Source organism: Drosophila biarmipes, chromosome X, assembly GCF_025231255.1.
Source record: "Drosophila biarmipes strain raj3 chromosome X, RU_DBia_V1.1, whole genome shotgun sequence".
Classification (NCBI taxonomy): domain Eukaryota; kingdom Metazoa; phylum Arthropoda; class Insecta; order Diptera; family Drosophilidae; genus Drosophila; species Drosophila biarmipes.
In genome coordinates this window covers 19,018,388-19,089,154 of record NC_066611.1, presented here as the reverse complement: position 1 = coordinate 19,089,154, position 70,767 = coordinate 19,018,388, and the positions used below count along the sequence as shown (strand labels likewise).

Sequence of the window (70,767 nt, the reverse complement as noted above, 5' to 3'; positions counted from 1 at the left end):
ATCCCCCGGCAAAATTCTCCGGAGGTGTGAACAGCCACACGAGACAAATACAGGTGAGAAAAAAGGTTAATGAAAGACGGCGATGCTGGCCCGGTGCTCAATGGCCGAGACTGGCATCCTATTAGTGGCAATTTTAAGCTGATTTACGCAGCACCATGTTCCAATTAAAGTTCTCGCCTGAGCCTCTTAAAAACTCATTAATCACCCGCCTAACTACGTCCACGGATGGTTTTCGAACTGGTCCCCAGATCGATTTCCAAATATTGCAAAAAAAACACAGAAAAATAAGGCAAAAACTCGGACGCCTGGTGGAAAAAAGGTGCGAACCAATTTGCACCTCAGACGTGGCAAAAAAAGAGGGGCACAGTCGTCCTTTGTCGAAGGGCAAGCCCAAGTTAATTTCTATGAATTTCACGCCTACCAAAATGGAAATTACCCTGGGCAAGCTGCATTTGCGCCGGCTGATCCTGGCGCCAAGTTAATGGACCAACCTTGGACTCTTCCACGCGGCTAAGGGCTCCTCCTCTCTAGGATTCCAGTGCCAGGACCCCGGGTCCCTTCGGCTCTGCGCCCATACGAGTGTGTTTTACGATGCCCGCGCTCTCGGAAACTCAATATTCAGCAGCCCAATTAAACCATTAAAATCTAGACATGCACCAATTTAGGTGCCTTCAAATTATTCAACGACCACACATTATAAATTTTAAGCGCGCAGACCCATAAAAACAAAAGCCTCTCGGGCCCAAACGAAAGCGAACGAACTTTTGTCACAAGATGTCAAAGTCGGGGTGATTTACTCCGCTGCCCCGAGAGTGGCAGCAAAAACTTGAGCCACTGTCTGGCCGAAGCACTGCGAAAAAAGGGGGGATTTTATAAAAAATAATGGCCTAAGTTTGGTTATGATAGGGTGATCCAATAATGAGCCAACCTTGTTTTCAGGTATTGTATTTTGACTGTATTATAGATATAGTGAAAGTTATCACTCAGATGCATGGATTGTGCTCAAAAAGATCAATTTTATACGAACCAATTTTTTGTGTTTGCATGTGAAAACGCCAGTGACTTGGGAGCCCACAATTTCTGCCAGTGCAGTATCGAATTCGAGATGCCATCGATGGGTGTCTGGTCCGTTTGATTGCCGGGAAATTAAAACGTTACGCTCGTTGACGCAATGCCCAAAACGAAGTTGACATGGCGATGGTTTCTGCCTTTAATGTGATGCCCCCTACCAGGAGGGCTGGGATCCTTGGATCCTCGCATCTCCGGTGCCATCAATCACCCGAAATCACCCACAGGGACGCGCAGGAGATTCGCGGCGAGACTGAATTGACTGCATATTTCTTGCAATTTTCACTAATAAAATTGCATAAAATATATGCAAAAGAATTACTCAGCAGCCGGGCAACTGGATCTCTGGAGAACTCATGCCCGAGGGCCCACAAAAGGAGCTGTGGTAACTTTCAACACCTTCGCACTGTTTATGGGGTCTCTCCGCCGGCCGGGCACTGCCTCCAAATTGTTTCTGATTAGGGATATGCACTGAGCCCACTTCTCCAGAGGATTGGCACTGGGAACCCGGCTCCAGAGCGCAAGTTGCGTGTGCGGATCGTTCTGCAGTCTGGTGATATATCTGCCATTGCGGTTCTTGCATATATAATTAAGGAGCCGTAGCTTCGCCTCTGCGTTTGAGGCCAGTGGGGAATTGGAGGAATTAATTTCAACTTTTTTCCCAAGAGGTTTTATACACCCAAAAAGTTGTAGCATTCAGCTGTATATAATATGGAATTTATATAAGGGAGATCACATTGAAAATGTATTTTAGAACTACAACTAAACGGTGGAAACTTTTTTAAAAAATAATTTTTTAAGGCTTAAAATATTCTAAAATATAGAAATATTTTTTAGAAATTGCATGTAAGGGAATGCCTGATATTTATTTTTATTGATATTATTATGTATATATTTTTTCCTGTAATGAATATTCTAAAGTATCTCTCAGATTCACCATAGGGCACCAAGTGCTATCCCCAACTCACACCTTTCCGAGGATGGGGACTCGCTTTCCTGCGTTGGGCTGCTGACCAGATTGTCATCACCATACCGCGAAGTGGAACTCTCCTGTGCTTCACACCTCGGTCTGTTCTGGTTTTCGGATGGGGATGAGGATGGGTTGGGGCAGACGGTGGGGAGAATCGCCTAATGCAATAACAAATATTTATACTTTTTGCGATAAATGTTTGCGTTGGTTAATAAAGCGATTTGTTATTTGTGTATTCGTGGCCATAATTTATATGCCTAAATTGGATTAAGTCGTCGGGTCACGCAGACGCGACTCCGCTTTCCTGCGGAGGCGTTGGTGCTGAGTGGTATTCGAGTTGGACTCTCGGATTTCATCTACGGATCGGTAGCGCCGCGGGCAACCGCCTCTCAAAAGGTGTGAAAAGGCTGTGAAACTTTTCCTTTATTACTTATTTGTTTGAGGCTCCCAGTTGCCAGGTTGCCGGGCTGCAAAGTCCCCAAAGGGAGCGGACTGGGCACGGAGCTTAATGGTTTCTGTGCCTGTACATGGCAAATTACTTAACCGGCAACCTAATGACAACACCTACAAAACAGAGCCCCCTTTCGGGCCATCCGTCCGACTCCGACTAGGTAGCAAAACACCAGGGTCTCTCGCTCTCCGTTTCTGCGGCCCAGGAACGAGGCGATCATTTACAGGGCACGATCATTTATTTAAAAATTATTGCCACATCGATCACTGGCAGAGACACACGATCGGCGCAGAGAACTGCAGACTGGAAACTGGACACTGCACGGGGAGAAACAAATGGTATTTTCCAGTTGTTATTGCAAAGTTCAATAACTAGTATTTCTAGTTAATTTCCTACTAAATTTATATATTCAACTGGAGCCTATTATTCCATCGAAGGCGACGCAGTGTGACCATGCCAAGGAATTTCATGTCTACTTCTCAGCAAGGACTGCAGTGTGACCTTGCACTAGGAATATTGGTATTCTGTCTCTTTGAAAGATAATTAAATTTGTAGAATAATACTACCACTTTTTTCTTTCCGTGCAGACACTGTTGCCTGTGCCATTTCATTATTATAGGGCACGCTCGATCGTCGATCGCCGATCGTCTGCCTGGGTTTTCTTCGGCTTAGGTTAGGTTTTGTTGCCGGACCTCCTCCTCCGCCTCCTTATTTTTTGCACATTTTGATGAGGCTGCAGCGTATTGGACCGGATATGCTGCACACGCAGAGAGTGATCTACATTTATTTATGGATCCTGGAACTCTGGAGCTGGAGCAAGAAGTCTCGGCGCGAAAGAGATGCATAGAGGAAGAGCCACCGAAAATCAATTGTAAGCTTTTGATTTTGATGAATTGATTTCAGATTGCCTGGATTTCGATAAGAGTCCTTCCTGTCTTTCGCTCCTCGCCCTCCTTTTGCCATTCAAATCGGGGCGAGCGAGCAGGCTGTCATTAGACCGCAATTAGGCAGCATTTTTCAGAGCCACAGAGCACACACTTCGGGGCGATAAGCATAGACATTATAGGCAATTTGTTGTAATTGAAAATTAAAGTGTCAGCCTGTGGCGTCCAGGGACAAAACTGGATGGTGCCTCTGCCGCCTCCCCCGAAAAACCCATGCCCCGTGCCCCATGCCCCAAGCCCCAAGCCCCCATCCCAATGTGCCAGCCCCCCGATAAAGCCCGTCTGGAGATCCCTGAGTGGCCGGCATTTATGCAGTTTTGTCCTCATGACATGATCGCCGACGCGATAACGCCGGGCCTTACAAAGTGCAGATCCTGCGCTTACATTAAGCTGATATGCAAATTATGCGGCGGGCTTATTCCGGCGAAAAAGCGTTCATCGTCCGTCGATCGTCGTTTAAATTAGCGTTAGCAAAAGTATGCCAGGGTCCCCAGATTATCGATCCCCGCGATCGGTCCAGCCAGCGCCCGAGCCGCCCGTGTGTATTTGTATTTAAAATTTACAACTTTTTGCCTTTTGCCAACGTTTTAATAACGTTTTGATGGATTTTATATGCACCGCTTGTCGTCGATGGCTTTTGGCCATCCCAGCCCATCCGATCCGATGCGATGCGATGCGAGCGATCGGCGGCTGGCTCCCAGAGAGCCGGCGAGTGTCAGTTTATGGATTTCATTAAGTATTTGCCCCTCGATGATGTGCCCGCCGAGCGCAGGGGAACTCATTCATTATTGATCATCGCGATGGCATCTGGCACTTGTCGTGGCCGTCTCCTCGGGAGGTTTGCGCGGAGGGGCCGTCTATCGGGGTCGGGGGACTCGTTTTAATAGTGCCCGCGATAGTCGATCGATCGTGATTATGTTGTTGCCATTTTTTACGATCTCGGCCAACCCCCCTTGCGTACACCTATGTGCGTGGACAGCGAATACCCACTCGCATGTAATCTGGATCATTTGACAATATCTCTGACTGGGCACTAATTTACGGAACACCGAATGCGAGGCAATTTAATCGATTAAAAGTTGCAGCCAGGCTTTTGTCTCCTCCGCGGCTGGCTAATAAAGAACGTGATATATTACACGCCGAAAGTCCAAAGTCAGGACGTTCTCGGGGCTCTCGATGAGTCCCGATCTCCGGCGGTGGCCGCTGCCGCCGAGCAACTTAATTTCAATCGCTTCGCTTATTGTTATGGCTCTGTTGTCGTGTAGTGAAACAATGGGATCAACAACGGCAGCCACGGCCAAAAAACTAAATAAATAAAAATGGAGAACGACAGTAGCAGCCGCGGCAGCGGCACACCAACGAAGCCATAATAAAACTTAAGGATCCGATCGATCGGGGGCCATCCGATGATCTCCCAGATCCCAGCGATGCTCCGACCTGGCGATCTCCCGATCTCCGGACAGATCCGATCCGCTCGATCCAATTATTGTGTGCGTTGTTGCAATAAATTCGTTTATCGCCGCCGTCGCAGCGGCAGCCAAAATCATTTAAAAGCGATCAGTTTAGCCCGTTGTTGCTACGTTTCAGATTAAGTGATTGCCGAAAAATTGTGGCCCGCATACAGTGCGTTTCGCCAGTGGAGGTCTAGATTTTAATGAGCTTAAAATAATAAAAATCATAACTTGTGTGCCGTTTCAGGAGATTTCTCAGCACAACTAACATTTTCGTGTCGAACTCAGGGCTTCGGGTGGCACGAATCGGTGACTAACCATTTCATATATACTCTTGAGATACCTTACACTCACTGCACGCACTGTTTCCCTGGCATAGCCAAAAGGACCGCCTGAAGCCGTCCTCTCGGACTTACAAATTGATTGAGTTATGTAATTGCAACGCAGTTCAGCTCGGCTCGCCGGGCTTTTACATGGCTGCGCTTTACATTTTAATTAAGAAAACTGGCGTTGGTGAATAAAAGATGGAGAAGGGGATCGAAAGGATGCGGATTGGGGGGAGGGAAGGCGCTTTCCTCGGCCGCTTGTCACAACAGCGCCTTTTCGTCGATCAATGCCATTTCACTCGATGTCGAAGTGCTTGATGCCGCCAGGCTGCTGTTTTCACCCGGCTCTCTGGGGCTGCCGACTCTGGATCTGTGTGAAGCACATCATAAATCACCGGGCGACAACATATTCAACTCCTGATTTACACGCAGAGGAAATGTGCAATGATTTCCAGGGCTATAAAGTGGCGAAGGTGACCCCGATCTGCATTGTATCCCCATAGTTTTACTAGTTATATCAGGGCTTGGACTTCTTTTATGATTCTGTGGCTGTACTTCCCCAAATATATGTAATACTGTTTTGAATGTTTCGATATCCTGCATAAAGGTGACATATTGTATTGAGCCATCTTTTCTCGCTGTGCAAGTTTTCCCGCTCTCAGGCTGGCAACTCCATCTCCATGTCGATGTCGATGTCTCCGTGTCCAATGCTCGTGTCTCCTTGGCATTTCTGCCTGCTTCTGCCACTGCTGCACTTGTTGTAAATTTCCTCCGAAACTGTGAAGCGTCGTTGCACAAGTGCTGGCAGTCTGAAAGTCTGAAATCCGAATCTGAATCTGAATGTGCAAGTTGGTAGCTTGGTTTTTGGCCCGGCTCCCAGCTTTTGGCTTTTGGCCGCGCTTCTGGTCAGCAGTTGGCCGGCTGTCATGACGTGCGCACAATGCGTGCGCATAATTCAGACTCTGGGAGCTCGGCTGCAGCTCCATCTCCATCTCCTGCTCCAGCTCCAGCTCCATATGGGGCTGCCGCTGCGTTGCATGCAGCACGTAGTGCGGCGCAGCGAAGCTCACTCACTCATTCATGCAGCTTGCCTCCCTCCGGCTTTGGGGTGCCCCCGCCCGCGATCCTCCTCAGCTGTCATCACTCGGCTCATTGATTCGAGCACGGCACACATTCCTCCGGCTTGCCACTTGTCAACACTTCATTTCAACAACTACTCCTCCTTGGCGGGGCCCCGGACCTGCCCTGGCCGGGGCTCTGGCTCTGGCTCCCTTTGATAAGTCAATCATGCCACAAGTGCCACATTCGAGTGTGGCTGCTGTTTCGCTGGCATTGTCCGCTCGTATCAGCCACATAAAGCAAACGAGGACTTCGATGGCCCGCCTTTTGTTTGGCTTATTGTCCTCCGATATCCTTTGATGAGCCCCTCGATGATCGTCGCCGGCATTTGCATGACATCTCCACTTGTTCGCGGTCTCGCAGCAGCAAGTGCAGCGGATACTTGTGGCCTTTTGTGGGAAGCCCGCGGAGGATCGAGCAGGATCCATTAACGCTTCATGAACATACTGCCTAAGCCTTCGAGGGTCAAGTAATTTGCTTCCACTTAACCGCAGGGCCAAATCTCCCGAGCCAATCCGACTTCAAAATTAATCTGCCCAAAATTAAGACTGGAAGATACCTCCTTTTGGGATGTGGGCATTAATCCTTAATGTTTGCAATAATCCAGAAATATATATAAGAAATAAGAGTATTATTTATAAAAACTCATTAATAAATGTAATGATAATAATGTAGTAAAAAATACCCGAAACTTTGCAGAACAATCTTCTGTTGATAGTTGTTGTTCTGTTATTCATAGAAGTCAATCATTAATAGGAATATTAACAGAAACCCCTAGTAACCATTGATTAAGACCATCATACCCCCGAGGTACCGCCTATACAGGGAGCACCCGAAAATCCTCGGGACAATCTCGACTCGATCTGCTCCGCTGAGCGGTACAAATATTTTTTCACAGCTCATTAAAATGTAATTTGAAGAGCGAAATGCCTCGCGTTTTGCGACCAGGGCACCGTAATAAACCGTTGTTGCATTGATATTATCGCAAAGGCCGAACCGGATTGTAACACCCGAATAAGTGAGGATGCCAACTAAATGGCAACTTTTGCGCGGCAAGTTGAGCATTCAACAATTTAATTAAAATGAAATTTCCGAATCACATTCTGGGGCCGCGGGAGCGGGGAATAACTGATCTTGGCAGCAGGTTGATCGTGATTGCGAGACTTGCCGCCAAAGCCTTGCACCTCCGAGGCTCCACGGGGCCGGGCCGAACCACTTCCCCAACCGCTGACGATGATCAATGATCGCTGAGCCGACCGACGAGTCCCCAGATCCCGATCTCAGGCATCCCCACCGGATCCGAGTCTACTATGCCACATATACATATGGGATATGTATAAAATAGCATGTAATGCGCGGTGCATTACGTGTATCTGGCGTTGTCATCGTGCCAGTTTACCCGCATATTATTAATTGGATAGCCATAGTTGCGATCTCCGCTAGAATTTATGTGTTAATTTGTCTCGCCGCCAACTGTTGATTTATTTCTGCCTGCTCTGCTTTTTGTGCCTCTTAGCTGGCTGCTTGTGATTATTGCCGGGCTGCCCTCTTATCAGACCGTGGCGACCATTAGCGGAGGGCCGCGGCAATTTGTTGGCCGCCTGCCAGACGGCCGGCGACATAATCATTGCCCGCTGCCGCAGCAATTTGTATTGTTCGCATAATTAAATTGACGCTTGACATTCCAGCCAGGCCAACTCGGGTCCGCTCCACTGACATTGACACGCGCAGACTCCACACTGGCCGAAATGCAGCCCCGAAATGCTAGAAAATCGACGATCAATCAGTGAATCTTAAGATTGGTTGGTCCTTCGAGCCGCATTTCGAGATGCCACTTATCCGAAATATTCTGTTCTGTTTAGAATATCTGCTTTGTTTATTTAAAAAGCATTTATAGGAGGTTAACTATAACATGGTCCTTCGAGCCGGATCCCAAAAACTATTGCTCGTACACTTTGTCCTCATGCCAATTCTTATTGCTTTTTAATGCTCCTGTATTCGAAATTTATTTTCAGTGCCCCGACTGCAACTTGCTCGATCGCAACTCCATCTGCGACTCCGTCTAGTTGGTATAATTAGCGACGATTAAACACTTGTCGGTCCCACCCAGCTGCGGTTGAGAACAAAAGCATTTCATTGCTTTTGTCGGCCGGCTCCTTTGCTATTTTGCTACTCTGGCAGTCTGCTCTGCCGCCCTGCTGCCGTGCTGCCGTGCTAGTCTGCTTTTGCTATTTCGCATCGGACCCAATGGAATTTGTCAAGCGCAAGGACACATTGCTGGGGGCAATTAGGCGCCCGCCGCTCCTCCATTCAATGGCAATTGTTGTCAGGCTTGTTTGATTAGTCTGTAATTGGCGGACGGATCGGATTCTGCCGGCCTCCTCGATGCGGCGACCCAAGATCGATCGCCGTAAATACTTAATTATGAATTTATTGATTTTAATGAACATTATCAATTTGCCATATGGAAAATGGGCACCCGGACGGGACAGGAGACAAAGCATTTCAACAAAATATTAATCAAGTGTGTGGCGCGATCAAGGTCGCCGTCCATGGCGCATAATGACAGGCTGCAACCGCCGATCTTCTTCGATCTGCGATCTTCGAACTGGAACTGCAACTGGGAACGATCTTTCGCTGTCCGACGGGATGCACGGCGAGAAAATAGTACTGCTATTCTAGTATATCTTGTCCAGCTACCCAGTAGTTATCTTGGATTGCGTCAGATATCATAATGGAAACCTATATCTCTCTGTGTAGTTTGTTAGTTGGTTAGCGGCTATAAATTGTAGTTGATCAGCGACATTAGTGACTCTTAGCGACCGATGATCGCTGGAGGTGTAGCGCATTAGTAGAAGATCACCGCCGATCAATTTGCCCCTCAAAGGTATGCAATTAAGCTACTGAAAGGGTGGGAAAAGGGCTGGAGCCTTAAATACCCGGTGGATAGATTCTTTCCAAGGCAGTTAAGGCGAGAATTCAAAAGGACATTGTAAGACTATGTGGTTAATTCGATTACCATCAAAGTACTTACTAAAGTTCTCAATGGTCTTTGTATTTTCTAATAGCTCTAGTAAATGCTCTCACCTTCCTCTAAGGATTTTCTGTCCTTCGACCCAAATAGAGACATAGAGTGGGCGATCTACAATCTTCAACAAGTTCCCCTCCAAGTGTCACCACAGATCGATATGCCCCGAGGAAAGCTGAGCAAACACTCAGGGACTGGAGCAAGGATGTGCAAACAAATAGACAAACACGAGCTGGAGTATCTGTATCTCGGGGCCTGCGGTCGTTGGTATCTGTGAGGTAGCCAAGGACACACACGCGTGTCCTGGACAAGCTGCAACTGCCACAGGAAGACGTGCCAATGTGCAACGCGTGCGCCTGTCTGGAGTGATAAGGCCTGCTCAAATATAGAAGACACACTCTGCCAGAGGACACGAAGAAAATATTAATTTACACTAGGCAGAATGTCAGCTGCCCGCTGCTGGCATAAAAAGGGTACAGGAATCGAAGAAGGCATGTGTGCACTGGAAGAAAAAAGTGTGAGAAAAGAAGAACATAGGCAAAGTTGGAGAAAAATTATATTTAAATGTGTGCAGGGTTGCAGAAATATAATATAATTATATTAAAGTATTTACTAAAAATATAATATGTTTTTTATCAATAATTTGTGTCTCTGAATACCTTTTAAATTTGATGTCAGATTTTTATTAACAAAACATAGACCATTTTGAAACCCCTTTTTTCGAGTGTACTGGAGGGGGTCTGTCGAAGACACAAAATCAGAATGCATCTGCAGTCCTGGCACGCACGCCAAAAAATAAATATGAGAACCAGCCATTTGCTAACCCCATCGCACACACACCTTGCACACCTTTTCGGGGACCTCTAACCTTAGCCAGTGACATAAGAGTCGCATCGCCGGCGAACGGGAACTACTTATCTATGTGTGTATCGGCGGGACCGGGAAAACGGAATCGAAATCAAGGGGCAAATGCCAGTTGACAAAAAACGCCCCCGACATGTGCAACGATTTTTGCAGCTTGCGGCGATTAGGAATCTGAATCTGAATCTGAATGTCGAACAGGAGCAGATCGATCGGCTCAACAGGAAGGGAAAAGGGGTTATTCCTCGGATTCCGCTCGCCGCCATATGCTGGTGGCAACAATGTTGCGGCACAAGGTGGTAAAAGATAGACAGGGCTCGCGGAGGCAGGAGATGCAAGATAAAACAGGAGGCACACCCATAAATACCCTTTGATTTGCCATAGTTGGCATTTAAGACTTAAAGTAATATATAAATCAAATCATGTTTTGATACGCATGTCAATCCTAGAAACTAGAAAAAAGGATTTTTCCAAGAAACTTCTTTAGGGTTTATCCTATTTTCAGGGTTTTTCTTCGCACTACAAAATAATTTATTTTATTAAAATTATTTTTAAGCACGTTTCAGCTTTAAAGCAGCGGTGCTTTTAATGCACTATGCTAAGAACGCCGGTATATAGCTTGCCAAAGGACTAAAGCTAGCTGCAGGAAACTGTTTAAATAGAGGTCTGGTCTCACTATTTTAAGCAGTGTTGCAGGCTTTTCATCGCTTTTGGTCAATTTTAGATCGAAAATGTTAGTTATCTACTTTACACAAATTAACCATTTAATGGGATTTAATCTAATTCCGATCTTTTGTTTATTTATTAACTTTTTTACAAAGTTATACGCTGGAACTATTTCAGAACATAACCGCCTATTTTCTTGCTTTTGGTCCAGAGAGCCCCCCGTGAGGGTAGCTTGCCCCATAAACTCTTGCTTTTCGGTCCAGCGCGGCCCATCCCGCATTTATGGAACACTCGAGACGTCTAGGTGCATTTGTCATAATTGCCCAGGGGACTCGAGGAGGTGCCACGAAGGCGGTTTTATGCGGCGGTCTTGCGGTGGTCTCTCGGTGGTCCGATTCTGATCCACTGGGATCTCTGGGATTTGCATTACGCGCAGCCGCAAATGATGCAAATTTCCTTAGAGATTGCCGCTGAGATTAGGCGGGCGATCCTGGCGGCTTAGCCGCAACTAAATGCGGCTTAAACAATGTTCTTAGGCGTGAGATTTTCATTACGATCTGTTTTCCTGCTTTCAGGTTTTGCCTGGTCCCCGGTCTCTGGTCTCTGGTCTCTGGCCTCGAGACTCCATCCATTTCCCATAAGTATGTGGTGGATGTATTGTCGGCGAAATTTCAAACCCGCTTCCCGGGAAAAACGGAGGCTGAGGGAACAACACAAGAAGGAACACAATGATTGGTAGATTTCCAGCGCGTTTTCCCGGCAGGTCAGGTCCTTTGTGTCCGTCTGCCAGGATATGTGCGTGTCTGCGGATTTGTTTGCATGCAAAACAGTTTGCGGACGTGTGTGCATATGAAACCCGAGACCCTGACCACGAAAGTCAGTCCACAGATCCAGAATCCAGAGTCCAGATCTGCTGACTGAAGAACCCCACCTCAGAGCGCATAAAATATATATACCCCTGGTGAGTTATTCCCAGAGGAATACGAAATAAGCAGCTCCAAAGGGCCGCGGGACATTCTGGGCTGGCTGCCAAAATAATTAAGTCGTTTGCTCCGACAATTAAATAATTCTGCAAATCGCCTGGCAAACGTTCTGAACTTCTGTGGCTCCCTGTTTTTGGCATCCCGTCCCCCGAAATGCCCCGCGAAATTTGTTTAATTGCGTTTTGGCTGCGAGCGACAGTTTAACATACGAGAGTCGTCGCGACGCGGCGTGCAGCGTGAGAAAAATGCATAATTTTTGTAATGTGATTTCGTTTTGGGTGCCGGGTGCCAGCCCATCGCACATTCATCATGGATCACGCAGGACAGTGGCTGGAAAGGCACCCATCCTGCCTCTAAGAAGGGGAAAACATGTCAGAGGTGGTTTAATCCTACTTCATTTTAATTTAAATTAAAATATTCATTTTTATTTTCCCAAATATGTAAAGAAAGTCCAGAGACATACAATATTCAGGACATATTACAATATTAATATTATTAATAAATCTTAATAGACATGTTCTATGTATATTTTATATCTTAGTGTCATGTCATACCATACAAGTAATAATGAAATTGATTACATTTTAGTAATACCCATTTTATTTTCAGAAATACAAAAGTAATGCGATAATCTCTGTGATTTGAGACCACTGTGACGTGTGGCGCTGGCTTTCACTGTTCCGCCGGCGTTGGCAGTCGGCGACTACTGTGCCACGCCCCATACTTTCGGCACAAAGGCGGCTGCGTAATTACACTTTTGTTTTACATGCGGCCGGGCGGCGAATTCCAGGAGCTGAGCTGTCCAAGTCCAAGTCCCAGTGGCCAGCTGGCCAAGACCCTGAGCCCAGCCCCGGGCGTGAGTCGCAGTCCTCGGCGGCAAGGGAGAATACCTCGTGTTTGTGCACCTCGGCCCCTGGACAATGGTCACGGGGCTTTGTTGTCGCCTTTGTGTCCTGGCACTGCATTGTCTCCGGGACCTCTGGCCACTCGAGAGCCGTTGCAAAGCGATTTGAGGGCGGACGGGTCGCAGAAATCGCCTTTGACCCACGTTTTTGTCAAAGGCAATTAGGCTTCTTTGGCCCCGAGGAGGGCGTGTGCAAGCGGCTCAGGCGAAGGATCTGGAACCCAGGTTGATCTAGTTAGCGTTTGCAATTGAGCCAAATTGGGTTACCCGACGGTGTGTCAACATTTCTTTCTGGCAATCCTGACTTTGTCACCCCGTCCGGTGGCCATATCCGATTTGCCGGCTTAGTTCGTGCCTCATGTGGGCGTGCCGCCGCTGATTAGCCTCCCAAAGTCGCTGGCTTCCCCGGGATTTATGTGCGGCCTGGCACATTCATGCATTTCCTTTGCATTCATTAAAAGAGGGAACACCAGAACAGGAAAAAACCAAAGCCGTCTCGACTTTGAGTCGTCTGCATCAAATCAATCAAATTGATGCGCTTCGAGCGGGGAGCATTTAAACTAACAAAGTTGGGGCCTGCGATCGATGGTCTGGAGATCGCTGGGGATGCTGGGCTAAGAAGGAAATGCCTATAGTTAAATTATTAATTTTCAGTTCTCAGAAATGGTATCTTTTGTAGACAGACAGTATCAGGCCTAGTACCTATTTCTATTATTTTATACATTTGTAAGACTTGAAACTCATTATTCTCTCTAAATAATATATATCAAACTATACATAATTTTTTTTTATAATATCATACATTTATATACTTCATGATTGTCCCCCTAAAGCAATGGGTATCTTTGGGCCCAGGTTCTCAACGTTCTTCCACAGGCTTCTCCACTGAATGCTCCTCTGTTTTAGCATAAAAGCAATCATAATCCGCACACACTGAGCGCTGACAAAAAGTTGTCAATTAGGTTCATCAAGAGCGCATGGCAAAGACCCAATCCCAGTCCCAATCCCAATCCCGATCCCGAAAACCCGATCCCCTGGACTCATATACATATGTTAATGCAACCTGCATGTAGTCAAATGGAGCAGCCACTGGATCCTCCGACGGCTGACTGTCTTCCTCAGGGTCTTCCGTCCCCAGTCTTCTGGAGCCTGGTCTTCAACACAGAAAGAAAAAGAGGTGCTCTTCCATTCGGTAATATGCCCAGGAAAACTCAAAGATTACACTGGCTGAAATCGTTTAGAGGGGTGAGTTAGGACCGAATTTTAATACAATCTCTGTTTATTTTTCAGAAAGAGTCAGAACCGTAGAATCGCCAAGCCTACACCTCCCCAACTTTTCCCTCAGTGTGGCCATCTTCCGAATGTGGACGTCGTCACCACCCAGGCAGCGAGCGCATTTATTATGATTGCATTTTGGCCAAAAATGTTGTGTTTTTCCCCCGGACTGCCGAGGTTGTTATTGGTGTCCCGCTGCTTAGTTAAATGAGACATCAGTTTGGTTTAGGCCCTGGTCCCGGGACTCTCGACCCCATCAGCCGGCGAACTGGATTAACTTGGCTACCGGTTGGTATTGGCACTCCTCCTCCCGCGCCCCATCAGTGCCTTCCCCCGGCTCATTTGGGTGGGCGCACTTGCTCTTGTTATTGTTGATAATGATGATGTTGAAGCCGCTGTTCCCCGGCCGTTGTTGTCTTTGCATGTAGTACTCGACGTGGGGAAGAGTCCCCTCTGCAGTGGGAAGTAAAGGGCAGCCTCTTCGGGGCTCCCACAACGCGCACAGGACTGTGAGAAAATAAAAAAGGGAAGCTGCAGTTTTAATGTCTTCATTACGCGCTACCCAGCGAAGAAGACAGCGGTGTGCGGAGAGCATCGCGAGGACCCAGTCTGCTATATATTGTTTATTTATGAATGTCATTCAATTTATTATATCATTGTATATTTCAGCCGCGTTGCGTTGAGAGGGAAATGAACGCACAGATCTGGAATCTCCGCTGTCTTCGGTCCTCGGTCTCCAGGCTGCGGAGACTCCAGAGCCGCGACTCCAGAGGAAAGGGCGCTGACCAGCTATCGAGCATCATCGTCGTCGTCGTTCTCCTCCGCACTAACGGGCTTTTGGGGCAGAGCCCCAGCGTCTTGTCTTTGAAGCTGGACATTTCTGGACATCGGTTATCGTTCTGCCACAGCCATTTGCATCACTGACCAGCCAAATCGGATCGGAGCTGCTCTAAGCTGCATAGGGTATGGTGGACCTGTAGGTATTATACCATAGGGGAGCTCTTCACGGTAATACCAAGACTAAACCGCATAATAATGCCACCTGAAGCTCCAGAGTGATTGAAAGGGAGCTCATATAAGCTAAGGACTCTTAGATTATATTATATAGTATAGTTTAACTTAATACAATCCTTTATTTTACTACAATACATGATGGGCTCACTTTTCATAGCGATCCCATGATGTTATACCAATAGAGCATTCTTTATAGGAAAGCATCCTTACCCAAAATCATACTCAATAACAATCTACCGTAACCTGGACATCTAAAGTTCTATGGTGGTTGATAGAGTGCTCATATAGGAAATACTCCACTCTTGCCATTCTTTCATTGCGCTAATATCATATAATATATTATATAGGACGGTTTAATTTTGTACAACGCCCTCTTTTACCATAATACACGATGGTGCCACTTTTCACAACGATCCCCTGGTGCTACACCAATAGAGCATCCCTCAGTCACCTACTTGGCCAGAAAACCCGGCACTCTGCGACCCAAACTCGTTCCTCTTCTGGTTAGTTGCTCGTTTAGCGCAATGTTCTGATCGCTGCCGCTGCCCGATTATTGTATATCATCATGCCGGCGATTCCTCGATTCGTTCGATCCGTTCCGCTCCGTTTCGATGCGGCTCCTCGGTCCGCGACAAGTTGTCAATGTTTATAAGTCCGCGGGTACGCGGCCTCCTCCCTCGCTGCGACTGTCGCCGTATTGCATAAGATAATTGGTGATTTTCAAATCGATTTATGCATCCGCTGCCCCAACTGCGACTGCGACTTATTCCTTGGGCCTGGTCGCTTGGCCATTTGGCCGGCCAAGCATTTTACCATTCGGCCATTAGAGAGCGTTTAACGCTCAGCGGGAGCGGACCAAAACAATAATTAAATCATAAATTCACATGCTTAGATTCTGAGGGCAAGTGTTGGCCCGCCTCCGAGAACTGGGACTAAGCTAAATCAACGTCAACACTCGGGAATTTATTGCTCTATTTGGTGAAAGTTCGCCCCAATCGAATCATAACAATAAAAATAGTCACACGCCCCCTGAAAAGGGGAACTGTGGCCAATGAAAAGGGCACTGAGAAAAAGGATTGTTCGTGATTTTAAATTATTATTAGGGTTTATCTTAGTAACATAATTCTGTTCCTTAAACGCTGATGTGGTATATGGTGTAAAGACATTTTAATAATGTGTTTTAAATGTCCTAAAAATATTATTTTATTTTATAAAATAAATATACTTAGCAAATATAAAATATTTGTTCAATCTATACATTAAATGTTGCTGGAAAAAGGCTACTTTTTCACCTGATTATCTTTGTGTTTTCAACTTTAAAAGCAACATATATTTTCCCGAGTGCACCCACGAGATGTGAGCCTTAGATAGTCCTTAGTTCGAGTCCTAGTTGCGGTCAAATGTTTTCGGCTTGCGGCGGTCAAACGTTTGTAAACAATTCCGAAACAAAACGCCCGCTGCGAGCACGTTTCACTTTCTCCTCGGATCGCGAAAGGGTGGACTTTCTGCGGCGGGATCGATCGGAGCCGGAGCTGGGGCTGGGGCTGTGGCTGGGGCTGAGGACGGGTTCTCGGAAGGCCGGGACGATGGCTTGTTAATGGCATTTTATGGTGCCTCATAATCAGCGCAATTATGTTGCATTTTCAAATTCCGAGAGCTAACAAGTGCCGCGAGTTCTGTGGCCTTTCCTTTGTAGCCAGCCGCCCGATGGCGTCGGCTGGTGTTTCAGTTTTCCAGTTTTCCAGTTTACCAGTTGGTTTGCCGGGCTTCCTTCGGGGCCTCGAGTACTCCGGCCCTCGGTGGCATATCCTTGTTATCCTGCCAACAACCGCAAATGTGCTAACGAATCCTGCCGCCGACGCGACCCGCACACTCGCCCAATTAACGCGAAAACCCCGAACCGGAGATGGTCGGCGGAGAAGCGTTAAACGATCTCGCACCTTCGCTGACTTGGCGAAAATTAAGTGAGGGCTCTCGAGCTCTTGAAGGCGGTTCGCCGTGGCAGTCAGCCCTATATTTGATCTTTGCAGGAACATTTTATTTGGCTTAAAATAACCTTTTCGCGCTACTATGAAAAATACTAAGATATATTTTTTACATTTTACTGGAAGTGCAACTGCCTCATGGCGTTTATAAGGTGCTTCACCGCACACTTATAGGGTATTTAATTCACAACTTACCTGCGATATCTTCTGCGCAATCGTGTCTTCCTTGGCTTGTATCTGGCCCCTTGATGGCTCGCACTTTCTGCGGAAATCGCCCTTTCTGGGTGGTGATCGTGTCCAGTTGCTTGTTGGCTGCCCCGAAAGCGGCGGGCTTACAAGATCGCCAGAGTGATCGACACTAATCCGCCGCAGAATCCGCTTACTGACGGTCCGCGTCATGGTGGCAAGGCGATCCGATCGCACTAAGAAGCTGTTGAGTGGCCGGGTGACAAGTGAGCGGCTTGCAAGGGCTCGCTAAATAAGTGCAATCGATGCTCGCAGGAGTGGGGGAAAGTCATTAAAATTGTTTACTAATTCTTCTATTAGAAATATGACTAACTGCCATAAATGATATATTTATTTTCGCAGACTCGCTTGATTAATTTTAAATTTATCAAGGACCTATATGCCCAGGATAAATACTTTCCGAACAAAGGGGGCAAATGTCCATGTATCATTTGCTAAGGACCCAATTTCAGGGGCTTATTGTGCTGGCACCTTGATTGCTATAGTTGCGCAAGTCAGTTTCTGTGCCCTTGATCAAGTCATTACTCACGATTATCCAATTGACTGGCTCCCAGCGATCCTGGCCAGTTATCCTGCGGCTCTGCGATCCATTTCCTTTGTTCCATTGCGGCATTTCTATTCATTTCTCTTTTTATTGTCGTAAACGGCTTTCGAATCGCGCTGCATTGATCCCATTAGTACGCCCCATTTAGCACCTTTTTGTGGCGGCTCACGGATCAGGTGCACTGGCTCCTTTGATCTGCGGCCGCAGGAGCGTGAAAAGGATGCTTGTTAGGCAGCGATTACCGCGGTGATCCAAGGACCCATTGTCCTGGCCCTGCACGCCCCACCAGCGCTTAGTCGTGGGTGTACCCCAGCCACTAATGACATCGAATCGAATCGAATCGAATCGATTCCCACGATTCCCGAAGCGCTGTTGACACCGCTCCGTTGGCCAAATATTTGCATAAGCCATTGCGGAAACCGGAAATCGAAGTGCCCCGAAGGATCGAATCGACAGCCAGCTAGCGGCTTTCACAGCTAAACAAACACGCAGGATTTCAGGATGTTTGTGGCAGATCAACCCACATCAAAGGCGAGGAATGAATAATCCAGGCCAGCAACAGATTTCCTATCGATCCACCGACTCGAAATTGATTTCTACGCCCCCCAAACGAGAGGAACCCATTCTCCGATCCCAGCTCATCAGCATAACAATCAATCGCACGAAACCCTTTTGGCACTTCCCCGACCCCGGCCCTGCCCTTCGGAATTTGCCTGTTCTGTTTTTGTAATTCCATTTTTCACACCACTCCCCGGCGATCCGAGCGATCCACCTGTTGAGGGTCCTCGGAGCTGGGAAGAGGGGCTCAGAGTGAACGGGAGGCCTAGCCATTAAAAGGGACTTTTTCGTAGAAACGCATCGAATGTGTTCGATTTGCTTAATTGAATTTTCGTACACCAGGTGGAGGAGCCGAGCCGAGCCGAGCCGAGGGATCAGGGGAGGATTCAGAGGATGCTGTGTTAATAGATTCACACGCACGTACGCTTCGGGACTTAGGAGGAGGTTGGGGGAAGTGGCGACTGTTTGCAGAACGGTGCATGTACCTCTAGGAGCTGAACAAAATCAACAGATTAACGGAAGAGTGTGGGGTGTTTTCTTGGGCTCAAGGACTCGCAGCTTTATCATACCATTCCAGTATGATATGTGATATGATACCTTGGTCGATCCTTGGCACTTGGCGCTTGTGCCCTCGGAGCCGCCTTTGAAGCCCGGCAATTGCAGTTGTTCGGGGAAGTCTGGTCGGCATTGTAGGGCAACCATTATTCGTAATGGGCATTCAATTGAGGGGCTGCCCACTGACTTCCTCCGAAGGCGCTGTGTCCCAGGCGACTTGAAAGTGCCGAAGGCTGCGGCTTCTGCTCCTGCCGCGTGTCCTGTGATTTTCCCCCGGAAAAGACCTCTCTCCCTCCGCCGGCTCAATGAGGAACACACGTCTTTGAGGCGCAACCTCTGAAGAGGCTTACGAACGCCCTACGCCAGAGTCCCTTTGACAGGCGGACAGAGCCTTATGTAATTTGCGTTGACTACTTTTCATTATCATTGTTGCGCGCACAAAGGCCATGGGCTGCTGTTTGCCTTCCACCATCCCGGGCCACGTGCAAAAAAGGATGTGTTTGTTTTGTTTGGCCCCGGCCAATGCCAATCGGTTTCTCGGACATTCACCGCACGCTGCGTCCGGGACAATTGCGCCTCCCGAAAATCATATGCATATCTGTATCTGCAACTGTTCCCGATCCTGTAGCTGCATCCGAGTCTGTCGCACAGACTCACTGTCTCTGTGCCGCGCAGCTGGAGGCGGGTAATCCCAGGGACCGACTTATGCAATGGGGCACTTCCACCTCGCCCTCGGCGGCAGGAGCTTCAAAGTCACCGCCCTGCGAGTGACCTTCGGGGAGGAGAGTCGTCTGTCACGGGCGCGGTCACAACATTTCATTGCCGTAATTTCTTATGCAAATATCCTGTGGCAGCGTTGCGAATTTATTAATTACTCGCCAAATGCCCGCCACCACTGGGGATTGCGGATGAGGTCGCGGCCTCCTATGCTGCATGGCGAGAAAATGGGTGTATAATTTGGCATTTTTTGGTTGGGCTCTTAGATAAAGCACTGGTGAATTGCTCCCTAGAAATCGAATATTCAAGGACATTATCAGATAAAATATCTCATTTTCTTTATTATTTACTAAGTACTGTCATGTACCCGTAAGCCTCCTGGCGGAGCAAGTACGCATTTTCTGCGAGTGCATTTGGCTACCGGTTGCGCCGGGGCGCCGCCGAACATAGTGGTATCTCCCGAAAATCTCCTCTCCCCGGCCAACGAAAAATACATCCCGCGTCTGTCTGTGTGTATAATTAAAATGTTCAAAAAAGCGACAGTGTTCATTTTTTCATCATAAATTTCAAAAAGATTGCCATTTTGGCGCTGGACGCGCGCGTCTCCCATTTGAAGTAAACCGCGGCGGCAATGACAACGGAGTTCGAGGCTCGAGGATTGGGGATTGGGGATTGGGTGTGGGGGCCCGCGGATCGGGGACCGCGGATCTGGGGAACCGCGATGTGGACTGGACCACATTTAATTGGCATCGGCTGCAACCCGTTTTTGCTGTTTTGCAGTTTATATTCCCTTTTTGCTGTTTTGTTTTGTATATTTTTTAATTTTTTCTTGGCTGCTGGCCGTGCCTTTTTGCTTTTTTCGAGTAATTTTCAAATCAAACCAAGGTCTCTTATCTCCACCTCCGAGTCGCTGCCTCTTGGCCTGCGCGTGCGCAGCGGCAATTTGATGAAATGCATATGAAATCAAAAGTGAATTTCGACGGGCGAGATCGCTTATATGCGCGTACAGCCGGGGCAGAAATAATAATGCAATACGGCCGGAAAATTACAACTTCAAAAGGATATAAATTGTAATTTTCTAGGATTTTTTCTGCTTTTTTTCATTTAAAATATAATTTAGAGGTGGTATTTTAAGTCGTTTAAAATAACTATTATTGATGGGAAATGGAATGGTTGCGTATTTTTGTTAAGTACTGTGTTTTTTAAGCAGTTTCAGTGCTATTCTAGCAGCCTCCACTGTTTACCTGGAGTGACAGGGAGAGAGTGCAGGGCTACTAATTAGCCCAGTCACGCAGAGAATGCCATCCGAATCCGAGTGCATTTAAATATATAACAGACCCATATTTTCAGCGGCGCAATGCCACGCGACTTCGTCTATCCCGCGGATCCTGGAATGCCCCGCCAGCAGTTGCAAATGTTCTCAGCTCTTTCCGATCCAATTAAATGTCGTAAATTTCATTATAAAAGCAGGCCCGATGGTCTGGTCAGCCGCGGGACTTGAAAAAGCCATAGAATCATTATAGGAGAGCTAAAAAATAAAATGAGACAAGTGGAAAACAAATAAGCATAGCAAGCTGAAGACTATTTTCAGGAGTGAATTAAAGCTTTTATTTGTCGATCTATATCTTTAATATCCATATGTAGGATAGTATATATTTTGAGACCGCTTAAGAGCGTATATGATATTAATGTCTTTACTCAAAAGGGGGACAAGTGTCCCCAATTTACTTATTTGCTTTGCTCTGCGGCAATTAAAGAAAGCTGCTCCCCGCACGAGTCTATAATTAAGGAAGAAAAGAACGCCTTTGAAGACCGCCGTGCGCCGCACTTAAGGTAATTAATTTAAATAATTTCGCAAAGTGAAAGGCCCACGGTTGAATTGAGACATTTTGGCGCGGTAATTAAGGCATTGCCAAAGTTTTTGTGCCAGCAAGTTGATGAACGAAGGGGAAAGTCCTCACATCTCTGACTCTATTCCCCAACAAATACTTCAATTCATTATTTTAGGGACTGAAGCGTTCGTTTTTTCCAGCTGAAAGTAAAAGTGGTCCTTTCCAAAATCATAATCCCCTTTGATAGTTTTATTGGACCTCGTTTCTGCTCTTTTTCAATCATTTTTAATGGCCATCAGATGAGGCTGCAGCCCAGAGTAATCCCCTGGCATCGCTGCCCATTATGAATTACGTACTTCGAGGGACCAGAACGCATCATTATCATTTCAGCTGCATTGTCAAGTATAATCAGCTTAACTAATGAAAACTTCAGAGCTCAATTTCTGATCCTTGAACGCAAACGCACGCAACAGGCTGCAGGATTCCTCTTTGGAAAACCCGAATTCGGTGGGCGTTTTAATTGCCGGGGCTGGGAAATTGGACGTTTTTGTTGGAAACCCGGGAAGCCCGGGAAACTCGGAAAACTGTAACAATGACAAGTGCACCTTTGTGTGGAAAACGGAGGAGCGGTTCCTCATTGTGTTCCACCTCAGCGCTGCACTTGTTTTTCGCATGAAGTTACATAACATCACAATTACGTGGACAATTGTGCACGCGAGCTATTGTCGGCTTTTCGCCTTTCATCTGGGGTCCAACGCCCAGTTATAGATTCTCCAGATATCCACAGGCCTGCTATCGGTGCGAATATCTCTAATTGCGATGCGGTGAAATCTCTAGCACTCGTTTCTGAGATCGAGGGGCGAGATTCTGTCCCTCTGCGCCGCGGAGAAATCCTGGAAAGATGTCAGGGCCGAACATAAATTACATTATTCTTTGTCAACATTTGTGAGTCAAAAAGTCGCGTTCATGTTAAACAAATAACTCACTTGTTGCTCCCTGGAAGTTATTTACGAGACATCAGTCAGCATCAGACGGTGTCTGGGGCCGAGGTTGTGTTGTAATCAGAGCATCCTTAATAAATCATAAATTTATTCGCCCAGCGTTGCATGTAAAGAGTGCCCTGCATTGGACACAAAAAAGGTGAAAAAAACCCAGAAAGAACGGGCTTAGTCGGGGGTTGCGACTAACCGATACCCCGCTCTACACTGGATATATGAAAATAGGGCACACTCGACACGTTTTAAAGAAAAGTAGAGAGGTAGCCTCATTAAGTAAACCTAAGAGATGCTTTTAAGGCTATAATCTAATGATCTGTTTAATATTTTTTTATTCATATACCTTAGATATAGATGATATAGGAATCCAGATTGATCATAAATTCAGTTCCATGTAGATTTACCTCTATTAAATCCTGATGAACAGACAAACTTCTTGATGCATAAGTTCGACTTCCAACACATCCTTTTCCCCACCGGCAAAGGGGTATCTGTATATATGGCCCATGCCCCGAAGGGCTTGTCGAGCGGCCCCGGGGCGATCCGGAGCGATCTGCTACATATTTCTGCATATATTGCTGGGATCGATCGATCCCCTTTTCGGGGCCATGTCAAACGTATTATTAACTTCACACAAAAAGCGTTCGATTTTGCACCGTTTGCTGTCGCCGAGACATTGTGTCGTATGTCGCCCATTGAGACCGCCAATGGAGGAGAGCCGCAGCGACCCCCCTGTAACCTTTTCCCCTTTCGGCAGCCCAGGGACGGGGTCTCGAAATCACCATCTCCCTCGCTGGGAGAATCCCGCCTTGGCCCCTTGGATTTCGGTCTTTTTCAGACTTTAGTGCCAGGCCGTTCGTAAATATGCAATGCAAAAACAGGAAAAACGCCGGAAATAATAATTCGATAAATGCGCCGTGAAGAGAGCTCTGGGCCCCAGAACCGTTCGATTCTCCGCTCCAAGCGGCCCCCAAAACACAGTGCGAAAAGGGAGTTGAATGTAGATTGCGAAAAAATGATCCAAGAAACAATTCTGCCATTTTAAAATCGAAATGTCGAATGCCTTTCTATTCCTAGAAGGATAAAAATATTTAAAAATTCCAAAGCACAATATTTATACGCCATATATTTTGTAATGCATTTTCTTGCTGTGCAGCCCATCGCTCCTCCTTTGCACCGCATAACGAATCGATTGGCATGGAATCTGGCCCGAAACAGGAGATCAGTATGCAGCTCCGAGTTCCGACGGCTCCGAACGCTGGCCAGACGGAAGTGCGTATCCTATCCCGCCACTCTCATTGGTCTATTAACGAGGTCCAGTTCGCAGCACAGGAAGTGCGCGTGGGATGTGCACCTAGGTGCTCGATGAGAAAACAATCCCATAGGAAAATCCCAGGGGCGGGTTCAATGTCGCTTGGCATTTGGCTCGCCATGTGAATTTTATCTGTGGCAACTTCATCGCGACAGCTTCCGTTGCCAGCGACCCCAGCAGATTCCTTTCCAGCTTCAGCCCAACTCCTGGCTTTGTCGGGGGCGATCTGAGCAATTGCCGACCTGTGTTTCGCCGGCATTGCCGGAATAACTCAAAATTAGTTCAGCAATCGATCGATCGATCGCTGGGGAATTGTCGGCACTCGGTCTCTGATTAACTGGGGCTGGCCATATGCAAAAATGCAGCCAGTGCATTACCTGGCTTCGATTCACCCGGCTTAGTCCGGGCTCTTGTTTATGCAAAGTGCCTTCTTCGGTCCAGAGTCCTGACAAATTGTTAGGATAATTTAGCGACCAGGGATCGGCGATCTTGTAAATGCTTAACGGTAACAGTTTCAGATACATGTTTTTTTTAACAACATTAAAATTAAAGAGCAAAAGCAACAGAAAATCAACCAACTCATGTGGAATAATTTTAAAAATTCTGTTATCTACCCAATGATTTTAAAAAGTAGGATTTTTATGTTATTGTACTCTTCCTATTTCAGATAGAAATAGTTTTTTGTCGTATTTGACTTTGTTCTTAATTTTCCACAGACTTCTTGGTTTCTCTACAGCCCAACTTCCCAACCCAACTTCATCGCAAGAAAACACATCGCAGATTTCATTACAATTATCAGTTTAATGTCCTCCATGTTGGTTAAAAAAAAGAGATTCTTAAGTGTACATTGTCTTCCATCTACAAGCTAGTGCTATAAACTACATAAAAACCTAATGCTAATTTGTACAGGTGAAAAAAAAATCGTTTTGGGCAATATAAATACTTTGTGGCTGAGGTAATACTTGTTGGCCAATCAATGGTTCGTTGTGTGTGTGATGGTTGAGGGCGACTAGCGATTGCAGGGGATTTTCGCAGGGATCTCGGATCCAGATCCCTACAGATCGTCCTGCCAGAGGGATATGTAGTCGAGGATGTCCTCGTCCTCGGCCCCCGAGCTGCAGGAGTTGTTGCGGTAGTCTTCGTAGCTGTTCTCCAGCTTGGTGACGATGTGCGAGGAGGGTGTTGCTGCCGGGATCGCTGGTGTTGCTGGTGCGTAGTAGGAGCTGTTGCTGCTGTTGCTGCTGTTGCTGTGGCAGGAGCTCACGCTGCCGGTGGGCGACTGCAGCTGCAACTGCTGCTGCCAGGCGTAGAAGTGCTGCTGCTGCTGCTGCTGCTGCTGCTCCTGGTGCTGCTGCTGCTGCTGCTGCTGGAAGTGCAGATGTTGCTGCTGCAACTGCAACTGTTGCTGCTGCTGCTGCTGCTTCTGCTGGTCATTCTCATCGATGACCCTCTGCAGGCGGCGAATGTACTCCACGGCCATTTTCAGAGTGCTGACTTTGCTGAGTTTTTTGTTGGCCCCGGGACCGATTCCCCGGCGACCATTGCTCAGGTCGGCAATCACGGCCACGGGGATGTGCTGTCGCAGTTGGCTGAAGCCGTTGTTGACCTGCTTGACCCGGTTGCGCTCCCGGGCGTTCCGCCGGATGACCGAGGGCCCGCTGACCGGGGTGGAGGAGGAGGACTCCTCGTCGTCGTAGAAGAAGGACTGATTCTCGCTGCCCAGAGCCATTTCGGAAGAGGTGTTGATGCGGATGCGTTTCGAGTTGCTGCAATGACTTAGATGGTCTGTGCCTGAGCGCTGGCTCCGTTCTGATGCCCTTCCCCGTTCCGTTCGGGCTATTTATAGGGCTGCCAGGGCCCAGGGATCTCACCTGCGTGCCCATCTACCTGCCCCTCGCAAAAGGTGCAACAGCATCATCACTCAAGGACCGCAGCGCTGGGGTCTCTTGAGTGGAGTGCTTTCCTCTGATTTCCCATGGAGAGCAGAGGCAGCGCTCTCCGGCGATCTCTTTCTCTGCGAATTGCAGCTGCCTTTCGGGCCCGAGTGTTCCCTGTTTTCGAGTGAGAAGAGTTTCCCCTGCGTCCGAGTGGTTTTTGCCCACTTTCAGCTGCCCGTCGTCTGCAAACCAAAACTTAAACCTGGCTCTGTCGCGTGCCGGCTGCCAACCGGTTTCAAAAACCAAAAGCAGAAGGGTCCCGGCCTCAGAGACCCCGGTAACAACAACCCCTCTGAAGAAATGGAGCTCCAGATCCTAATGAAAGTGCCAGGCCAGCTTTTATGTCCCTAATAGTTGAGCCGCAATAAATCAGAGGGCCTAAACAAATCAAATACTAAGCGATGCGGTGTTGCCGAGGTTGTATAACCTAGGTTTAGTCGTTGATTTAAGACAGGAAAGCGTCCATAAAGTGCGGATAATAATAGCAACATAGGTAAAAATGTGTACATCGATTAGAGATATTATTAAAAGAGAAGGTAGTTGGAGGAAGAATAGTATTCTTTAAAAAGTCTTGTGGAAGTAAGCCAAGGACTAGAACAAAACCTTTTCTACACCTTTGTCCTCACCGATGACCTTCTGATCTCTCGAGTCAAGACCTTGTGCCCCTGGAATCCAAAGTTTTATGACCCTCCAAGGCCGCCTCGTCAACACCTCAAACGGTGATCCATTCGATCGCACCGAGCCCTACAGATCCTGCCCAGAAACCCGATCAGCCAGAGGCACTTTTCTATTAACACTCCTAATGCCCCGGGGTCCTTTATGCCCAGCGTAGCAGTTGGAGTTCCTCTCGCCGGGCCGAAAGTCGAAAGCATTTCGAAAGCATTTAGGAGGATTCCAGTGTCTCCGAAAGGCCATTGTGCCAGCGATCGCCGCTGGAGGATTCTGGTTGCACGCTAGGAAACCGTGCCGAAATAGATTTGAATTGGCATTCTGGTCTCCTTGGCATTCTGGCATTCTGGCATTCCGACCCACGCTGGGCCTCGTTTAACACTTCGTTTCTGCAGCCGCGGGGGATTGCATGGCATTGCATGTGGAAGGACATCTGAGGACATTCGAGGACATCTGAGCACAGGGCGCAGAGCACAGGTCACAGGTCGCAGGGCATCCCCGAGCGCAAACCAGATGGCCAAGGGCCGAAAGAATCGATCATATCCGGTCGGTCATGCAAAATCCATGTTGATGCAATAGAAATTCGCCGTGGCTCGATAAAAGGGAAACTCTGTCGTGGGCTTAGCATGCTTGGGATTTTAAATCCCAAAATCAGAGGTAAAATAGATCAATTGCTACGAAGGACGGGCTCAAATTTGATAAAAACTTCCCTGTATTATTTTAGATTTTCATAAAATATATTTAAAAACTATATTTGAGCTCCGAAAGATCATTGGATTCCTCCACCTGCCTTCATATACTTTTCCTTGCCAGTGTCATATACATATTTTCAAGCCTGCAGCCCATGCAGATATGTATTTTGTGCGAGGATCGCGGATCGGCGATCGGCAGCATGAGGCGCTATCATTATCTGACACAGAAATTTAATATAAATTATGTTGACATGTTGGCTTAAATATGTACGTATGTACGTACGTACGTCGTGTGGCTTTTGGCTTTTGGGTTTTGCCTCTCTTGCTTTTGGCTCTCGCTTTTTTTGCTGGCTGCTGCTTTGCTTACGATCATAATTGAACTGCAAAAATGAATCGAGGATCGTCTGCTTTTCTGTCTCGGGGCCGACTAACTAGTTCAATAATTGCTAGTAAGACACGGCGACAGCAAAACGAAAAAACCTGTGGATAAATCGAGGGGGCTGGGGAATATGGGCTCTGCATATATGGCATATCCAGCGAATGAAGATGAAGTCGTCATTAATATCGACTCAGCCTGTCAATAACTTGACATCGCATCATTTTTTCCACACTTCTTTAAAGCGGCACCCTTTTTAGCACAGTGGAGACTCGATTTAAGGACATCTTTCGAAGAATTTTACAATGCAAGGTTAGTTTGCTGTCTTTACTTTAAAAACTTGGGTTTGATTTCGAAAAAGAGCGGAATGAAAATTGGAAAACAAATAATGAAACTCGTACCTTATGTTGTTAGCTGCTCAAAACAGTAGCCCTCTTTTTGACTATATAACGACGAAAAAACTACTTAAACAAACACTTCTTACAACAAAAAATGACGGGCCCTATTTTTTATCGGACCATTTTTGACCAAGTTACAGGAAAAAAGGACGAAGGCAAAAATCAAATTTTTGCCAAAAAGTGAAACCCCCATTTTCGGCCAAAAAAATATCACTATTTTGGTCGAAACAACAAAAGTAATGGGCCAAAATGGGAATGTCATACCTTGCTGAGCTCGTAACAAAATTTCCAATCAATTGGCATTCACATTTTAAAAATTTATTTTTTGAAAAATTTTCGCAAAAAAAGACGATGCTACCCCTTGTAAAAAAATTCGAAATTTGGCAAAATTTTTAGTTTTCAGAATCAGCCGGAAAGTAACTGTGATCAATTACCTATCTTCTTAGCTGTCCAAAACAGTGCGCCTTTTAGGGCTCGGACTATTTTTGACCAAGTTACAGGAAAAAAGGACGAAGGAAAAAATCAAATTTTTGCCAAAAAATGAAACCTCCATCTTCGGCCAAAAAAAATATCACTATTTTGGTCGAAACAACAGAAGTATTCGGCCAAAATCGGAATGTCATAGCTTGATGAGCTCGTAACAAAATTTCCAATCAATTGGCATTCACATTTTAAAAATTTATTTTTTGAAAAATTTTCGCAAAAAAAGACGATGCTACCCCTTGTAAAAAAATTCGAAATTTGGCAAAATTTTTAGTTTTCAGAATCAGCCGGAAAGTAACTGTGATCAATTACCTATCTTCTTAGCTGTCCAAAACAGTGCGCCTTTTAGGGCTCGGACCATTTTTGACCAAGTTACAGGAAAAAAGGACGAAGGCAAAAATCAAATTTTTGCCAAAAAGTGAAACCCCCATTTTCGGCCAAAAAAATATCACTATTTTGGTCGAAACAACAAAAGTAATGGGCCAAAATGGGAATGTCATACCTTGCTGAGCTCGTAACAAAATTTCCAATCAATTGGCATTCACATTTTAAAAATTTATTTTTTGAAAAATTTTCGCAAAAAAAGACGATGCTACCCCTTGTAAAAAAATTCGAAATTTGGCAAAATTTTTAGTTTTCAGAATCAGCCGGAAAGTAACTGTGATCAATTACCTATCTTCTTAGCTGTCCAAAACAGTGCGCCTTTTAGGGCTCGGACTATTTTTGACCAAGTTACAGGAAAAAAGGACGAAGGAAAAAATCAAATTTTTGCCAAAAAATGAAACCTCCATCTTCGGCCAAAAAAAATATCACTATTTTGGTCGAAACAACAGAAGTATTCGGCCAAAATCGGAATGTCATAGCTTGATGAGCTCGTAACAAAATTTCCAATCAATTGGCATTCACATTTTAAAAATTTATTTTTTGAAAAATTTTCGCAAAAAAAGACGATGCTACCCCTTGTAAAAAAATTCGAAATTTGGCAAAATTTTTAGTTTTCAGAATCAGCCGGAAAGTAACTGTGATCAATTACCTATCTTCTTAGCTGTCCAAAACAGTGCGCCTTTTAGGGCTCGGACTATTTTTGACCAAGTTACAGGAAAAAAGGACGAAGGAAAAAATGAAATTTTTGCCAAAAAATGAAACCCCCATTTTCGGCCAAAAAAATATCACTATTTTGGTCGAAACAACAAAAGTAATGGGCCAAAATGGGAATGTCATACCTTGCTGAGCTCGTAACAAAATTTTCAATCAATTGGCATTCACACTTTAAAAATTTATTTTTTGAAAAATTTTCGCAAAAAAAGACGATGCTACCCCTTGTAAAAAAAAATTGAAAATTTGGCAAAATTTTTAGTTTTCAGAATATGCCGGAAAGTAACTGTGATCAATTACCTATCTTGTTAGCTGTCCAAAACAGTGCGTCTTTTAGGGCTCGGACTATTTTTAACCAAGTTACAGGAAAAAAGGACGAAGGAAAAAATCAAATTTTTGCCAAAAAATGAATCCCCCATTTTCGGCCAAAAAAATATCACTATTTTGGTCGAAACAACAAAAGTAATGGGCCAAAATGGGAATGTCATAGCTTGATGAGCTCGTAACAAAATTTTCAATCAATTGGCATTCACATTTTAAAAATTTATTTTTTGAAAAATTTTCGCAAAAAAAGACGATGCTACCCCTTGTAAAAAAATTAAAAATTTGGCAAAATTTTTAGTTTTCAGAATCAGCCGGAAAGTAACTGCGATCAATTACCTATCTTGTTAGCTGTCCAAAACAGTGCGTCTCTTAGGGCTCGGACTATTTTTGACCAAGTTACAGGAAAAAAGGACGAAGGAAAAAATCAAATTTTTGCCAAAAAATGAATCCCCCATTTTCGGCCAAAAAAATATCACTATTTTGGTCGAAACAACAAAAGTAATGGGCCAAAATGGGAATGTCATAGCTTGATGAGCTCGTAACAAAATTTCCAATCAATTGGCATTCACATTTTAAAAATTTATTTTTTGAAAAATTTTCGCAAAAAAAGACGATGCTACCCCTTGTAAAAAATTCGAAATTTGGCAAAATTTTTAGTTTTCAGAATCAGCCGGAAAGTAACTGTGATCAATTACCTATCTTCTTAGCTGTCCAAAACAGTGCGCCTTTTAGGGCTCGGACTATTTTTGACCAAGTTACAGGAAAAAAGGACGAAGGAAAAAATGAAATTTTTGCCAAAAAATGAAACCCCCATTTTCGGCCAAAAAAATATCACTATTTTGGTCGAAACAACAAAAGTAATGGACCAAAATTGGAATGTCATACCTTGCCGAGCTCGTAACAAAATTTTCAATCAATTGGCATTCACACTTTAAAAATTTATTTTTTGAAAAATTTTCGCAAAAAAAGACGATGCTACCCCTTGTAAAAAAATTGAAAATTTGGCAAAATTTTTAGTTTTCAGAATCAGCCGGAGTGTAACTGGGATCAATTACCTATCTTGTTAGCTGTCCAAAACAGTGCGCCTTTTAGGGCTCGGACTATTTTTGACCAAGTTACAGGAAAAAAGGACGAAGGAATAAATCAAATTTTTGCCAAAAAATGAAACCCCCATTTTCGGCCAAAAAAATATCACTATTTTGGTCGAAACAACAAAAGTAATGGACCAAAATTGGAATGTCATACCTTGCTGAGCTCGTAACAAAATTTCCAATCAATTGGCATTCACACTTTAAAAATGTATTTTTTGAAAAATTTTCGCAAAAAAAGACGATGCTACCCCTTCTAAAAAAATTGAAAATATGTCAAAATTTTTTGTTTTCAGAATCAGCCGGAAAGTAACTGCGATCAATTACCTATCTTGTTAGCTGTCCAAAACAGTGCGTCTTTTAGGGCTCGGACCATTTTTGACCGAGTTACTGGAAAAAAGGACGAAGGAAAAAATGAAATTTATGCCAAAAAATGAAATCCCCATTTTGGCATTTAAATTTTGGAACACAAGTTTTTGAAAATGGTTCGAAAAAAATGTTATGTCAATTGAAAATTGACAGAGTTAGGTTCTTAAAGTTTTCGAATCTTTTATATTTTTAAAGAAAAAACTAATTTTTGAAGTCTCTTTTGTCTCGATCTTGCGGCTAGACATCATTGAATCTCATTTCTGTTGCTGATCGAATCAAAAGCCAACTGTCAACTGTTCATGGCCATCAAATTGCCGCCTGATCACCGATCGCTGGGCGATGAAAGAACGAAAGCCGCTCTCGATTTCGATGCCCCCCTCCCACTCCAGTTATACACCTTTTATATATATATATATGTTTGATTTATGGGAGCAATGCGAATATGTCAACGAATCGGTGCGACATCTAAGGTGAGCGTTTTGACGCCGCCAATTCTATTTGGCCAATGCCTTATACCGATATCGCCAACTGGCAATGATATTTATGGCCAAGAGCAAAAGCCAACCGCTCCTTGAGAAATCCAACGCAGGAGGATGGCGATTTTTGATTAATTGTAATGCGAGAACTTTGATTAATTGCGGGCGGCAAGCGGCCCCAACATAACAATTTGTTTTGGCATTGCATTAAATCAGCCGAAAGGCCGGTGGAGTGGAGGGGGTTTTCGCTTTTCAGGCATCATCACGGCGTGAGATTGTAAGGCCAACACCTCGATAGCCTTTGCTGCCGTATTTATGAGTTGGCTCGAAATTTATGAATGGTCCACGGCTTTGGCCTCGACCATCAGCGGCTCTTTGCGCAGTGAAGCACTGAAAACAATGTTTCGATAAAAGATGCAAGTGTATTTGCAGTGAATGTAACATTTCATTAAATATACAAATTATATGTTTTGATTTTTACCCTGATCATATAAATTTAATGTATTATTATTGACCTACAGAAGTTAATGTATAGGTTTCACTTATAGACCTCTAATGATTCTGTTAAGGAATCATGATTAAAACTGTTTGTTAAATATATAAATATTATGTTAAAAAAAGTATAGTTTATTTTAAATATTTTGTAGTACACACCTTTTTTTCATTGTGCACTCGCTCTTCCTCTTCGTCTTTCATCCGCTGGCAATTGCAATTATGCAAAAAGTTGTCAAATACGGGAGGCATGGGGCGTGGCCCAGCATGACTATCAACAAAATACAATCAACAACAACAAGCGGAGCCGAAAAAATGGCCAAAAAATTGTACCAGTTCCTGTATTTTCCGGCAGAGCTCTCAGCAATTTACATGTCTCATGGAATCAAGAGCACGCCGCATTCTCCGTTCCGCCCAGCAAAACCAATCAACGCGTCTGTCAAAGCCGAAAAAAAGAGGAAAAGAGGCAACTTGGAAGCGGTTGCTTATCGGTAGCCGTGCTGAAATCAGCTTCTGGCACTCACGATCACCAGAAACCCGCCAGTCGACGGCGGTCAGGGGGCAGTGGAACCCCAAGCCTCCTCCCCGAAACCCAAGAGCCCCGCCCGGCGGTAATACAGGTGACCAAGTGCACCTTCAACTGGAGATCGACCCTTTAGCGATCCGTGCTCGTTGCTCCTGTCACAATTACAACAGCAAGTGCAGCGGACTAATGACAACCACGGTGGCAGTTGCCCCCGCACAGTGGGCCGGAACTCAAGGAATCCCCAGTAGAAGAATATGTCATTAAAAATGCCAACTATCTTAAAATGCATACAGATAGGGACAGATAGTATTGGACTATATACTAACATATATATTTTCTCAAATCAAAAATATTGGAAATTAAATTATATTAAGATCCTCTAGTTTCCGAATTACTTTCTATACTTTCTCCATTATCTCAACATTAGCTAAATACAATCTTTATCTGTTCCATAATGGAGACAAAATTATTAACAAGATTATTATAAAACCAATTTTTTTGATCTATTATTCCATAGTTGTAGGTTCTTCAAAATAAATATTAATTTCAAGTTTCTCTTGCATATATCTTATAAATTATATATCTAATAAATCATTCCTGCTTGATTTCGAAATCTCTCTTTATTTCAAAAATGCGAGAACCACTGTGCAAGTTGACATGGAAACCTGATATTGCACACACGCGCCTCGTGGCCCGAGCCTCAGGTTGAGGTCTTGAGGTCTGGAGATGAGATGGGATGGGATGGGACTGGTACTGAATACCGAGTACTGGGCACTGGTTACTGGATACTGGATACACTGGGCATCGGGAGCCTGTCGTCGAGACTCGAGCCTCGCTACTCGCGACTCGCGACTCGAGTCTCTTTTTACCTTTTGGCGTGCGCGTGCAGTGCAATTAACTTTTGTAGTAAGTCAGCCGGGGCAACACTTGACATTGACTTGGCTGGAAACCAGCAACAGAAAAAGCCGAAGCAGAGGTGGGGATCTCGGCACAGGGAGCCAGGAGCGTGGACTTGGGCGACAATTTCACCTGTTGCCTCTTGCCGCTGACACAGTAACTTATATTATTTGCATGCGTCGAACTGGTTTACATGGTGGGTAGGTATATGGAAAGGGACGAATATGGCGGAGGCTGCCACGTGCAAAAAAGGGAAACGCAATAGAGAATGGTCTAGTTCCAGTCTCCAGGAGGGGCGTGGACAATTACGGTCAGAGGTCGGGGTCGCACGCTGCGAACTGGACATGGGATTAGTGAGGAAATCGGTGGGAGTGAATGCGAGAGGCGTTAACCCATGTCTGGCAATTTAATGTGGGTCACTTGCGACCCCGAGGCAATTACAAATGTTTTCCCAATTGCCAGGCTACTTACTCTCCTTCAGCACATCATTAGTTCATTGTTATCGACTGCAATTAATATTGTTTCCTTGGAGAAACGAGCTCGATTATTCTGCACATCAATATTGCAATTACCATCAATAATATTGTGATAATTGTGTATCTGCTTGCAATACATAGCAGCATTTCAGTTCTTAAACAGCTCACAGCTTACTTTTTCTGACCTAACCCACTTAATTTAAATAAAAAAGCCCTTTTCCCGGCTGTATTCCACCTGAGATCCTGTAACACCCTGCCTGCCTGGCCATTTAATGTGGGTCACCTGACTGCGGGGCAATTACAAATGTCTTTTCGTTTGCAGGCTATTAATTTTCCGGAGGGCCAGCCACTTCAGCACATCATTAGAGTGCAGATCTTGTTCAATTTTTGGTGGCTTATTTTTCGTGTTTTTGCGCAGGCCCAGTTGTTTTACTCCCCAGTTGTACTTTGCTGTTACCTCTGTTTTCTGCCCGAATGGGCCGATTGCGTGCGCCCCGCGTGCTGCAGGTCTTAACTGATTCTCATTGATTAATTGCCATCATTAGCATACGGCAACGACGGCATGATTGATATGGATATGGCCAAGTACGCGCATATGCATCGCCTATATATATGCGCATATCTGCTATATAAGGCCGGACCACCGGCGAAGTTTCACCTCGCCAAGGCGGAATGCGGAGCTCTTGGTGCCGCACAGCACCTTAAAAGGCAAGTGGCTCTGGGTTTTCGGCATAGAGAGATCCAATGGGCGCTAATTGTTAACAAATTGTTGGCCAAAAGGGAGAAAGAGGGGCAAAAACACGCAAGGTTCCTCCAGCATCGCCGCATATAGCTCCCCCTTTTTATTTTTACGTTTTTTGGCGACGCACGCAATCTTCGCGTAACTGAGAAAATCCATTACAAGCCCTACAGGGTCACGCAGCCCAAATCCTGAAACCCTTACCGACACCACAGTAGCCCAGGCCGTCGGTGCAGAGCGGCATTGTCAAGTTTATTAGACCATTCCGCAGGATGGATGGCATAATAATAATGATGAGGCGCATTGTCCAGAGCCTGGGAACCGTAGTTGAATATTAAATGCAAATTTTGCACTAATTTGAGGCACCTGAAGGTCCAGAAACCACTAACAACATTTTGATTAATCTCATATAAATTACAGGTATTCATCTTGCATTATTTTTGTGTTTTCTGGGCTCTCGTTAATATTTTTCTCTTCCACGTAAAGAATCTATTGAAAAATACCCACTATTTTCAATTATAAGAGGGCTATTTTAGAAAGGTATCTCATGAACGAATCGAATATGCATTACTTTTAAGCGCTTATCAGTTTTAAATTGCGTTTTAATTGGAAAATGTGTTTAGATCCGTTTAGCAGTGATAAAGTCATCACTTAACCATCAAGCTAACTACCAGTTCAGGGCAAAGATCTAATCTTAATCTTAAGGCCTCGTCTTTGGAGGGAGCTGCGCCCCCTTGGCCCCAGATACTCCCCTGAGATCGTGAAGTGTCCCGCTCCCAGTGATGGATAGACTTATCGGGCGGACTCAATTCCTCGTGGACCTCATTCACACGTTCTCATATTTCCTGTCCCCACTTGGGCCTCCATTTAATGGCCTCCACCTGCTCCTCCTCCATTCGCGTCCCCATATCACATGTGATCGATTGAATAGACGGGGCCGCCCCATAATCTGGAGCCATCGCGGTGATCGTGGCTCGTCATCATTACGCGGCCCGTGGAGCTGCCATAACTTTCCATCAACAGTTTCAATTTCAATATAGCCCAGTCCCCTGGAAGGCCCCTCGATCGGGTAAAAGTAGCTAACTACCAGTTTTTCCTCCCTTTTCATTTCGTTTATGTTTCTTTCTGATTTTCATACCCTGCCAGGGAGTATGTCGGGCTCTTACCAAGGAAGTTATACTAAAAGCAAAATATTTTCCCTATTTTTAGAGTTTATAGATACTTTTTTAGACATTAAAATGTAAAAATAGATACTTTACATGCTTCTAGCACTTATATTTTAAAACCCCATAAGGGGAATTTAGGATTTTCTACAAGTAACATAGTTACAAAATCTCGCATGGCCTGAAAAGAGTGTTGAAAATTCCTATTTTGATTTCATATTTTTTGTTTTTAATTTTTGCCGTTTGTGTTTTTGCTGCTGGCGTTTTGAGGATGAGCCGGGGACCTTTGGACACACCGCCTGGGGCAACAATTTCATTTTCACTCCCGAGGCACCAGCTCGCGGTGACGATGACGACGGGGACGGCGATGAGGAGCTTGCGACGACCGCAGGCAAAAGTGTGCCCCAATTTAATTGAAAGCGGTTTTCGAGCGGCCTTGGCCACTCATTTTTTCATCGTTTTTTTGCTCCTGCTGTCTTCTGCGCTTTTTGCAGTTTCATTTCGAGGTGTTGCCTTTAGCTTTAGCTTTATTGATTGAATTGACGAAATGGAAATTTGTCAATTCTCACCTGGCCATGTGAATGAATATTTGTGGTCGTGCACTGAGTTCCCTTTTCCAGATCTGTGCGGTCGACTTTCAGTTTTCGTCTTTAGTCCTTCGCTTGCCCCGGGCAAGGTCAGAAAGTCTTTAAGATAAGGCGCTGAATAAATGCCCTCGGCGCAGACAACTCAATCGCATCCTTGCGGCCAGAGTGTTATCCTGCCTACAAGAATAACCTTTTAATTAAGCCATGACGATAAGCGCTCCGCCGAGGGAAAATAAAAACGTTTGACGCTCTTCACGCGTGTTTGTCATATCGGAAATGAAGAACCGGACTTATCGCCACGGTCCCCCGTGAATGAACTCTCTCACATCTTGGGAAGGAAGGAGAAGGGGAAAGGGGAAAGGGGAAAGGGGAAAAGGCTATCGCCTCATGAATGAAACTCGTTTGACATTTGGCAAACGATTAGATTGGCCTGCAAGTGCATTAGTTTCATCCAGCTGCACAAGTCGTCCGCCTTGTCTCCTCTTTACCTGCAGATACAATTGTATCTTTTCCTCTTTTTGTGTGGCTACACGCTACACGCTCGCTATCCTTATCGCAGTTTTTTCTCGGTCGATTTCTGGTTCTGTACTGCACACTGGGTTCTTTCCTTTACGATCTTGCCACCAACAACGTCCTGTTGGCCAGCCATTCCGCGGCTGGCCCCGTCTGATGTCATAAACTGCGGCCATTAAAATGAAATTTCAATTGCAGCCGAATAATCATCGCCGCATCCCAAGGGGCCGGGCGATCGCGAATTGAGCGATTAACTTGCACTTTCCCTGCTCCCAATCGAGATCTCTCTTCCTATTACGCTCCATTAGTGTATGGACTTATGGAAAAAATTGGAAGAGGCAGGTATTATTGATGCTGAGAACTTGTTGCTTAAACAATTCCTTAAAAAATATTATATTAAAAATCCATTGGCAATATTAATGGCGAAAAAACCCTTTGCGGCGCCGCTTTTATTTCAGCCCTAGCCCCATTTTCGATCCGCTCCCTCAATCATCTTTTATGTGGCCCCCTGGCTGGGCTCGCATTTCACGCCCTCCTGCGACCTTCTGCATCAATTAAGTCTTTGATTAATACGCATAAAACTCTCGATTTGCTGTGCCTTAAATTGAATTCACATGCCCCATATGCTTGGCGAAAAAGCGAACTGCTAAATGCGCGTTTGCATCTTGACCCTCATAGCGGCTAAACGAAAGACTTAAGCGACGAACTTGATTTTAACAGCTTGACGTAACTTTGTTGTCAGCACAGCGGTGGCTCGCTTTTAACTAGGAATCAGATGGCGCCTTCAATTAAGCTCAAAAAACTCCGGAAACACTGATGAAGCTGCAAAGATGTATTTCTTTTGTTTTTTAAGCGTAATTATAAAACCGCAGGATATTCAAATTGAAAATGCAAATCCGAAATAGCCCGAAACCGAGCAAAAACTCATACGAAACGGAAGCCACAAATGGCAGCGTGAAATTAGAGGGCGTCTAACGTGAAATTAGCAGCTCGTTCGCTCCGCGGATTTATGGCATTTGAATAACTCAAATTATAGGCCCTCCGCTGACTTTTATCTCAATATTTGTTTTGGCCAGGCAGGCGCGCAAAAAGGGAAATTTCTATAATTTGCATGGACTGCGAGACCGCAGTTTATTTTTTGGCTATGTAAATCATGCGGCCTAAACCGCAAATTAGCCACACGTACGATGTTCCCTTTTCTCGTTAAGCCGCGGCCGAGTCCTCCTCAATGTCGACCAATAAATATCAGGCCGTCTGGCGTGTTAATAGAGCAAGTGTTGTTTTGCTCACTTTCGGCGTTAAGTGCTTCGCACAGGGGCTTTTGCTCCTCCGACTGCCGAATGCCATCCTTGTCCGTCCGCGAGTCCGTAATCACTAAGTAAATAAAAGCTGCCCGCTCCTTATTCTCTGTTTGTTTTTCGAAAGTTGGACAAAGTGCCACGCCCCCGAAACGGGGCATAAATCATCGCCTGGGCTGTTTTACATTTATCAAAATGAAAAACCATCCTCTTAACTATCTTCTCCCAATTTCAGTTTAATGGGGCCAGGTTTAAGCCCCCTGTGGCTCCAAGGAATCTTTTTTACTATTGCCAGCTTGCTTTTTAAATAATCATATAATCTTTCTTAAAAAACCATAAAACCAACAACGGATGAATATTTTATTTTATTCCTGTGCATTTCTGATGATTTTAAGCCACGAGATCCCAGATGTGGGGCCACACTTGTAATTATGTGTGAAATCCTTACTTTCGGAGGGCGTCGAAAACGTGGCATTTGCATGCCAAGGTGGGTTATTGCGAACGGGTTTATCCCCTGGATATTTTTAGCCCCAAAAGTTGGTTATTCTTCAACATGATTACTTGAACAATTGAAGAGTGTTGTGTATACCCCAAATAGCGCCATCTATCGGCTGGCAATATAAGCTACAAAGTATGCTACACAAACTTGAAGATACAGTATCTCAAAATGTAATGTAACAAATAACAGGTATCTGAAAGTATACGACTATTTCATACCAGAGAGTGACAATCTTTTTCTTGCAGCATACTTACAGATACTCCTCATTTTCTATTTATGATGCAGAAAATGAGAGAATTCCATCTTGACAAAATCCCCTTCTTTTATAAAAAAAATCATTTATTTATTTCTTGCTTAAAGTACAAAACTAGGTGAAATTCTTGGATTGCCACTGGCCAAAACATCGTGGGATATGTATTAAATAACCGCTGTTGCCCCGTGTTTAAGATTCGTTTCCTCGTGATTTAAATATCCTATCATCAAGCGTGTGGTTGTGAAGGCGCCCATGCTCCGTGCACGGGTTGGGTTAACCCTGGTGCTGGTGGTGCCACCAGCCGGACTGGCGGGAGTTCACGTAGGTCTTCAGGCCCTCCGGAGCGCCCGCCTGGACGGGCTGGTGGGTGGGGAACAGGTGGGGGCCGCTCGTCTCGTAGTTGATGCCGTTGTGCTGGTTGAAGATGTAGGCCTTGGGCACCTCAACGCCGGCGGGACCCACGGCATTTGAGGACACGCTGATGCTGGAGACCACGTTTCCCGAGCTGGCGGCCGGCAGGTAGGTGCGGCTCGGCGGCGGAGGCGGAGGCGACGAAACCCAGCTGGTCTGCGGCTTCTGAGGCAGCGCAGGGCGATACTGCTTGGTGTACGAGGGCGGGCCAATGGGCAGGGCGGGCTGCTTTGGAATCGAGACGGCATTCGGGGGTCCGTAGGCGTTGTTCCGCAGATCGCACACCGTGTTCTCGATCAGGGTGGCCAACGGGGCCGTGTAGATGCGGAAGTTGATGTCGGAGTAGTCCAGGTCGGAGAGCAGGAAGACGGGCATCCTGTCGGACAGCACCCACACATCCTTGTTCTCGTCGATCTTCACGTCGGCCGGGAAGACCAGGCCCACATCGTCGCGGTCCACAATGCCGTGGAACTGGGGGGAGTACGGCATGGAGGAGTGCCAGCAGCCCACGGCGTTCTGGTCGATCAGGTTGAACAGCTCGATGCCGTCGTCGCTCATCACCCGCGCGGTGGTGTGGGCATTCGGACCGCGCTCGTCCAGAGCCACGAAGTCGTGGTAGCTGTCCTCCGTCCTGGTCTCGTCGCGCAGCACCCGCGTGGAGACGGCGAACTGGCGGTGGCTGGCCAGGGGACTGAAGTACAGGGTGCGGAAGCCGTCCGAGCGAATGGGCGACAGGGACATGCCGAAGATGCCCTCCTCGCCCCACTGGAAGTTAATGCCGGCCACATTGAAGTCGCCCCGCAGGGGGTCCGGGAAGAAGTACGAGTGGGCCGAGAAGCGCCACGACTTGTTCAGCTCCCAGGAGTAGGCAATCAGGCCGTAGCCCAGCTCATCGGAGAAGTAGGCGAAGGCGTCGTCGCAGCTCTTGCCAATGTCCACGGCGATGTTGGCGATGAAGGTGTTCGGGTTGGTCTCCACGGCGGGCAGCTCGTAGCGCCGGATCCTGGTGTCCGTGGTCAGGTCGAAGACGTTCACGGCATAGGGGCAGGGGTTGGTGGTGGTGTTGCCGATGCCCACGGTGCCGGTGTCCAGCACCCAGAGACGCCCGCACTCGTCCACCTTGATGCGGTAGGCGGTGGTGATGCTGTTGGCGCAGTCCCCGGCCGTGTTCGAGCGCCAGTCCGGGTAGGGAATCAGCTCCGGCGAGCCCGTCAGGGTGCGGTCCATGTTGATGTAAGTCAGAGTGGCAGGGATGCCTAGAAGACCGACGAAAATAGAGATACAGTAAGCAAAACTAACTAGTTTCCCAATTCCAATAGAAGGCTGTCTCATTAAAAGCAAAAGTAAAATGGGAATAATCGTTATTGCCCCTCAATCATTACATATTTATTTGCAATTTGTAAGACTTGACCTGGTTTACTTTCAATAACCATTGCATTTAATAACAAATATGTATCTTAAAATTTATAAAAAATTATGCAAATATGTGCCAACTTTATGATTCCACTTAGCAAATGTGCGCTGTCCGCCAGATAATAAAAACTGAGTTGGTAATAAAATAAGTACCCTCGTTTCTGTCGCCAAAAACCCAATTAAAATCCTGAGACTTGTCTTCTCAGAGGAAAGAAGTCGTTTGGGTGTTATGCAAATGGCTTTGCCACCATGTTCGACACCCGGAACTCAAATTATAGACCATTGCGCCGCGCTAACGACACTTTTAGTCTCTGGAATTGTACAATTTCTGGGAGTTCTATGTGGCTGAAGTGCCTCGCCTTGGGTAGACTTGAGTTTGAGTCTCGAGTTGGCCCATAAAACGGCACTGTTGCAAGTTGCGTGCAATTCGGATGTCATTAGCCGGCAGACTGAGGCAACCCGCTCTGACATCACCATCAATATCTATGCATCTAAGCGGTACAACCGTGATGCATTGTTGATATAATGCGACGACCACCGCCAGTGTCTCGAGCGATTTCCGCTCCAGTTGCTTCTTTTCCATATCTCTTGGTTAATTGAATTCCCGGCCATTTCTGGTCTCTGACTTTGCCTACCTTTTTCTTTCGGTGTGGCGGGCGAGCGACTGCCACGCCCCTTGGCGGACCGCACCGCCCCATTCGGTCTGCCCATTAATCAAAAATTATGTGATACATCTGACAGCGATTTTTCCGCCCCATCGGCGCTTTTCACTTCGTGTGTTTTTCAATGAATTGAGTTGTTCGACGGGGATTTGGGAAATCGGTTACTAATGGCTTTGATAGCGAGGTGCGAAAATAAATACCTAATTGATTGTGTATAGCTAATTTATTATAATGGAAATCTTCAATGAAATGAAGAATATGAATTCTTTGGATGCTAAAATTATAGGCAGTTCCCAAGTATTTAAAGAGTATTTTTTGGAATTTTCTTTGTTTAAAAGGGAAATGATAGCCTAAACTTCTAGATAATATTTATGAAATATTTCGGTTAGTTCCAATCTTAGGTTTATAGAGAAAATTAGTCATAATAAATATGTATCTCTAAGATAATTTCTTCGGAACTAAGATTTTTCTTTGGAATTAACTGACTCGCTTTTCATCTAACAAAATGCTTGACAGCCCAAAAGTGTAATTGAATTATCAGCATTCTTGTTTTATAGATTTTTTGGTAAGCCAGCTATCGAGTCCCCGCCCCTCGTGAAAGTCCGCCATTTTTTGAGATCTCATTTGCGATTGAGATAGCGCCGCTTCTTGGCGCAGACCACACAGGCAGGGGCTGTGGTGGCCAGTGCGTCCACTCGATGGCTCAATGGCTGAATGGCTCCGTGGATCAAGTGGCCAAGTGGCTGGATGCCCGGCGGCTGGTGGTTCAATGGCTAATGGCAGCCTAATGAATCCGTATGGAACACGAGCTGTTGAGTCGTTATCCGGCCAATTAAAGTTGGCAATTCTCGGCGTTCGCCGCAGTCGCAGTCGCTCGATCGCATTCGCATTCTCGTTTCAATTTCGAATTCGATTTCTCAGACTCGATTTCAATTTGTAATCCTGTCGCCCAGCTCATTTCGTATGTGGGAACAGACGGCGAACACATGCCGCAATAACTGTCTGTTTATTTAGTGATCGGAACTGATTTACACGAACCTTCGTCGGGGGATTATCTAATGGACTTCGATTGGCCCAAGTCCCATTAATCATGGCTCATAACTGTCAACTCAGGGGGATTTGGTTCGAGCACTTGTTGCCACCGCAGATTTGCTCCGACTAATTGATTTGCTTCGATGGCCATTGAAGCGTGCCTCCAAAAACTCCGCTTTGCCGCAACTTTCACGTGCTTTTGTTTGCTTTAATTCGGGCTTTATTTTTTGCCGATTCGGCCTTCTGGCTTTTTGTTATTAATGCTCGGAGATAGGCGTTCGAAATCTATTTCAAAAGAAACGCCAAGGTTGGGCCAGAATACCGGGATGTACTTCGTAACTACTAACATTTACTAATTAAGTTTTCTTTGAAATGGTCCTATTTGAAATTTGTAATCTTAATACCTCATTATTTCACGCAACTACTAGCCTTTATCTTTTTATTTATCAAGCTTAAACAATCTGTATGAGTTTTAGATATAGTAAATAACTAACCAACTTGAAATTATGAATCTTTTGCCCATTATAAAATATTTAATTTATATTGTAACCCATAAACGTTTACCAAATCATCGATAAATCAGTGTTTCCTGCCTCCACTTGTGAAATATTATTTTGTGGCAATTTTGCAAGCTGGCGAAACAAAAACCATTTGCTAATTTGTGTGTGAAACAGCCTCTGGGCCGCAGAACAATGTCTTTATACTCAGACTTTGTGCAACTCTCACTTCGATCCAACTGAAAGCTAATCATTGGTTAATGGCAAAATGCATAATAAGTTATTGTGTGTGATTGGATTTCCATTTCCATTTGTGTGGGGCGACCCTGGGGAAGCCTTCACAACTCGGATGGTCATATAATACCATATAATGCCAATGCCGCGCTATTGGCTCCGATTTTACAACGGTTAATTGTTTAAGTTTTCAAATGTAAATGCAGCACGCAAACGCGTATTACAGCCGGATTTATGAGAGGTCAACGCGCTGAACACTGAAACCCGAAAACCGTCTATCAAAATCTTTGTCACTTTTCTGGAACTTCTATTGGGTTCTTTCTTAGCCGGAAATGAAGTGAGTATTATAACAGATTTAGGGTTTATATTTAGGTGAGCTACCACATATTTTAGTAGGTTTACTGGGAAATATTCGTTGCTACTCCTAGGGTTTCTACAGAAAACTAAGGAGAAACAATTCCTAAGGGGCTAAATTCATACTTTTAGTATTTTAACCAAAAGTTTAAAAAATTCTTAATTCTTAAAGTGTTCAGAATATAGGGTGCATATTTAATCTTTTATTTATCTCTTCATAGTTTCAAATTTTGAACTTTTTCTAGCACACAAATAATTCAATTGCATTTTTTAAACAGACTGCTATTTTTAAGCCTCCTCTCTCATAAAACACATATGTTCTATTTAAACATTTAATTTAAGGTTCATATTTTTAACCACTTTTAAATTAAACCTTTTTTCAAGGAAAATAAAACAATAATAGAAATGTTCTATCTAAAATAATGATATATTATATTATACAATTTATAATTAATATAAACACAAATTGTAATGCATCTTTCTATTCTAAAAAAAGGATATTTTTATCCGGCTATAATGCCCTACTATAAATCCAGAACTTGGTCTTGTAAAACACCTATGAGAAACCCTCCTAGTCCGCACTATGTTAGATACCCACAGTATTCAACTACGTAACTGCACAGATACTAATCTGCGGTAAATATCTCCGAAATACCTCACACATTTTTGCCGCACGAACTGTCAATTTGTTTACGGCATCCGTCGCTATTTCTGCGCTGATTTTCACTTGTATCGCACTCTGGTTTTGGTCAATTCGAATTTGGCCATATACGAAAACTGTGAACCGCGGCCAATCAATCACTTAGATTCCACGCCCAATTCGTAAGTGCTAATGATGCCCAAAGCGGGACGGGCTCACTGGCAATCTGCCCGGCTCCCCAAAAGGAGCTGCTCCCGGCCAGAGGACCAACTTACCATCTCGCCAGCGGGGCACGGTGACGAAGAGCCGGCTGCCGAAGTGCTCGACGCCCACGGGAAGGCCGTTCTGGGGGACGTAGTCCCCGCTGGCCAGCGCCTGCTCCTTGAGGCGGGCGTTGGGGAAGGCGAAGTCCAGCTGGTTCCAGTTGTAGCGCTCCTGCAGCTTGTAGGCGGCCCACGAGGGCGTGGCCAGGGCGATCAGGGCGATCACCAGGATGCGTCCTTTGTCCTGAAACATGGCACTCAACTCTGCGATCTCAACAAGCACGCCGGACACTCGGGCAAAAAAAAGAAAAAAAACAGCGAACTCTAGGTGCAGTGTTCTCAAGGAGGTTCTTGAGCTAGTATCTGGGTATCTCGGTATCTCTGAGGTATCTGTCTAATCCTCTTCTGTGGACCGTGGCGCGCTTACGACTGTTGGCCACAATATGTCGGCCACGTTTTATATGAGGTTTTTTTTCTCCGAAGACGAAGGCAGGCCAATGGAAGCGAAAACGAAGGCGCCAACTTCGGGGTTTCAGCCATTCGGCTGCTTTCGGTGGCTCGGGTGGTGGTCCACCATGCGGACTTTATGGTCTATATGGTCACCCGTGGATCGGCCACTTCGGACACTTTGGTTTCTTCTAGTGCGTGGCTTTTGTCTTCGCTGATTGATTTTCACGCATGTTTATTAAGTGCGAGTATCTCGGGCCCCCGAATCCCCTGGACCGGCCAACACCTTTCGCCGGGCTTGCCATTTTTCATAAGGTTTTGAAAGGGTATGGTCTTTGGTCTTTGGTTTTTGGCACACCGAATTCTCCGACACTCCTGGCCTTCAGATACGTTTAGGATTCAGCTGATTTATGTGCTAGGCAATTACGAAACACTGGGTTCACTTACAGTGGGTGAGAGTATTTTTGAATCTTTATTGAATACCATGCAACGTAGGTACGAAATACTTTACCATCTACTGATTTTCTTTGATTATTCATAATATTATTTTAGGCTTTATGGCTTTCTTACTTCATCCAAAGCTTTTAGTTTAATTATTTCACACATTTTCTGTGGCAAATATGTTTGTTTTAAATGACTCTAAATTTAGATCACAGCATCTGCTGCACTTACCAATATTATACGATATAAATGTAAATAAACCTGATATGCACTTAATAATTATACTTTTATACAGAGTATCTAGGACAGGTCTTTGCTAACAGCATTAAATATGAATTACCTGGGCTTCGATTGGCTTGGCTTTGATTTCGATTGGGCAGCTCCGATGATTCACAGTCCGGCGAGGGCCAAACAGTTGGTTTCCGCTAATTATGAGCAGGTGATTTTGGCATATGTATCGCACACTCAGCTCGAGGTTACATAACCGCCGAAATTAAAGAAGTGCGTTCCGGCACTCCACTCAGCTGGCCGTAAGTTGCAATACTCTTGTGGTCCCTGGGGACCACCTGGACTTTAGGGCGCCCTAAGTGGGTAATGCTCTAATGGCCATGGCCGCAAGCGAGTGCGAAAACCCGAAAATCGCACCGATTCGCATAACTCTCTTGGCCCAACTGCAGCTGGTGCAAAAAAGAGGGAAAATGGCAAAAATAAAGCTATACCACACGCATAATGAACGAGCCAAATGGGCAAAGATACGTTTACGACCTCCGCTGACGAAGTGGTTTGCATTAATCTGGAGACCCACCAGCTACACTTCGGCCAAGAAAATGTCTGGGAAATAAGCAAAAAGATGGAGGAAATATTGAGCAATGCTGGGGAAAACAAATATTCCTAGGGACAGTTTCCTAAGAAGAAGTATTTCAAATTAGCTTCATAAGTTCTGTACAGAACATGCCATAAATTTATATATATTTTTAAATATTTTTTACTTCTTTTCCCGCAGTTTCATCAATGCTTCGCCACTTATGCGTTGCCGATTTTATGCAAAATGCGAAAAACTCTTGGCCCGCGGAAAAGCGGTTTAACTCGATCCCTTGGCCGCATTCTGCGCTCGGCTCACCCACAGAAAAGTAAGCAGCCCAACTATGTGGCACATAATTGCGACTAATGCTGCCTTAATTTATTGCGATCGGCAGGTCCGCAAAAGCCAGGCCGAAACAACCAGACGCTTATTAATTAATTGTGTGTGCTCGTTGCATAAGAGCCGCGTATCCAGCGAAGGCGCACTTAATGATGCGATCGCCGGCAGCCGTTGAACCTGCAATTTGAATCGAATTGACTCGTTTTCAGTCGCTCAGTCCGTATTTATTTTCATTTTCATCTCGTCGTGTGGGATGCTGTGTTTGTTTGGGTTACAGTTTTCAGTTTGCAGTTTGCAGTTTTCAATTTGCTGTTTTGCCAGACTTCGGCGGCGATGATTTATACGCGCTTTTCCCCATAATCGAAACGAGTTTGTCCCGGCGAAAAACAAAACATCATTATCAAGTGGAGCGCACTAAGTGGCCGAAAAGAAATACGGTGGCAGCGGAACATGGCAGAAAGTAAAAAATAAATAAGCGAATCTCTCTGGCATAATTGCCACACGATTATGCAACCGGCATGCAACATTAGACATTATTTACACACAGGACCGCTGCGAGTTAGCCGGAAAATCAAGCGAATGCCGAGTGACATTGCCCGGCCCGTGTTTCATGTTTTGTTTTCCTTTTTCCCCACTTATGGCAGCCTGAACATTTTCCTTTTTATTTTCTCCCCCCAGTGTTGGCCAGGGGAAAACCTGTTGCCCAACCGCCGTAACCTTAGCCAGAGACACCCATGCCGCGCAGCACTTGCCGTTCGTTGAATACAATGTTTTCGGCGCTGGCTGCGTTTTCAAGTTCAATGTCCACGGCCCTGACCGCCGGGTCCCCTCTGCCTATCTGCCAGCCGGATTTATTTGTCTTGGCCAAAATCAGACAGGCCGAGAAAGAGATTTCCTGCTCGCGGGCATGCACTGCGCCAAACGCACCCCCACAATCGTCTTCTTCAGTTGGTAAGTCCACCAAAAGGCCCTAAGCCATGGCACATATTATGCGTAAAAAACACCAGTTAGGGGTGTACTAAAAATGATTGGCACAAAACTATTGCATGGGCTCACATCAATTAGGCGGATTGAGCAATTTGCAATTTACATTGAAACAGACGAGAGCGCCTTTTGTGTGTTTTAATAGCCAGCGGGGAATTCGATTAATTTATTCAAGCCAAAAGCGGGGAAATTTAGATCTCTCCATAAGCGAGTTTTAGCTCAGAAAATTGCGTCCTTAAACGGAATAATTAGATGCCAATACAAGGCGCTGGCCGCTCACTGCGCAAAAAACTAAGCAAATAAGTGAATAGAGGTTGCCGTAATTTGATTTCGGTGTAGACATGCCCGCGGCATTGCCTCACACATAATTTGCCTGCAACTGCCGCGCCGCACTTGTCTCAGGCAAGCGGAAAAATCCGTGGTCGCGAAAAGCCTAATGGTAATAGCTTTTCCAGCGAGTGCATAAATCCGTGGATCGCGCTCGAAATTTATGAGCGCCCCGACGACTTACTTATCTAAAGCCGCCATCGCCGCATTTCTTATGGGTCTTTAAGACCGCTCAGCGCGGTAATCGGGCGATTATCGATAAACAATCGCAGCGATCTCCCCAAGGCAACCGTTCGATAAGTGCGGGCAAATGAGATTGATATACTTCGCCTCAACTGGTCCCTCATCCCGTTCCGCAGCTCCGACTTAACGTATTACCGCCTCATTGGCCAGCAGTCACAACACTCGGGCACCACAATTTGCAGCCCTCAATTAAAGTAAATGGAAAATATTCATAAAGAAGCACTTATCGAAACTGGGTTTACGGGCTCGATTAATTTCGTTAGGCGTATTCGCAGGCAAGCGGGGAAATACGCATAAAGGCAGGCGCTTTCTGAACTAAGGATAATTGTCCATTAAACAACCCGAACTGGCTCTGTGGGTTAGGTTGGTTGCGGCATTTGCGGTGGGTATTTATAGGTCGAAATATAAGAGGGGGAGAGTGATAGGTCGACTTTTTAGATTACTGGCTGGCAAAATGAATAGACATCAAAATACGATTTTAGCAAAATTAAAACATGCATCAAATAAACTAAAAAAAGGTGAGACGATTTTAAAATTTAAGTCTGAATTATAATTATTTTTTAAATATAAGTGTTAGGCTTAAAAACATATTTAATTTAAGACATGATTGGTTTGTTACATTTATTTACATTTAGATTAAATAGGTTGATTTCTACATTTTTGGTACATATTTTTAAGTTAATTTGTGCAATGAACTTGATATATATTTTAAGACTTTAACTTAAACTTTTGATACAAATTACAATTTAATAAAAACAAACAATAAGTCTAATGAACTCCCACAATGAGTAAATTAAATATTTTAATTATTTAACTTTTAATTTAGTAAAATGTATCATAACAAGAACATTTATATACGGTTTACATTATATTCAGCTTTAAATAGGTTTATTGATTATGGAACACCATAAATTCTTTGCAATTAAAGTACATTAGATTAGAAAAAAAAAACAAAAGATTGTTAAAATCCTCTAGAATTCCCGGGCTCTAGTTCCACCACCATGTAGGAGCGGCAGTGGTGAAGTCCGCCACGTTGAGGTAGTCCTGCTGGGCGTCCTCGGGCACGGAGCCTCCCGACTCCGAGTCCTCGACCAGCGACTCCTCCGGTTCCCCGGCCTCCTGGGGCTTGGCGCTGGCCAGCGAACCCATGATGGCCAGGACGAGCACCAGACCCAGGACGATTTGCTGGAAGAACTTCATGTTGGAGATGCTTTTGGACTGGTTGTGAGTGAAGAAAGCTACCCGACGGCCGCCTTTTATAGTCCAATTTCGAAAATCGCAACTAGAACTCAGGTGTTTTGCTGGGTATTTTCCGGCCAGCACTGTTTGCCTTTTCACATGCCGCAGGAGAAGAAACTGGGCTATGTTTGCTCTGGTTAATTTGGCACGGGGAATTGAGCTGGTGAGGGTTTTTTTTCTGCCACCGAAATTGAGATGTGCGTGTTGCGATTACTTTTGCCGCTGGACGAGCGTTTATTGATTTCCTGGTGAAAAGCAGTTGCTGCCGCTGCCACTGTCGCTTTTGCTGCCAATTAACTGGCTAAAGAGTGGCAGCCCCGGCCCGGGTTGCATCGAAAACGTCACAGCCAAGTCGTCCTCGTCGTCTTGTTTTGGCACTTGCCTCGCCGCAATTAGTAATCAATTAAAAAGTATTTAAATTGCAGCAGCTAAGTGACTGCCGCCCGGCTTCCCCCTGGCTAATGGTGCCACCATTTGGAGGCGCTTCTGGGAAGACACGATGCCACTTCCGGACCCAAAAAACAGAAATGGAAACTGAGGAGGTGTTTTCCCAAGAATCGATCTCGTCTTGGAAAAGTTCCCATTGCAGAGGCCGGCCAATTATCGGCGGGAGTGATTGAACTAGCCCAGGGCTAGGCATCGAAACGATCCCCGCTGCTTTTTCGAGTGTAATTGGCTTGCTGAGTTCTCGTTCTTTTTTGGCAATGTGAAGGACCGCGTGTCGAAAGCCAAATTGTAAGCCTCCAGTTATGCATAAAAACGGTGCCTTTGTCTGGGCCAATTAGGGCCCAGCGATAGGCAAGAACATAGATATTATAATAATTATCAACTGAAGCTGAACCGGCCGAAGCCAGCCAATTTCTGTTTGAACAACTGCTGCTAAACGGAGTTCTAAGTGGGGTGGTGTGGCTTTTTATTTTCCGCTCGTGTCTTGGTGCCGTTGGTGGAAGTGCCAGCTGGATGGGTAGGTTTTGGCCAAGCTAAACGACCGACCTTGGGCTCTTGGCCACGCTCTGCTTCCTCGCGCTTTGACGACACGCCGTCCAGAAGGTGCACTGACAGGCAGAAGAAGTAAACTGCCTTAAGTTGCCAATAGTGTGGGTTTAGCAAGTTCTCCAGCATTGAAATACCTATTTGACCCGCCGATTACCAGCCCATTTTGGCCAACTTTTCAGATCGGAAACGAGCTTGGCCCGCAATAGCCGAGAAGTCGAGAGTTCCGCCTGGGCTTTCGATTGCCTATTTCGGGGGCGATTACGCATACGCCCCGGTGTCAAGGCTGGCAATGAGTTGCTCCAAAGGTGTACGCAAAGCAGCAATGAATGTACTTCCATTCGGTTGGGTAGCAGAAACAGGAAAAGGGGGTATGTCCGGTGAGGTCGAAGAGGGGAGTACCCTTTATTAGAGTGCTGATTGGGGTCTGTACCTTGTCAAATGAAAGGCAGCCATAGGTCTCCTAATAATACATCAAACCTTACTTCTAGAAAATACTCTTATGGGCGATACAAGTGAGGTACCCTCCAAAAGGGTATTGAAAACTAGCCAAAATAATTCGCCAATTGGCCTGCAAATACCCGAGTGACTTAGTGACCCACCACTCCCCGCTCATGATTTTGGCTCTTGGTCCTCTGCCCACAAGGCTGAGCGACACTGCCGGCAATGCATCCAGCCATCAATCACTCAATGCTATCATTTCACTTTGCCATCGACTCGGATCGAATCAAAGCAAACAAATTGAGCCACAAAGCACGGGCCAAAACCGCCAGTCATTTCCCAAGTTCCGATCGGAGCCGGTTCGCTGTGGGCCAACTCCCCGGCTGTGGAGCGGATCAATGGGGTTTCCAAATCGTTAATCCAACACCTAGAGCCCCCTGCTATTTCGATCATTGGGCAAACTTTAGTTCAAAAGCTGTTGGCCAGATGGTAAATGTCTTTGGCTTCGTGATGAAAGCTCGGCGGCGAGTGGATTGTGTATGGGAAACTGTGGTCGAGTAAATCAAATGTAAAATGTAGGAAAGTTCTTTAAGAAGTACTCAGTACGAATTATATTCAAAGAGAGCTTACAAAAAAATACTTTAAAACGTATATATTTATCCTACATCTGAGTGCTTAAAAAGGAAAAAAAAGTTAGCTATACAACCTAATTTATGCTAATTGCTGTCCACAGTTCAGTTGAACCACCAAGGAGCAGGAGTGGGCGCATAGTTGGCCACGTTCAGGTAATCGGGGTTGCTTTGGACCACGGTTATCGAGGTGGGCACAGCCCAAGCTCGACCCTCGCTCCTGCCAGGCTCTCCGGGATCTGGCAGAATCCTCCTCCGATTCCACCTCAATCTCTTGCTGTTCGGCCGCTGTTTAATGGTATCCGAGTTCGAGGCTTTAACATTTTCCTGTACCCGCTCTCGTTCGAGCTCATTGATGGCCTCCAAAATGAGACTCAACTGTTCGTTGCCTTCTTTTAAAAGGATTTCGGCACGGGGCTCGTCACTTTTCACTTCGCTTGAGAGTAGAGTCACTAAGACAAGAACAAAAAAAATAATCCACTGGCTCGACATGGTGCTGAACTCGATCTACAGTGTTCTCAGGGAATTATCCACATATTTATACGCCACCTGATAAACAGATAAGCTACATCTGTTGATATTGCATCGATTATTCTTGACATCGTTAGGTTCTGTTTGTGGAGCCCCAACGCCTTACGTAATGCTGGGTAAATGTTTGGCCAACTTGGAGAATTAGAGATTAGAGGTACAAAAGATCGAGATCGCAAAGTCAAGGTCAAGTTCCATATTTTGGGGTTACGAAAGGCTTTCAGCTAGAATCTCAAGAACTTATAAACTGAAGATCACTAACTCTAGTATATAGTATTACTACTCAAAAACAAGAGGCCTCCGAATAAATTTTCATGTTTTTCCTTTCGTTTTTATTCAATATAATTAAAAGTCGTTTTCGTTCATAATTGTATCTCAGAAAAAAAATATAATAATAAATGTATCTGCTACGCACGCTTCGGTCTGGACCCGTGATCAAAGGAAAAGGACTGGGGCAAGGTCGGGGTACACAATAGAGTATGTATAAGAGGGCACAGTATTATTCTCTCCGGGATTTGTGCTTAGTGGTCTACGAGTGGCTTGGATCTCCTCGTTTTGGGCTCGCTCCATGTTTCCGTTTCCGTTTTGGTGACTTCTTCCTGGCGCAGGGAGGGATCCTACTTACATAGTATATCCGCGTTTATCAGTAGTTTAATTAGTGTTATGTGTGTACAAAGCTAACGAGTCCTTGGGGGGAGTACGAGGAGGAGGAAACTTAAAGGACGTACATATATCAAACAATTTGTAAGAGTTATTATCGCTTGTGGGGGCCACCGTCCCGGATTTTGTTCGTTTCAGGAGTAAGCAGCAGCGAATCGAGACGAGTATTCTATCCAGGATTCAATGGGGCGGATGGCGATGTGAGCATTGGATTGGATTCGATCGGGTTGGAGTGGCTCTACAGGATCGTGCCGGGCTTGCGGAGCGGCAGGCGTCGGCGCTGGCCCAAGAGTCCCAGACCGCGGGCCTGCTGCTTGGTGGTGGCCTCCGTCGCCTCCGTGGTCTCCTGCTCCTGCTTTCCGGCTGCCTCTCCGGCGGACTCGTCGCTGGCTCCGGCGGACGCCTCCTCCTTGGCGGGCTGCTCCGCAGAGGAGTCCGGCGATGAGTGCTCCTCCTCAGCGGGGGATTCTGTAAGATAATAAAAAAGCAATTAATAACTGGGTTAAGCTGCAAGGATATTGGTGACCCCGACACACTACCTGTGGTGGAGGTGGCTCCCAGGTGGAGTCGTCGCTTGGCCAGCAGGGGATTGATCTTCCTGGGCACGGGGGCGGGGGCTGCGGCTGCCTTGGGCTTGACCGCATCAGTCTTGTGCGTTAGGGCGTTGAGGCGGGGCCGGGCCTTGAGGCGATTCAGCCCGGAAACGGGACCCGCTGGAGCGGCAGCGGCGGCGGAATCGCCCGCCTCGCTGGCCTTCTCGCCGGCCTCGCCGCCCGCCGTCTCCTCCTCCTTGACGTCATTGTGATGGCTACTGCTGTCGGCGGCGGAGTCCTCGGCCGCTGGTGCTTCCTTGGGCGCCTCCGTGCTGACTCCCGACCTTCCCAGCTTGCCGCGGGGCAGCAGGCGATTGCCGCCGGCGCGGTGCAGGTTGAAGCGGGACGGACGCACTGGCTCCGCGGGAGAAGCGGCCGGCGCAGCCGCTGCGGACTTGGCCTCCTCGGAATTGGCGCTGGAACCACCCTCAGCCGCCGCCTCACCTCCCTCTGCGTTGGCGGGTGCCTTGGTGGTGGTGGTGCGACTGCGTCCACGCAGTCCCAATCCGGGGCGACCTCTCAGAGTGCTCCTGGCGGTGGTCGAGGAGGGGGCGGCGGAGTCCGCGGCAGCGTCTCCCTCGGCGGCCGATTCCTCGCTGGGACGCTCAGTGGTGCTCGTGGTCGTGGAGCCGCGCAGGTTGAAGCGGTTGCGAGCTATAAAGATAATGGATATTATTAATTAAGGCCTTTGAAAATAAGAAAATCATTATTTTGATCGAAACAAAAAAGTAATGGTTCAAAAATGTATTGTTGTACCTCGTTGAGCTCGTTATTCAATTCCCAATCATTCACAGCTAATTTTATCTTTGAGCCAATTGTAAAAAATTTTAAAATGAAAAAAAAACTTTATTTTTGCTAAGCTTGTAAAAAAATTTTCAATCAATTGGCATTCACACTTTAAAAATTTATTTTTTGAAAAAAATGATGATTTTTAGTTTTCAGAATCAGCGGGAAAGTAACTGCGATCAATTACCTATCTTGTTAGCTGTCCGAAACAGTGCGTGTTTTAGGGCTCGGATAATTTTTGACCAAGTTACAGAAAAAAAGGACAAAGGGAAAAATCGAATTTTCGCCAAAAAATTAGATTATTTTTTTTGGCCCAAAAACTATCAGTATTTCCGTCGTAACAACAAAAGTATTGGCCCAAAATCGGAATGTCATACCTTGCTGAGCTCGTAACAAAATTTCCAATCAATTGGCATTCACACTTTAAAAATTTATTTTTTGAAAAATTTTCGCAAAAAATGACGATGCTACCCCTTGTAAAAAAATTGAAAATTTGGCAAAATTTTAAGTTTTCTGAATCAGCCGGAAAGTAACTGCGATCAATTACCTATCTTGTTAGCTGTCCAAAACATTAAACATTTGCCAAAAAATGAAATCCCCATTTTCGGCCAACAAAATATCACTATTTTGGTCGAAACAACGAAAGTAATGGGCCAAAATCGGAATGTCATACCTTGCTGAAAACAAAATTTCGAATCAGTTGGCATTCACACCTTAAAACCCATTTTGTTGCTATTATTAATGAAAATCTAACATAAGAACTAGCTAAAATGTTGATCCAGTTCTTAAAGATGAGTTTAAATGTAGACTGTTAAATCGGAGTTGAATAACTTAAGTTATGGATTGTAGAAGACTCCCATTGGAGTCCCATTCATAAAGCCATTAATAAAATTTTGACGCACTTTAAAAATAAATATTTGAATGTAGGACTTTAGGGAATTCGACCGCAAACTCATAGACGTTTCCCACTTCAAGTTGGCAGTTCAATAACTTAAATTATAGATAATTTGATTTGCATTTCAATTGACTTGATATAGCCCTGAGCGCAGTTTGTAGTACGTCAAATAGTGCTTTCACTTCACTACCAATTCGTTACTAACAACAATTAACATTTTCTTTCCAAAAGCCCGAAATTTTAGTTTGGACTTAAGCATTTTGCCCTTGACCCAGTCCTTTGTTGTTGGCAGCGAGCTGAAGGTAAAATGCTAATAACCTATCATTCAGATGCCATATTTTAAATAAATTAGATTTAATCAGCTTTAGCTTTAATCATTGAGTGACGAAATAGTACAAAGCAAAGCATATTTTGTTGAAATAATTTTAAATTCGTAATGTAGAATCGTTAAAATGTTGGGCTTGAAAACTTTGAGTTGCATACATATTTTTGAATATTTGTTTATGCAAAATAACACGTTTGGTAGATTATTCCAAATTAATTTATATCATATACTTACGTCTGCCTCGTGCGAAGCCAGTGCTCACAGGCTTGACTTCCTTGGCAACCACCACCTCCTCCTCCCCGGAGGGTGCGGATGATGTGGCTTCTGGTGCGGCGGTGGTGCGAGCTCCAGGACGAGATCGTCCTCCGATCGAAGGGCGCGAGAAACGATCTATTGGTAAAAATGAATAATATTATAGATTATGTGGAGATTGTGGTTTAAACAGAATATTTCAAGGAACTGGAAATCTTTTATAGAGGTGTCTAATAGTTGGCAACACTTTTTCACTGCATACTTTCAGGCACCCTTAGAATTGATTTCAAGGCCCAAGACCCTCTCCAAACATACTTCTTCCAGTCTTGGTGGTTTCGGTGGCCGCCGGTGCCTCGGTGGTGCTGGTGGTGGTGCTGCCGCCCTCAGCCCTGTTCAACTTGAAGCGATTGCGTCCGGCCAGGCCATTCAATCCGGCTCTCCTGCCTCCGAAGAGCGAAGGAGCCGCCGTGGTTGTGGTGGTGGTGGTGGTTGTGGTCGGTGCCTCCGTGGTGGTGGTAGTGGTGGTGGTGGTTGTGGTCGTCGTGGTGGTGCTGGTGGATGAGATCTCATCGGTCAGCGTGGTCAGAGCTCCGTCCTCATCCGTACTGGCGGTGTCCGGGATCAGAGTGGTAGCATCCTCGGCTCCCTCGGCGTCCGGAATGGCGGTGGTTTGCTCGTTGTTCAGGTTCTCATTGGTCAGTATGGCATAGAGATCGAGGGCGGCCTTCTCCATGGAGGGCGTGGTCTGCTCGGATTCCTCCGGCTCAACGGGGGACTCGGCGTCAGCGGCCTCCTTCTCCTTCTTGGCCTGCTCCTCCTTGGCCTGCTGCTCCTTCTTCCTGGCGGCCGCCTCCTCCTGCTCCACGGCAATCACCGGCTTCAGCTCATTTTCGCCCTTGCGAGTCGCCTTGGTCTGCTTCTCGTCCGTGTTGAAGGTGGCACTGTCCACCAGTTCCAAGCTGGGGCGCTTGACACTGATCTTCTTGCGCTCCGCGGCCGTTTCCAGGGAGTCCAGGGCTGGCGTTGGTGGCACCTCGATGTTCTTGCCACGGCTGGGGAACCGGGTGATCATGGGCAGACGTTCGGCCTCGATGTCCTCGGAGGCGTCGGAGGATCTGCCCTTGGCCTTGCCGCTGTGCAGGCTGTTCTCGCTCGGCGTGGCCGCCGTGCTCCTCTCGATGTTGGTGTACCTGGTCTTGCCGCGCACCTCGGGCTCCGCGGATGCCTCCACCTTGCTGGGCTCCTCGTCCTCTTCGTAGTAGTAGACGTACTCGTACTCGTAGTCCTGGCCATTGGGACCCTTTTTGATCTCGATGCGGGACTTCTTGCTGTTCTCACTGCCCGCGCCCTCGAGGGCAAAGTTCTGGTTGACGAACTCCTCGTGCGGATCCACGACAATGTCCTCGTCCAGGTTGTCGATCTTCTTGCCGGCCGTCGGCAGGGTGGTCAGCAGTGGAGCAGGTGCCTCGGTGGTGCTGGTGGCCCCCCTCTTCTGGGCCAACTCCGCTTGGGCGGCCTGCTCAATTTCACGCCTCACCTCGGCCAGCTCCTCCTCCTCGATGGCCCGCTTGGCCTCGATGCTCTTCATCACATCCTCGTTGATCAGGGCACTCAGAACGGGGTTCAGTTCGGGGCGCTCCTTGGTGGGCAGCAGGTTCATCGAGTAGTCGGCGGAGTCCGTGGCCCTTATGCTAATTTTGTGGGAGGTGTGGAAGCCCTCCTCCCGCTCCGCAGCCGGATTCTTGTGCGAGGTCTCAAAGGGAATCGCCGGAGCTGGGTTTTCCTCGGCCAACGTGATTTGACTATCGCTGGCAGATGTGGCCAGGGGATCCGCGGAGTCCACCGAGGCTTGAGAGGCCAGGAAGGCCAGGAGGAAACTGTGGGAGGAGAAGAACCAGGGTGTTAATAGGTTCGTTCAAAATGGAGAGAATACCTATATAGTTGGTTCTTCGAGCCGGATTATAAGACTGTCCTTCTATTGACTTCTTTCATCCTCTAATCTCTTCATTGCCTTTTAAATTTTAAATCGCCCAAATGGTTATGAGTTTATCAGCTTAAAAACCAACTTAATTAATAGCTATCTCTTTGATAATTCGATGGGAAGCTAATTTGAGAGTAATGAGCTTACTTCACTTGTGAGGAAAATCTCTCCTGTCTCGACTTTAATAGCTTAAGTGCTGCCTCTGCGCTATCAGTGCCCCATCTGAGTCCACGGCTCGATGCATTCAGCCGTGTCTAACCCAATTAATCTTACTCAAAAACTCTATAATCAGACCGGGCTTAACTTCAACCTCTGCTGCATTTGCTGTGCACAGAAAGAAAAGCGTCTAGGCTATTCCAAAATGAGGGATGAATAATTTTTCTTAACTTCTTTACTCCATTAAATATTTGTTTAAGTTTGATTTGTGGCTTGGCAAATTGTATCTCTAGAATAAGCTCTGATTTATATTTGCCTGGCAGATGCTCTTCATTTTCTTTATATCACATGACAAGTGACTTAATAATTAATAATAATTTATAAAGGGGTATCAGTCACTTCGAGCTACGCCATTTGGCCTTTCTTTCTGGTTTCTGATCGGCGCGTGCTCCTAATCAGCCATCACGGCTAGCCGGTTTTCCGCTGGCTTTTTCAGCTTTTCAGCTCCAGCTGGCGGTCTCCGATGTGCTGCCTCATCTCTAATCTGGCATGGAAAACCTTTCACAATTTCATTAGCCGCACAAAGTCGATTGCGCATGCGATCTGGTCTGGCCATCAGCATGTCTGGCCGCCGCATGGAGCGTGCACCACTGCTGGATAGCAGTAGCACCACCGACACCACCGGCTACATGGCTACACGGCTGTGCAGCACCGCCACACAATAGTTCATTGGGCTCTGCGAATCCGCATTGCAATGCAATGAAAGCGATGCTCAAGGCAAACCGCAAAACGGTTCCAAAACGACCGGGAAACTGGAGCCAGGAATCGCGGACCGGTTTTCCGCCACGAAAAACAAGACACAAAGGTGTTAACCCATTTCGATTCCAGACCAGATCGAACCAGATCAGGGGTCCCGAGAGGGGTCCACGGCACTTCCAGGCAAGACATGAGATAAATAAGCAATATTTTGCAGAAAACATCCCAGTTCTTTCTTTGGCAATGCCTAAAATGATCTTGTTTTGACTGTTACTTAACACCCCTCGATTTTCTCCCTGTGCACGCGACCAGAGCGCTCTTGACGATAACTTTTAACATTTTGAATTATGTGCAAGTCTGGCTGGCTGGCGTTCACTTCTCGAACAAGTTTTCGGGGAGCAGCGAACAGCAAGCAACATGGGCCGGCAACACCTTACTGCAAAGGTAGACAACTTCAGCTCATTTTAATTGCAACAGCCCCAAAAACGGGCAGCCCAACAATGGCCAAGAGCCATAAGGCTGCGACTTCAGAAAAGTTATAATTGTGGCCACATCGTCGTGCAAATGGTCGGTGGTGCAGCGGTGCAGCGGTGCAGCGGGGGCTCCTCGGACGAAAGGGTCTCCTCGGCGGTTATGCATGAGGTGACACTGTAGTCTCCGCTCGCAATTGCAGTAATCACAGGTGGTATCCAGCAATTAGTGCCCAGTTTCGGCGGGCAAAGGCAACTTATTAAAAACCGAAAGCAAGCCCAAGTTAAATGTCATTCAGTTAATGCCGAAAACTGGACCAGGGCCGAAGGCATTAGGACGTCAGATGTGTGAATAAGATTCCCCAATACCGGACCCTTGCCTTGGTCTGAGAGGAGAAAAACCCGAAATACTGAATATTAATTAACTGGTGTCAATCATGTTTCTGTCCGAAAATCACGTAACTTCCCGCAGTTTATTAGCTTCAATTAGCTGCTCGGACATGGGCCGCCAGTGACTCACGCAGAATGTGTGCGAATCGCGTTCCGAAGAATCGTTTACACCCATTCATGGCAAGATCGCCTTGACTCGGATTGCCATCAAACACCTTCGGCCAAATTGGAGCATTTATTGCCTGTTTTTCGACCATTTAGCGGCAGCAACTGGCATTTGCTGCTCTAAGCTGCTGAATGGGGGAAATTAACTGAGTTGAGTGATGATTTTGGGGCTTGATTGAGACACTGTAGGGAAATACTGTCGTTAAGTGGAATATTTATTGTTCATTTGCAGTGTTGGGTAAGTTTATAATAATATTGGCATTGCTAGAAAATTAGGAGCCTCAGAAAGTGCTAAAAATAAATGGCATATTATTATATATAAGCCTCAATCCTTGCAAAATTTCAAGTAGATACAGATTTTGCATGCAAATTTAATTACTGGGGAGTGATTTATTGTTTCTCTAAGTGCACTTCTACCGCTATCGCTGGCATATGTAATCCCCATGGGCGCCTGCGGACGGAACTCCACTCCCAGTCTTAACCCCATGTTGCCCGTGGTGGCTCCTTTCCCCGGCGCACTGCACTTCATGCAACCGAAAACCCGCCGAAAGGGAGTGCTGTTAATTTGTTTCTTCTTTCGGCTGTTAGCGGGTGTGGCATGCAATTTGTATTATAATTTGGCAATTCATTTTGGCCAAATGCGGCAGAAGAAGTGTACGTCGGCGGGTGCTTTCGGCCTCAGCTCCAGCTTCAGCTTTGGATTCGGATTCCGAATTTGGTTTTCGGTTTTCGGTTTTCGGCTTTTCATAAACTTCGGCGGCCATTGACGTTTTCGAGAGGCAGTGAAGCGGCAACAAGACAGTTAAAAAAACCAGATAGAAAAACAAAAACTGCTAAGTCGGCGGCAACAATTGCAGCAGCAACAACATGTTGCAGCAGCCATGAAATGTGAGTTAAGTTTTGCATTGTTAAGTGGATGCGTCGTCGGCTCGCCAAGAGGTTTTTTGACTTCGCCTCTCGCGACTGCCTTTGGCTTTTCCCCCACATAATGTATGCTTTTTTCTGCACAGTTGACCTTTCCGAAAGAGAGATCGCGGCACCTCGCCGGCCTGACCTTTTGCTCGCAAAAAATGCATAAAACATCATTGCCACGCCTTCAGCAAGCGAATTAACCCACTGATTGACCAACTGTCCGTTTGATTGACCAAGGTTAGCAGGCCAAAATTAGGATGGCTGTCCACCTGGCGTATACTTAATTCTGAGGGTGTCGAATATTTTTGGAAAATTCTACTGCCAAAAAGGGGTAAACTTAATATGAGTCAAAAAAATTAGCTACCTAGCAATAATCTCTTATAATTTAACTTCTAAAAAATATGTTAAATCAACCTTTTATGGGGAAAAGTGAAAAAACAATATATTTTTACACCAAAAATTACTTGGCATATTAAAAATAACTATTTCTCTATATCGTAAAGCATTTTCAAGGGGTTTCCTCCAGCCATTCAAACATTTCCATGCGAAAACAGTGTTTTCCCAAGGAGAGGTTATAGTTAAGCACTATCATTATGCCCACCGAAATAGCTGGCCCACAGTAAACCCGAAACCAAGTTTGCGCAATCCGCAAATCGCTAACTTGACCTTGGGCGGCTGCGATTGTTTTTCTCGATTTGCCTAGCCCAACCCCTTCGCCCGCATAATTTCCTCCTATTTCATAGGCATTTTCCCCATTTTACTTACATTTTGAGCAGCATTTCGAGCTGTGCTTGTTGCTGGGTCCTAGGTTGCTCTCCTTGTTGTTGTGGTCAATGCTGCTATAACAACTTTTCGTTAACCGCTTTTTACATGAATTTTATTGACACTTTTGAAAGTCAACTGCCTGCTTCAGCTTCAACGAGAAAACAAAACAAAAAACAGTAAAAAAATGGGTGTAAAATAAATAAACAGAGTGTAAAAATCGAGTGACAGAAATTGATCTTTCGAAAATCTTTAATTGTTATGCACTTTGGATTTTGTGTGTGCGCGTGTTATTTTTTTAACATTGGACACATTAGCTGCCGTTGTTTTTGTTGCTCAGTTGCTAGTTGCTTTTGTTGATGTTGTTCACTTTGGTCATTTTTCAAGTTGCACTTTCACTTTTCACTTTTATTTGCGTTTTGTGCACTATTTTTGGTTGTTTGCATTTGCTTGTCAGAAAATCAAATCAATTAAGGAAATCGAATTTGCTTTTTCGTCGGCTGAGGGAGTGTGATGTGGTGTGTGGGCAGCAAAAAACTGGGAATAGGACTGGAAAACTTGATGGCTATTCTTGAAACTTACAAAAAAAATGTGGAAAAAAATGGGGTTTCTCAAAAAACACTTTTCGCCGCTTTGCGGCTTTTTCGGGCTCAAGTTTCGCCGGGGCTGTGGCTTCTTGAGCCGCGGGCTACGCCTGTTTTATACGGCCAACCAACACACACAGGCACACGCACACACACACACACACACACACACCTGCCGCGAGGATGTGTCGGCAGTACCATGGACTCTTTCTGAAGACCTCTCTGTAGGTATGATCTCGGGTCTTCGGGGAGCAGTCACTTTCGATTTCGCTGCCAGCTGAACGTGAAATGGCAAAGTGATGAACGCTCCGACCATCGAAAACCGTTGCCGTTGCCACTCTGCCGCCGCCGACCGCGGCAGCGACGGCGGCAGCGGCTTCCACGGCGAGCTCGACTCAACTTCGGCTCCAGCATATCGGTAGCACCGGGCTCCGGGGCCCGGGGATCGGTCCGCGGGGCCCCCGGGTCTCGACTGTGCGAGGGAGAGGCGCTGGGGGCGCAGAACGATCGACAGGAGCGCTGGTCTCTTTTGGCTTTTCGGTTACGACCGTGTTAACACTAAATCATTCACACCTGCCGCCGATCGTTGTTGCTTTTCAATGGCGTTCGGCCACTAGGAAGTTCAAAACTGCACTAGTTTCGGCGGACCGCAGAGGGACCCCAGAAAAAACCCACACTCGCAGAAAAAGGGTACTGCTTTTAGCGGAAAATGATGGGAGAGCAGGGATCTGAAGAATTCGCGTGCTTACAAAACGACAGAGAACGTGGAGATTAATTGAAAGCAAGGATCTGAAGAATTCGCATGCTTACAAAGCGCCAGAAAAAGCAGAGATTAGTAACTGATTTTTGCGGAAAGCCAATGGAAAGCAAGCACCTGAAGAATTCGCGTTCTTACACAAACCGTCAGAAAAACGTCAGAAAAAGCTGAGATTAATAGAAAGCAAGGATCTGAAGAATTCGCGTTCTTGCAAAACTTCAGAGAAAGCTGATATTCGTAACTACTACTACTAACTTCGTGAATGAATGAAAAGCATGGATCTGAAGAATTCGCGTTTTTGCTAAAATGGCATAGCTGATAATGTGGTGCTCTAAATATGAGTACATTATCATTTTATGTTATGTATGCACGCAAAGAGAATATTACGGGGGAAATATATATGTATTTAAGACAGTTCCTAATCTTTGTTACCCAGGTAGACCCCCTAAAATACTCACACATGGTCCTCAAAAAATACACTAATTAAGTCGGAACATAGGCTCACTTTCAGACGTAGCTCAAATAACTTTTAAGGTGTTTTTCCCCTCATATAAAATACCCCCAGCCTCAATATATAGTAAAACCCCAGTAAAAAGCTGAGACAGCCCTCTGAAACTGATACGGATAGCACGCTTTTTTCTGTGTGCAGCAGCGACATTCACTTGCATTTTTTGGGATGCTCCCCGGTCGCCGCGGTCCCAGCCAACTGCTGCTGATTTCATAAGCCAAAACTGGTTGGCAGCTGGTCTCAAGGCCGTTTGCTCGCTGGCTCGCTGGCTGGCTCGTCGCCGTCGTTGATTAACCGCATTACACATACGCCGCGTTGGCCGCTTTTTTAACCGCTTCGCCTGCAATTAGCAGGGCACGCAACATGCTCGTATGCAAGCCCCGACAGATCATCACCCCGGCCTCCCTGGCCGCCCCCTGGCCGCCTCCCAGTGATATTATCCAATCTGCGGGGCTTATTGATTAACCGCTGCTCATTTGCCTACCGAGTATTTATGCAATTCCAGCAGCGAGATCACCAACTGGCCAACTGGATGCGCCATAGGCGGGGGCCCACAAATCGCTAGTTCGCCTGCGAAAGGAGGGGCGAAAATCCCACCGAAACACCTGCGGACCAGAGCTCCCTGCAAGTGTCCAACTGACACCTTTTCTCGCCGTCCAGGGTGTGGAGGGTATACTACTGGCTTACTCACAAAAGAACCGCCTTCAATACCGATTAATTCGATGATTAATATAATAATGATATTAAATGGAATGTATAACTATATTCTATATGTATAATAATTATATAACACAGAGTGTATATATAATAAATAAAGTTTAGGCTGCGAATTCTTCAGATCCATGAGTATGTTTTAAGAGCATTTGAATCACAGAGCTCTGATTCATCACCAAACATCCTAATTAAGTTATATTTAATTAAACATTTAAGTCAACATTAAATTATATAAAAGGGGTATCCCAAGGTCGATATACTTCCTGGACACCTTTTTTCTTCTACATATTTCAGCTGTTTCGAGTCGGGCTTCAGTTACGCTTCGAGTTTGGTGTGGTAATCCCCACAAAGTGGTTAAAGTCAACCTGTACCCCGCAGCCAACATCTCTTTCCCTCTCCCCATTATGCCATCTCCCTCTTTCCCTTTTTTGGCTTTGTTTACTTTGCAAGTGATTGATCAATCGATTTTCTAATTAGCATTGATCGATAAACTGGAACGAAAGGTGTTTTTTCTTTATCAGGTGCTCGTTGCCTTGCTGGTCCCCTCTTTCTGCATTTTGTTGGCTTGCGAATTCGATTATATGATAAATATTTGCCAGCCCCGATGGAGGCAGGCAGAAGAGGCTAAGAGCTTCCTTCTTGGCGGCGAGGGCAGCGAACCGGGAAGTGATCCCGAGAGCCATACATGTGCATAATCAGGGGATCCTTGGGCTCCGCCTGTGGCCTTGGTTTCTCCTCCTGTGCAGCTGCCCGGACTGATTAAATTTCAAGTGATCGTCTTTGGGGAAAACAAAAGTGCACCCAAGTGACTCAAGCTATGCCGAGGTCGCGCTGATCAAGTTACCCGGGCACATTGCTATGGATGCCACGACACGGACGTTCAAAAAACCCAGCAAAACTACGCACATGAAAATGAGAAAAAGATGAAGAAAGAAACCAGGTCTCGATCGGGCGAAACAGGATGCATTGCTGCGGGGAGTGCCTCGAGGTCAGAAGTCGAGTTTCGATGGCCATAAAAAGTGCACGGGAGTGCTGATCGACTGAGGGCGTGGCTCTTGGGGCGCTGTCTCAAGGACGGAGTCGGGAGCATGGGGGCATAATGATGGATAATAATGAGGCCGATGATAATTGCAATGGCAGAGACTAAGTCGGATAGTGGGCAATTTGGTAATTGCATAAGGCAGGGAAGAGGGGAAGGGTTTAAAGGAGAGCTAAGATATGTGAGCTACTTTAAAAGATTTTATTTTGCACATCAGCAAATACGGTATTCATTGCCAAATTAGCGAAATTTTGATAAATATTAATGCTGTAAGCCCAAGATCACCCTCTCAAGAGTCTTAAACAAGAGCCAAGACCGATGACATCACAGCGACGCTTTAAGCCCGCTGCTTTTGCCAATTCATGGGCCGAAAAAAGAAGAAAAGTACCAAATACCCGGTACCATTTCAAAGGAACCCAGCCGGGAGATAAAAACACTTCAGGTACCGACTCTTTTATGTACTGTAAAAAACTCATAAAATTGTAATAAAAACAAAACCGGCGGAGGGGAGAAAAAGAAAAGAAACAACAACTGTTATCCAACATTTCAAGTGTTCGAGAGTGAATATCTACAGATACTCGGCTATATATGTGCTACATGTGGCCGTATCTGCATACAGATGTACGCAAACAGGAGTGGCCAACTCGGAATGTTAATGCGGCCTGCAGTCGTTGGCGTCGCCGAGATCCCCGATCCCCAATCCCCAATCCCCAGTCCCCAGTGCCCGATCCACTAAAAAAAAGTGGAAAAAGACACTCGCACGTAGGCCCAGCCGTCGCCCCATCTCTCTCGCACACCAGCTGCCGTCTCCTTCTTCGCCTCAGGTGCTGTCTCTTTCTCCCGCTGCCGACGGGAGTTACGTGAACTTTGAAGGGAGCTGAGGGTTACAACTGACCAGCCAACTGGACAAGAGCCAAAAGAATTAAGCACTCCTTAAGAGTGTGCACTGGGAAGAAAACAGTGTTCCATTGGCAATTTTAAATAAAATATTTTAATATTTAAAATAATCTTATTGGAAATTCCTACTATTTTAAAAAAAGAAAACCTTTCTATAGCACCTAAAATAAAAAAAGTTAACTTCATTTGAATATTTTACATAATACAAAGGTAAGCTTTTTCACTTTAAACAATTTCTTAAAGAGATTTTTTATTATCTAAAATCAATTAATATTGCCAAACTTCTTGCAGACACTTTTGATAATATTTTCTTTGATATCTGCTGCCTGCTGGCAATATTTCCCTCAATGCATGTATATCGCCTCACATTTTCTCAGTTTTTCTTATATTTTCAGCCTGGGCGCGCATGCGCCGAGTAAAATTTATAACTGTCAATTATTATGCAAGAGCTGTGTGTGTGCGTGGAGGAGGGGGCGTGTGGGGAGACTCCTCTCGCAGAGCAATCAGGAAATACCCAAACTTAATGGTTATAAACACCTCCCCGGCCCCCGAAAAGCCAGCACTCCACTCGCACAGTCTGAACACGTAGTACCCCCAGATGTAGTACCCGGAGAGCCCCAATATTATCCGAAAGAACTCTTTTTTACCGCTCCTTTTTTCGTCTTTTGGCTTAATCTTTTATGCTGCGGTTAATGAAAATATTTTTAATGCCTCCTGGATTTTTTCATTATTCTCGAGATCCCCCGACTGCTCTTTGTGTGTGCCCAGGTTTTGAGGAGTGTCGCCAGCGGTTCAACGTACGTCAATTGCTGGCCTTTCGAGACAACGCCTGCTATGCGTTGGTAAACATTTCAATAACCACGCCGACCATAAAGATGTTGTCGATCATCGTCGCTCCATCGTGAAATGGTTTCCACGTAGGCTGCAATTAAATGATTCATTTGGACAATTTTTTCCCCGCCGAGAACCTTAAACGGTTTTTAGTTTCGACGACCTTCCAAAGATTTCCGGCTCGAACACACAAAATTGTGTATATGGGTTTTATAAGTTCGGTTTCGAGTGGTTTTTCACATGCATAATAACGAGTAATGAAGCGCGAATCTGAAGTGCAACTTCATAGCGATCATTTGTCTCTTCTGGTGGGCAGAAGTCTGTGGGAGGATGGGATTTCCTTATTGGTCGAGGTATGGAAATTAACTTGAACATTTGAACGGGCATAAAAGTTCAACGTTTGCTCGAGCTGCTCTTGATAGCCCCAAAATAGCATTTTGCAGTGTGATTTTATCAGTTGGTTTTCAAGAAGAGATCTGACTTGAATAATAAAATCCACAGTATCTAGTCTACGCGTCTGTATCCAAAGTATTTATTTAATTTAATGCTCCAAACTTGCATTTATTTTCAGTTAATACGTTCTCAAATCAAGCTGTCAAATAAAAATGGTATTTTTTCAAGAACAAAACCAGTTGGTTTTCAAGAAGAGATCTGACTTGAATAATTAAATTCCACAGTATCTAGTGTATGTGTCTGTATCCTAAGTATTAATTTAATTTAATGCTCCCAACTTGCATTTATTTTCAGTTAATACGTTCTCAAATCAAGCTGTCAAATAAAAATGGTATTTTTACAAGAACAAAATCTGCTCACTTTTTAATTTTATTGTCTTATATCTTTAAAAATTGCCTGTCCTATTTACATTGTTAGATTAAGTTGGGAATTAGGATTTAATTTTTTCAAGAACAAAATCTTCTCACTTTTTTTTATTAATCTTGCATCTCTAACATTTCCCTGTCTTATTTACACTCGAATTATGAGCCATTAAACCGTGTCGATCTGTCAATCAGCCCGCCCATCGAACCGTCCATCGTCCATCAATCACGGCGCCTTTGAAACTATGCAGCAAAGAGCGAAAAATTCCGAATCGCAGATTGCTGACTAAATTATGATCGACTCGACTTGCCTGCAGTTGTTAAGTTTTAATTTTTATTTCATTTGATTTTGTTGTAATCACTTGGTGACCCACTTTGAAGTGCTTTTGGTCTCGCCTCCTGGGTGTTGTTGCTGCTCTGCGGCTTTTATTTTATTACGAAAATTTGTTTAATTTTAAACTGTTTAACTTGAAATTGAGTCACGACGACGATGGCGACGGCGACGCCGAGGCAGAGATCAAAGTGGAGATGCGGATCGAAGTGGAAACGCTGCCCGAAAGTTACATAAATTGGCATTAAAACGATTCAATAATCGAATGGCCGGGGGGCGTGGCAGATGGGGAGGAGGTCAGCGAGCGGGACGGCGGACCGAACTCAAGAAACTCAAGCCGAAACCCAACTCGAGCCTCGAAAAGAAAAAACCTGAAGCAACCGAGACGAACCACCATTTGGCATTTGCATACAAGTGTGTGTGGAGCGGGCACAGCCGGGGGCAAGAGACTAGGGTTAATGTCAAGGGTTTCGGCGGAGAAGGGAGGTCGTTCCCCAGGGGTTATACATTAATTCAAAGTAGCTCGAATAGCTCTTGAAAAAATACTTTTTCGAGAAGGCTCAAGTGTACCAAGTGATACACACAGAAAATATATTCCCCTTACAATAATATGAATGTATCTTAATTAATTCTTGCTTTATCTTAAATATTTTTTTAAAATCTAATTTTTATACATTTTATTTTCCCAGCTTTTTAAGCCTATTGGCCACTATTTGGCTGGCCTCGCGTGTTTTCGTCTGGCGCGATCAGGTGAACATTAAACAACATGAGCTGCAAGTGACAGTCAGACCCCCTTTATTTCGATTTTTCATTTTTTCCAGACTCCGACCGAAAGGTGAACAACATTTTTTCAGCCCCCCTTTCTCGCCATTTCCCCTCCCTTTTTCTGCATTTTTGCCCACCTTTCTCGATCCGTCTCTCGATGGCATTTAACACTCTGACATTATTGCCACAGCATGCGTCGGTGAGCGCTGATCATTGATCATTGGGCCGGCGAGTGAACCACCTCACAACTTCATTAAATATTTTGCTATTTTGCATGGCAAACAGCCTGGTCTATTTTTTACGATCGGACCTAATGGCCGGCAAGCGCTCAAGGTTAGGCCTGAAGCCCAACGACGACTCCGTATGCTAACTAACTAGTTGAACTAGATCCGAGCCGGGGGGCTGCGGGCCACGGATCCGGTATTTCGACTGTGCTTTCTGGGGAGGATTCAAGAATGCCCGATGAGTAAGCTGGCCCAGAGCGATTGCAATCGTGATCGCCGTCGTGTTCGTGATCTACTTGTCAACACCTACACACGCCTTGGCATCTCTGAGTGCCTCGAGTGGTTCCGGTTTGGTTTCAGTTTCGTTTCGTCTCGGTTTTATTGGGCTGCACGGGGAGAAAATATCTCGCAAAAATCTATTAGTATTTAAGGAAGATTCAAGATTGTAAATGGTAGAGCGCGAATTCGTGAGCATCCTTCTGTTTCGAATTTGTTCAAAAGGTAATACTTTTGTACTTTGAGCAGGCCAACGGGAGATCAGAAAGGGAACCGACCCCCGCTTTCTTCCTGTGTGGGCTTAAGTGATCAGCGATCGGCGGATCCAGTTATGCATTTGGCATGCGGGGCACACTGATAACTAATTATGCGACCGCTCGCTGACGTAAGGCCCCAAATGAAGGGCACTATACCGATAATGCCCGAAAGCCGGAGAGAGTGATCGATTCGGCGCGGGATCGCAACGGACGGATCGCATTGGCTTGGACGGGCAAAGAAAGTGACATCTAATTGCGGTGGCAGCGGCGACGGCGACTAGGGATAAGCCATTAAAGGCCCAGTGTCGCATAACAAGTGAAAATATAACTGCGATTAACGATCACCAATTAGCGATTCACGATCAGCGATTAACGATCAGCGATTAACGATCAGCGATGCTCGCGATCACTTAGATTTCCCAACGCTCGTTTATGGCCTGGCGATGCGTTCATTTCCCCGAAGAAATCGGAATCGATTGGATGCCAGAGAGTCAGGGAACAGGCCCCAAAGTCAAGACCACTCTCATCCCCAGTCTGCCAACCTGACTTCGTTCATCTTCCTCCCAACAATTGGCCACTGTCACTGGTTGATTAGAAAACTCGTCGTAAAAATAACAGCAGAAGAGGCGACTACTTTCATTATTTCTCTGCCGGTTGAACAATCGTTCCAAATGTGTGATTTCCTTTTGAAAATTGCCAATGGTCGAAGAAATGATCGGGCAATCACAATCGACAAAGCGTTCGTGGCCTGCATATTTTGGTGGTTATGAGCGTGTTGGTTTCAAATATGTAATAAATATAGAGTGGTCTTTCGCAATTCAGATAATAGAAACCTAAACTGGGAGTGTAAAATATGTATTTCAAAATGTGGCCTTTTTTCAGCTCTATTTTGAATGTGAAGCAAGCTTACAAATTTGTTTTGCTTCGAAAACCAGACTTCCGCCTGGTAGAAAATGAAAATAACCAGAATATTTTCGGAAATGTCACCTACAGAAATAATTCTTAAGTTTGTCTCACCAAGTTCCAGCTAAGAACGGGTTATCTAATCGAATTTGCATTAATAGACATAGATCTCGTTAAATTATTTCACACTTTTGGCTTGCCTAAATATTTATGAAGCTCTGACGTAGAGTTTTTAATGTATACCACGAATATTTGATTTTTTATTTTAAATATTCCGTGGCCAAAGAAAGAACAGGGCCTTAAACGTATTTCAGAAGAATTTCGGGGGGATTTTCTCGCCATTTTTATCCATCGGAAATAAATTGTGGCTCGAAAATTCAGTCGGATGGGTTACGAAATGAATTTTAAGTTTTACCTCTATGCTGTGGAATTTCGACAATTCGTCAAACAACCAAAAACAACAAAGTCACTTCACTTTTTTGCACCCTTTTTCACTTTCCAAACGCGAATTGTAAATCAAATCGATTGAAATTTTATAAAAACTGGCTCTTTGTCTGCCGATTTCTGTTTGTTTGTTTATTGGCGACTGGGCCTGCAGATGGATGCACTGGATGGGTCCATCCTGTCATCCATCCCAGCCCCTCTCCATTTTTCCTTCCACCACGTCGAACGCGTCCAATTACCTCCACA

The 70,767-nt window shown here is 45.5% G+C and overlaps 5 protein-coding genes across 6 annotated transcripts; all 5 read right to left on the bottom strand.

Moving 5' to 3' along the window:
• Nucleotides 1-24,618: 24,618 nt before the first annotated feature.
• Nucleotides 24,619-25,592, bottom strand: LOC108023306 (achaete-scute complex protein T5). Its single transcript, XM_017092609.3, has one exon. It carries the CDS (start codon nt 25,531-25,533, stop codon nt 24,859-24,861), a length of 675 nt encoding a protein of 224 aa, XP_016948098.1. The 5' UTR covers nt 25,534-25,592; the 3' UTR covers nt 24,619-24,858.
• A 13,642-nt stretch (nt 25,593-39,234) lies between these two features.
• LOC108023724 (protein yellow) lies at nt 39,235-45,080 on the bottom strand. The gene is made up of 2 exons (XM_017093360.3): nt 44,673-45,080; nt 39,235-40,821 (listed from the first exon to the last, which is right to left on the bottom strand). Exons 1-2 carry the CDS (start codon nt 44,911-44,913, stop codon nt 39,428-39,430), a joined length of 1,635 nt encoding a protein of 544 aa, XP_016948849.1. The 5' UTR covers nt 44,914-45,080; the 3' UTR covers nt 39,235-39,427.
• A 4,150-nt stretch (nt 45,081-49,230) lies between these two features.
• On the bottom strand, nt 49,231-49,443 carry LOC108023325 (uncharacterized). Its single transcript, XM_017092629.3, has one exon. It carries the CDS (start codon nt 49,441-49,443, stop codon nt 49,231-49,233), a length of 213 nt encoding a protein of 70 aa, XP_016948118.1.
• A 2,049-nt stretch (nt 49,444-51,492) lies between these two features.
• On the bottom strand, nt 51,493-52,041 carry LOC108023324 (uncharacterized). The gene has a single exon (XM_017092628.3). The coding sequence runs from the start codon at nt 52,035-52,037 to the stop codon at nt 51,651-51,653; it is 387 nt and encodes a 128-aa protein (XP_016948117.1). The 5' UTR covers nt 52,038-52,041; the 3' UTR covers nt 51,493-51,650.
• Nucleotides 52,042-52,382: 341 nt separating this feature from the next.
• On the bottom strand, nt 52,383-62,049 carry LOC108023710 (mucin-19). Of its 2 annotated transcripts, none has more exons than XM_017093340.3 (6): nt 61,959-62,049; nt 61,180-61,327; nt 55,900-57,461; nt 55,567-55,722; nt 53,273-53,980; nt 52,383-53,201 (listed from the first exon to the last, which is right to left on the bottom strand). In XM_017093340.3, exons 2-6 carry the CDS (start codon nt 61,191-61,193, stop codon nt 52,972-52,974), a joined length of 2,670 nt encoding a protein of 889 aa, XP_016948829.1. In that variant the 5' UTR covers nt 61,194-61,327; nt 61,959-62,049; the 3' UTR covers nt 52,383-52,971. The 2 variants fall into 2 exon arrangements, with proteins under 2 accessions (XP_016948829.1, XP_050742616.1); XM_050886659.1 differs by lacking the exon at nt 61,959-62,049 and adding an exon at nt 61,759-61,841.
• Between the last annotated feature and the right edge of the window lie 8,718 nt (nt 62,050-70,767).

What these genes read in the sequence shown, in the direction of transcription:
- LOC108023306 (XM_017092609.3), bottom strand. Translation starts at nt 25,533, where the DNA reads ATGGCTCTGGGCAGCGAGAATCAGTCCTTCTTCTACGACGACGAGGAG.
- LOC108023724 (XM_017093360.3), bottom strand. Translation starts at nt 44,913, where the DNA reads ATGTTTCAGGACAAAGGACGCATCCTGGTGATCGCCCTGATCGCCCTG. An exon ending in CGTGCCCCGCTGGCGAGATG is followed by an intron (nt 40,822 to 44,672) that starts GTAAGTTGGTCC and finishes TCGGTCTTCTAG; the next exon opens with GCATCCCTGCCACTCTGACT.
- LOC108023325 (XM_017092629.3), bottom strand. Translation starts at nt 49,443, where the DNA reads ATGAAGTTCTTCCAGCAAATCGTCCTGGGTCTGGTGCTCGTCCTGGCC.
- LOC108023324 (XM_017092628.3), bottom strand. Translation starts at nt 52,037, where the DNA reads ATGTCGAGCCAGTGGATTATTTTTTTTGTTCTTGTCTTAGTGACTCTA.
- LOC108023710 (XM_017093340.3), bottom strand. An exon ending in AACCACCAAGACTGGAAGAA is followed by an intron (nt 55,723 to 55,899) that starts GTATGTTTGGAG and finishes TTTTACCAATAG; the next exon opens with ATCGTTTCTCGCGCCCTTCG. An exon ending in GGGAGCCACCTCCACCACAG is followed by an intron (nt 53,202 to 53,272) that starts GTAGTGTGTCGG and finishes ATTATCTTACAG; the next exon opens with AATCCCCCGCTGAGGAGGAG.